The sequence below is a fragment of the Arachis hypogaea genome, chromosome 14 (genome assembly GCF_003086295.3).
Source record: "Arachis hypogaea cultivar Tifrunner chromosome 14, arahy.Tifrunner.gnm2.J5K5, whole genome shotgun sequence".
Lineage (NCBI taxonomy): Eukaryota > Viridiplantae > Streptophyta > Magnoliopsida > Fabales > Fabaceae > Arachis > Arachis hypogaea.
This window is the reverse complement of record NC_092049.1, coordinates 18,371,153-18,434,672: the sequence shown is the minus strand read 5'-3', so window position 1 is coordinate 18,434,672 and position 63,520 is coordinate 18,371,153. Positions and strand designations below refer to the sequence as shown.

Here is a 63,520-nt window from a genome sequence, read left to right as displayed (position 1 = left end):
ATATAAATAATTATTCTCTGAAGTGAATGATAAATAATTTTTTTAAGGGAACATATATTAAAAATAGTATTCCTTTAAGTGAAGATATAGAATCCGTAATGCTAGTATCATAATTTTATTTACATTCTCATCAATGAATGTATAATTTTAATAATTTATTTTTATTATCTTAAAAAAATAATATATTTTATCAATTTTCTGGAACAAATTGATTTATTTATCTTCTTTTACTTATCCTTTTTTTCTTTTATATGAATTATTAATATTATTATTCTTAGCTATTTACTTATTTTTATTTATTTTTGTTAATAGATCTATCATGTTAAATATGCATAGATTTGAATTTGCCGTTCTTGATTTAACGGAAAATTATTTAAAATGGGCACAAACTCATTTGATATCCAAAAAACGTGGGAATATCATAAAGAAAAAACTAGAATCCTCAAACGAAGATAAGGCTAGACACTTATTTTTCTACGTCATCATTTTTATGAAGAGTTGAAAGTAGAATACTTGACTATTAAAGATCCACAAGAATTATAGACAAATTTAAAAGAAATGTATGAACTCCAAAAGACTGTATTATTTTCTAAAGCTCATTATGAGTAGATACATTTAAGACTGCAAGATTTTAAAACAGTCTGTGAATACAATTATGCACTTTTTAAAATAATTTTTCAACTAAAATTGTGTGGTCTAGAAGTCACCGATGAGAACTTAATGAAAAAACTTTTTTCGCATTCCATGCTTTCAACATGCTGTTACAACAACAATATCATGAAAAGAGTATCAAAAGGTATTCTGACCTAATAGGTTGTCTCCTATTGGCAAAACAAAATAATGAATTGTTAATAAAAAATCATGAAATTCGTCCAACAGGCTCAACCGTTTTTCTGAAGTGGATGCGGCATCTCGTAAACATAAAAGAAACTATGGTAAGAATAACGGTCGAAAGTCGAAACCATGGTCGTGGCCGTGAACGTGGACGTGGCAAATGGAACAATAGGGTTCCTACTCATAGTTAAAAGTGGAATAAATATGAGAAGCGTGTTCCGAGCCATAATGTAAAAATTTTGTGCTATCGATATGGATTAAAAGGTCATTAGTCACGTATATGCCGTACCCCTGAACACTTTGTCAAGCTATATCAAGAACCTATTAAAGGGAAAGGACAAAACCAAGAGGCCAATTTGACTATATAAAGAAATGAAGTTGAAGCTAATGGTGTTGAAACGGAATTGAAATTCACCGATGATATCTTTGCAGACCTTGATAACATCCTTGACATTAACAATCCATGCAAGTCTAAATTAACTTATTTTGGTGACTCAAGTGATGTTACTCATTTAGATGAATCAAATTTCTTTTAGAAGAACATTAATTATAAATCTATCATTTTTTAAATGTTTTTCTTTCTTTATAGTTTTTTTTCTTTTGGTCGTAGTTTTTATTTATTTTTGAAATTTTTGTATTTTCTATTCATTGATGGTAATTTATTTTTATTTTTTGTAATGAAGATATTGATATTTTTTACGCTTCAATCAAATTTAACAATAAAGTATGTCTCACTGACAGTATTTCAACACATATAATATTTAGAGATAAAAGATATTTTATCTCTCTTGTTACAAAAAAAAATAAATATAAATATGATTGGTCGTAATGCAAAAATGATTGAAGGCTCTGGAAGACCTACTATAGTATTACCTAAAGGAATCAAGTTCTTTATAAATAATGCATTACTATCAAGTAAGTCTCAAGAAACTTATTATATTTTAAAGATATCCGCCAAAATAGATACCAGGAGAAAAATGTGTATTAGAAAAACTACCTACTCTTTCTTCTAGTTTATACTACACCATTATTAACAATGTGGAATCACATGCCATACTAAACCAGAAGTTTACAAATATAAATATATTTACAATTTGGCATGATCCGTTAGGACATCCAGATATAATCATGATGAGAAGAATCATCGAGAATTCATTTGGTTATTCTCTAAAGGAACATAAAATTCTTCAATTTAATGAATTCTCATGTGCTGTTTGTTCTAAAAAAAATTAATTACAAGACCATCACAAGAAAAAATTAGAATTGAATCACTATCTTTTCTGGAATGTATTCAGGGTGATATATGTGGGTCCATTCACTTCCATGTGAACCGTTTAAATATTTCATAGTTTTAATAAATGCATCTTCACGATGATCCCATATTTGTTTACTATCAACTCACAATATGACATTTGCGAGATTGCTAGTTCAAATAATTAAATTAAAAATTCATTTTTCAAACTATGTTATAAAGACATATAAAGACAATACGTCTTGATAATGCTGGTGAATTTAGGTACCAAGCATTTAATGACTATTGTGTGTCAACTGGAATCACGATAGAAAAATCTGTTGTTCATGTGCATATTTAAAATGGTCTAGTAGAATCATTAATTAAATGCCTCCAGTTAATAGCTAGATCATTACTTATAAGAACTAAATTGCCTATTTCAGCGTGAGGTATGCTATTTTACATGTTGCAGCCCTTATACATATCAGACTAACAAGTTATCTTAAATTTTTTCATTACAACTGACTTGCGGTCAGGAGCTAAATATTTTTCATCTTAGGATATTTGAATGTGCAGTTTATGTCTCAATTGTTCTACCACAACACACAAAGATGGGACTCCAAAAAAGATTGAAAAGATATGTTGTTTATTAATTCCCGTCAATTATAAAATACCTTAAACCCACGACGGGTGATTTATTCAAGACAAAATTTTCTAATTGTCACTTTGATGAAATAATTTTTTCAAAATTAGGGGGGAGAAAATAAGGAGTTGAAAAAAGAGATTAATTAGAATACATGGCTGTTGAATTAGTAAAGCAAGATGAGGATTACGAACCAAAATCTATTAAAGAATGCAGACAGAGAGATAATTGGCCACAATAAAAAGATGCAATTCAAGTTGAATTAACTTCTCTTAAAAAATGTGAAATTTTTAGTCCTATAATCAAAACACCTAAAGGTATAGTGGGATACAAGTGAATTTTCGTGCGCAAACGCAATGAGAAAGATGAAATAGAAAAATATAAAGCACGACTAGTAGCACAAGGATTCTCACAAAAACCTGATATTGACTATACGAAAACATATTCTCCTGTGGTGGATTCAATTACGTTAAGATATCTTATTAGTCTGGCAGTGCATAAAAAATTTGACATGCGCCTAATGGATGTTGTTACCACTTATTTATACGGCTCAATTGATAAATAAATTTATATAAAATTTTCTGAAGGATTCAAAGTGCCTGAAACATATAATAATTCTCCGAAAATTTGTTTAGTAACACTTCAAAAATTCTTGTATAGATTAAAACAATCTGGGTTTATGTGGTATAAACATCTCAGTGGATACTTATTGAAAGATGGGTACAAAAATTACTGTGTATGTCCATGTATGTTCATAAAAAAGTTTGAATGTAAATTTGTTATTATTGCAGTATACGTTGATAATTTAAATATCTAAAGAAATTCTAAAAACTGTAGATTATTTCAAAAGATAATTTGAAATGAAAGATCTTGGTAAGACAAAATTTTGCCTTGGTTTACAAATTGAATATTTGAAGGATGGTATGTTCATCCATTAGTCAACTTATACTGAAAAATTTTTGAAAAAATTTTACATGGACAAGACACACCCATTGAGTACTCCAATGGTAGTGAGATCACTATATGTGGATAAAAATCTATTACGACCTTGTGAAAGTAATAAAGAACTTCTTGGACCTGAAGTACCTTACCTTAGTTCTATTGGTATAATAATGTATTTCGCTAATAATACAAGATCAGATATAGCATTTTCAGTAAATTTGCTATCGAAATTTAGTTCTTATCCAACTGAAAGACACTGAAATTGTGTTAAACATATATCAAGATATTCTCAAGGATCTATTGATAAGGGTTTATTTTACTCTAATGAAACAACATTTCAATTAGTTGGATATGTAGATACAGGCTTTCGTTCTGATCCACATAAAGGTGGTCACAAACAGGTTATCTATTCACAAGTGAAGGAACAGCTATATCTTGGCGTTCAACAAAGCAAACCATAGCTGCAGCCTCCTCAAATCATGTAGAAATATTAGCAATTTATAAAACAACTCAAGAATATGTTTGACTTAGGTCAATCACCCAACATGTTCAAGATATGTGTGGTTTACCTTTGAAAAAAATACCAACAGTCATATACTAATACAACTCTACTTGTATACATCAACTAAAAGAGGGATACATCAAAAGAGATAGAATAAAGCATATTTCACCAAAATTCTTCCACTCTCATAATCTTCAACAAAGTGGTGATATAGACGTTTAACAAATTCGTTCCAATGATAATTTAGCATATTTGTTCACTAAAACACTACCTACTTCAACATTTGAGAAGTTAGTATATAAGATTGGGATGCGCTAGCTAAAGAGATATCAAATGATATAATTATCAAGAGGAGTAATACGAGTTGTACTCTTTTCCTTAACTATAATTTTTATCCCACTTCAGATTTTTCTTGGTAGGATTTTTAACGAGGCAGCTAACTAACGTATTATACGAAGGATATCTAAGGGAAAGTGTTATAAATATATTTATTATGGATGTCCTAAATTGTAACCATAATTTATATTTTAAGTAGATAAAATCACTTATAGATGTAACCTAGCTGAGTTATTTAGAAGTTGAATCTTTAGCTATAAATAGTCCCCTCGTAATATTTTGTATACAACATCAATCATTAATAAAGTTATCTCTTATTTTTTCTATTCTCTTTCATCTTCTTTTCCTTCTCTAACTCTAATTTTTTACTTTTATAACACTACTGTCATTATTAGTTTCTCCAAAAAGAAAAGAGAAAAAATTCTAAACGGCCCCTGACAATTACTTCGAAAGACAACGAGATCTTTAAAAATAAATATCCTTTCTGGTCACTGATTTTTACTTTTATGAGACTAATTAGTCTCTTTATCAATATTTTCTGTCAGTATTAACGGAATAAGCCTATATGACAGGTTAAACTGTAAATTTATCCATTAAAAACCAACTAAGATTAATAAATTTTTTTTGTTGAAAATTTCGTTATTTTTTAAGATAATTATCAATACCGTTTAGTTTTTATTTTTATTTTTTATTATTTTTTAAAATATATTAACTAAATTTATTGTGTAAAACAAAAAATATTAATAATTTTTAAATTTTTTAATTATAAAAATTAAATAAAAAATATATTAATAATTAACGTGTCACGTAAATATATTTTAAAAAATCATTAATATAAACACTAATCAATTTTATGAAATTAAATATCAAAAATAAAAAAAAATAATTTTTTTTTATTTAATGAAGATATGTTTTGGATATTCATGTCACTCAAAAAGATATGTTTTGGATATTCACAAAAGAAAAATTCAGAGTACGAAACACACACATGACATGAGACTCGAGAGTCGAGACACTCTCCGTACTCGTAGCACACTCGCGAGTCAACCTACGAACTATGGTCTAGGGTTTTTCTTTACCCCCCAACCCTCCAATTAGGGAAAAAAAAAAAAAAAAAAAGAAAACCCTGATTCCCAAAATTGCACGACAGGACATGCTGCTTGTTCAACTTATTCATCCTATTCTTCTTCTTCTTCTTCTTCTTCAGTCGTTCCTTGTCATCGATCAATGGGTATCATGACCACCACTCACCGCAAGCGCACCCAAGAATGCATGAACTTCCCCCATTTTCAATCCCACCAGATTCCCCAATCTCCCATTCCCTCTATTTCTCATACTAAGCGACCTAAATTATCACCTTCAATTATACCCACACCTACTCCCGCCACCCGACCCATTTCCACCGCCACCACCGCCACTGGTAACCGGATCTCCCGGTACCCTGAGCCCAAGGGGCCCTTCCGCAGGGAGGTTCACGCTCCTTGCAGGCCCAATAAATTCGTTTTTTCGGGCTCCAGGGCTGCTAGGGTTACCGCATATTCGCATCGGAACGACGAGCACATCGGTGACGACGACACCGACGACGGCATGGGAAACTTTTTGGCGCGAAGCTACGGGATTGTGAAGCAAGCGCTGTATGATTTCACTGGGAAGGGGAAGAAGGAGGTGGTGGAATTGGACGCTGATGAGCGCGGGCAGGACGAGGCTTCGGAGGATTTGAGCGTTCGGGAGGTTGAGAATGTCGAAATTGGGGGTGAAGGGAGGTCGCTGGTGGCGGACAAGAGGTGGATTGGGAATGATGCAGTTGTGGTTGAGGTGCCGGAGGTGGAATTCGTAGATGCTAGGGCTGGGGACGGGAGGAAGTCAACGTCGACGGTGGTGGATTCGGAGTTGACTAATAGTGGTTTGAAGATGGTGGAAAATGATGCTGCAGGGATGGGTTTGGCTGCTCTGATCCGTGAGCATGAGCAGAACCCTGAAAATGTTCATCTTTATAAGAAGTTGCTTCTGGCAGCTGGCAGAAGAGACGACAAACTCGGGTGGCTGAGCTTTGAAATTGAGCGGAACGAGAAAAAGATAGCTGGATTCGAATTGTTGCGGCCGAAGAAGGCAGAACCAGTTGAGGTGATGAACATATTGATAAAACTGACCCATTTTGTCGTTGATGCCTTGTTTCTTACAGACTGAGAGTCTCTGAAATGGGAGTGAAATTTGGGGAGAATTTTTCATGAACTGTTTCATGTGTGAATTTACACATGAATTTAGTCCATGAAGAATTCTTCCTCATTCTTTATCCCATACCAAACTCACCATGAGTAGTAGTGTTTTGTTGTTTTTGTACTTATGTTGTCAATTTTTAGTAGAACTGTGTTTCAGTCTATGGCCTAGGTAACCTTTATAATTTCGTAGTTTGACATCCTTGGGCTAGCAAGCTTTTGTGATGGAGCTGGCCCTTAATTCTAGTGAAATGCTTGTGGGCGCTTAGCGTTTGTGTTGGTTAAGGGATGAGAGATTCTATAAATGTTAATGTAATTTACACTATTGTTTGCATGACTTTCAGGAAGTACCACGTGAACCATTTCTCGCACTTACAGAGGAAGAGGAAGATGAGGTTGCAAGTGCCTTTTTAGCCAACCGGTATGCTTCGATGATTATGCTATGTCTTGTCATGAAAAAGCTTAATCTGTACTCTTAGCTTGTTGTGGGCTTGTATCTGCAGAAGGAAGATCTTGGTTACACACGATGAATCCAACATTGAGATAAGTGGAGAAAAGTTTCAGTGCCTTAGGCCAGGTGCATGGTTGAACGATGAGGTGATCTTGTTTGCTTATTACATGTTTTTCCTTTTTGAGAGGAAAGAGACTAATTTTATACCTAACTGTATCATGATTTGATATTTTTGTGATATGAAATTTTATAGGAGTACCTTAATGTTGCAGGTGATAAATTTGTACCTTGAGTTGCTGAAAGAGAGGGAGAAAAGAGACCCACAGAGGTTTCTTAAATGCCATTTTTTCAATACATTTTTCTACAAAAAGGTATAATAGATTCTATTACAAAATAAATTTCAATCTTTAATTGACTACTGTCGACTACATTCTCTATAAGATGAGGCCATTTTATCCTCTTCGTGCATTGGTTTCTGTTGACCAAGGATTATTGTTGTCTAACTCCTGTTTCAACCCGAATTCATCTTATTCCTATATAGTTTATTGATTTATGCCAAAACCTTGATAGTTTTACACGAATATAGGTCTCTGTCATCTTTGTGTGTTTTTAGTGTTTGTGCATGCCGTGATACTAGGGATGATAACCTCGAAACTTTCGGGCTGAGATTAATATTTTCCTTATTCACAATTGGACAGAGGTAGTCTATTTATATTGTTGGACCCAATAGTGAATTAGCGATGAATATTTTAGTCAGTTCCTGGAAATAGCATCACTGCTAATTATCGAGCACCTGAACAAAGACTTCAAATTTGACTTCTCATTAAAATTATTCAAATATTCATCACCATTTCCAGCATTTCCCCAAGGAAGAACAAATGGTTATTTGTTAATAGTTTCCTGACATTGAGACCATGGAACCCTTTGGGTGTAGCTCTTCCTTGAATCCTGTGTAAAACATGATGCTTTGAACTGGACTGCCTTTTTTTATTGAGGCCTGGTATTGTGATCCTTTGGGCCACTATATGCAGTGTCGTTACTGGAAAATCTGGCACTGAACTGGTTTGCATATGATATCCAGTTTATCTATGTTTATAATTTGTCATTTATTCATATGGTCAGATATTGATGCTTTTGATTTTCAATGTTAATTGCAGCTAATAAGTGGCAGGAGTGGTTATGATTTCAAATCTGTCAGAAGATGGACCAGCCAAAGGAAATTAGGATATGGTCTAATTGAATGTGATAAAGTAATTATATTGAAACTAAATTTTCAGTTTCTCTATCTTACTGCAGGTTGATTTGATTTTCATGCTGGTCTCTAATCTAATTTGTTGTTACCAGATTTTTGTGCCTATACATAAAGAGATCCACTGGTGCTTGGCTATTATCAATAAGAAAGATCAGAAATTCCAGTATCTTGACTCATTGAAAGGAATGGACAACCAAGTGCTGAAAGTACTGGTAAAGTTTCAGTTTGCTCTGTGTAATTTAACTGCAAATTTCATATTCCAAGCTGCATACTGCTAAAAGTGCTAATAAAAGGTATCAAATGTGAATGTAATCCAGACATGTTCATTGATTTTATTTTTTGCGATGATTTCAACTGGTAATTTTGAACTTCTGGTTCTGCTTAAGTTTGGGTTCTGCCTAGAGTTCTCTGTTTGTTGGAAATCTTGAGCCATCTTTATTATTCAGTACATGCATATTAGAATCTGAGTGAAAGTGACATATGTTATCTTGCTCATCAAAACAAGCCTAATGTGAAGCTGGTTGTTGATGCAAACATAAATATGTTGCCTAAGATGCAGTTGGATGTGTGTAACAACGTGTTTATCTACTAGGTGTGCTTGTGAGGTCAGAGATCAAATTCGTATGCAGTGCTTTAGTCAAGTAACTAACAATAAAATCAGGTGGATTTGGAGGAAATGTAAACAATGATAAAAATGATAAATAGAATGTAGGAAAGAGATTGAGAGATAACCAAGAAAAGTAAAGAAATGGATAGCTTATAAGTTAGAAGGTCATTACAATAGAGGTCTTGCATCATTCAAGACGGGAGAGGCAATGTTTTTTTTTTTTTTTTTTTTGTCTATCAGCCAAATAAGAAACTTACAAAAGATGTACATGTCCCAGGCTAGATATTATGTGGACGAGGTGAAGGACAAGACCGGTAAAGACCTAGATGTGAGTTCTTGGGAAAAAGAATTCGTTGAAGACCTTCCTGAGCAAGAGAATGGGTTTGTATTCTAATCTTCTGTGAACAGAGCATATTGACATCACTGTTTTATTTTGGTGTATTATTCTCTAAGCAGCAGTTTCTATTTTGAATAGGTATGATTGTGGGGTGTTTATGATCAAATATGCCGACTTCTATAGTAGAGGCCTGGGGCTGTGTTTTAACCAGGTAGGATGTGGCGTTCCATTTGTAGGGGTAAAACTATTTGTCTCGGTTTTGACCGGTTTCTATTTCTTTTTTCTCTTAAGTCAATAAATAACTAAAACCATTTGTCTATGTTCAATAAGGACAGAAATTTAATTGCTTAAGATCTTCCAAAATTAATTGTTCAGTAGTTCTTTCTTTGTCGTCTAGTTGGTGTGCTCTGTAAATTGTCCATGGTTTGACAAAGTTAATCAAATACCAGTGTTTTCTGCACTGGAACCTACTTAAAACTTTTAATGAATGCTCATTTTGAACCTCAAGAGATTGGCAGAGGATGCTTTTTCTATGTTTTAGAATTTCTTTCATATTATTTCAGAATTGAATTTCTCTTTCCGTTTGTAGGAACATATGCCCTACTTCCGCCAGAGAACAGCTAAGGAGATCTTGAGATTGAGAGCTGAATAAGCAAAGGAGACAGTGACTTCTCATAAGTAATCAGATGCGCTATTGCCCCCACCAAAGCTGGATTTTGAGATTCAGAAGGCCAGTAATATCTATTTTTGCAGCACATGTTGATGAAGGATTCTTCATTCCTGTGTTAATGATAGCCATTCTAGAGTTGGAGCATTTCATAGCTTGCTGACCATAAATATGGTACAAGTATCCGGGTAGAGCCTGTCTACTAGTGTAGAATGCAGTAGGATGTATATGCTATTTTTACAAGTGTGAATCATTTAGTTGAAGATGAGGCATTATTTTTAAGGCTTAGGTGTTAGTCGTGTAATGGTAAATATGCTTCCCAATTTTGGATGTGGTTTTGATACTGAAGATCATCGACTTATTTGCTTCTATCCTGTCTTGCACCTTTTTTTGAAAAAAAAAAATGATATGGCTTTTTTATTCCTTTTCATATGTGAAGCGAATTCATAGGAAGAAAAGTAATCATTGTTGCGTTGGTTTTGATTATGAAAGGCTATGTGTTGCACCATTTTTAATGAGATTAGAAAACTAAGGATTGGTGTTTTAGATTTGAAGAGGTTTTGTAGACTATTCCTTGATTTTGATTATGTTGAGCCTCAGCTTATAGTATGTTAACAATCATATCTATATTTTATGAAAATTGATACCAAGGAAATTCTATAATCAAATTCAAGTAATAACATATAGATTGCTTATAATTTTGTTATATAAGAATATTATAGTAGAGCAATACAACAATATGATAAACCTCACTGAGAGCAGAAAAAAAATTCTCAACGCATAAAGCTAAATGTTGACGGCTCAGTCATCCAACCCACTGGTTCTGGAACTTGCGGCGGCCTCTTTTGTCTTTTGTAGTGGAGATGGTAACCTCGTGGCGGGCTTCATGAAGAAAATTGGAAGAATCACAATAACATTTGCAGAAATTTGGGCCATCTACACCGGAATAAAGCTAATAGTGGAGTTGGGAATCAACAGATTACAGATAGAGACTGATTCTTCCTGTGCGTTGAAATTAATTGACGGGTCATCTAGTAGCCACCATCATATGCTTTTTCTTATTAGGGCCACTGAGGATCTCCGCAGCAAAATGACTTGTGTCGTTTAAGCACGTATTTCGCGAAGCTAATTTCTGTGCTGATGCACTGGCAAAGCAAGCTCAGTCAATCTCGACTGATCTTCTTTGTTTTACAACTCCATCCCCTTTCCTGATGCCTCTCCTTGCTGATGACAAAGGTAGAAGGAAGAGTGTGAGAGTGGTGCCAACGTAGTTGACTTTTGTTTTGGGCCTTTGGCCCTCCTTTTTAATAAAAAAAATATTATAGTAGATATCATTCTGCTTTGAAAACAAGCATATATATCTTCCTTTCAACTTGAATATTATTTCTTGTAATAGTTTTCACAATAATTAGTAAGGTGGTCTATGCTACTATAATTATTCAACTCATTTTATAATAGTTCTCACAATAATTAACAAGGTGATCTCTATAACTAAAATCCCTTAATAGTCTTTATTATCTTCTACATTATTCAATTCATATTTTTTAAAACATATAATTCACATGCATATACACACATTAGAGGCAATATTTGAAGTTATAATGATACTGACAAATGTTAAAGAATATTAGAGTCTCTTAAAAAAGTGATGGTAAAGAGGGGATACTCTACTATACAGATTGAGGTTGTATAGAGAGAGAATTAAATTTCTTTTATAGTTATTTTTTATTATTTTATTAATATTCAAAATGTGAGTCATAATATTTTTAATCTCTCTTTCATCACATAAAAAGAAAGATCTATAAACTTATATTTTTACCATATAATTCACCTAAAGAGGATGATAAAGAGGATGAGTTATAAAATGAAAAAATGTTATATAAAATTACTATAAAAATAATTGCTAGCTTAAAAAACTGACTTTTGAACGGATTCAAGTAGTCAATCAATGTTATTTTATTGTATTTTAATATTTATATTTTCATTTTATCCAATGAAAATGCAATTTATTTACTTATCAAAATAATTGATAATATAGATATATGAAGTTTTAATTTTTGAAATAAAAATTAATAAAGATACTATATTTTGTGTGTTCACTTGCATAAAATATATATTAAAATATAAAATACACATTAAAATTGAAATAACAAGAATATTTATACACAAATATACAATAATTAATTTTTTATGTATATAACATTTGTAGTAAAGATAATCTTTGATATTATATAAATAATTACGAATCTTAAAATGTTCATGGAATTATAATGTATATTTTCATGTGATTAAACTTTTATTATTTTAAAAAATATTTTTTCATTCATATCCATAGTTATGTATTTAAAATTATTTTATAATATTTATTAATTACTGCTATCATTTATTTGAATTCGTGCACAAAGCGCAAGTCTTATTCTAGTTAGAATAATGTTAGGCGTGGTTTTGTGGTTAAGAAATATGATTTGCATTTTTATACGAACAAAAAACACAGCTTCGATATTACAACTTACATAAAAAAATTTTAATATTATCAGAAAGTTTACATAAAAAATTATGAAGTTAGAATTTTTAATGTATCTTTTATGTATTTTTAAAATAAAGAATAAAGTGACAAATAAATTCTTAAAGATTTATATTTTAGATAGATTAATTCCTAAAAAAAAAAGTACTAATAAAATAAGGGAAAAGCTCAGTATACAAGCGATTAGGGCTTGTAACTATTACAAGTTCATTAACGCCTAATCCACTAAAACGCGTTGCAACTCCTACGTCACTTACACGCGCTATACAAAGATCCCGCGTTTGTATAACTACCAAATTTAAAAGATTTGTTTCCTTCTTTGTTTTCCTTCTTTCCAAATTTCATCGTTCTTCTTCTCGCGCGTCTTCCCCTGGTTTTTCGATCGTTCTTTTCTTCTCCTTTCTCATTGGTTTGTTCTTCGTCATTGACGTTAGTTCTTCTCTCTGTAACTCCAGTTTCGTTTTCTTTTCGATTTTCTGGTTTCTGAAATCAAAGTTTGAACTCGTTTTGAAGATAATAGATGATTCAACCTCAGATTGTCAGCTGAATCAGGGCGAAGTGGAGCACAAATAGGAAGGAAAACGAGATTAAGAATCAATTGATTACATGTAGCAAAGAGGAAAAATGAAACCCTCATAGCAAAGACTCATTTGATAGGAATTGGAATGATTTTCTGCTAAATTTTGATCTTGTGGACAACAAGTGGCTTTCAGGTAGTGTTAGGTTAAAATCTGCAGCAGAAGTGTAAATTTAATTTTTTATCGGGTGTATTTATAGTCTGTGTTTGGGTGTATTATGCAGATCTCTATGCAGACCGTCATATATGGGTTCCAATCTATTTGGAATTCTGGATCACCACTTCATATTATAGTACCTGTAAATCAGACATTTTGAATACACCAGAGAGAGTTTAATTAATTTTGGTCTTGTGGACAACAAGTGGCTTTCAGGTAGTGTTGGGTTAAAATCTGCAGCAGAGGTGTAAATTTAATTTTTTATCGGGTGTATTTATAGTCTGTGTTTGGGTGTATTATGCAGATCTCTATGCAGACCGTCATATATGGGTTCCAATCTATCTGGATCACCACTTCATATTATAGTACCTATAAATCAGACATTTTGAATACACCAGAGAGAGTTTAATTAATTTTGGTCTTGTGGACAACAAGTGGCTTTCTGGTAGTTCTGGGTTAAAATCTGCAGCAGAGGTGTAAATTTAATTTTTTATCGGGTGTATTTATAGTCTGTGTTTGGGTGTATTATGCAGATCTCTATGCAGACCGTCATATATGGGTTCCAATCTATCTGGATCACCACTTCATATTATAGTACCTGTAAATCAGACATTTTGAATACACCAGAGAGAGTTTAATTAATTTTGGTCTTGTGGACAACAAGTGGCTTTCAGGTAGTGTTGGGTTAAAATCTGCAGTAGAGGTGTAAATTTAATTTTTTATCGGGTGTATTTATAGTCTGTGTTTGGGTGTATTATGCAGATCTCTATGCAGACCGTCATATATGGGTTCCAATCTATCTGGATCACCACTTCATATTATAGTACCTGTAAATCAGACATTTTGAATACACCAGAGAGAGTTTAATTATGGAAAAAAAAATTTACTTATAATTGGATCAAATATATTTACACCATGTGTTCAATTTCTTACAAGAGTATATAACAGTTACATTAATCAGTGACAATATCATTAGAATCTATCTGACAAAATGGACTCAATAACAATGAGGATGGCCTGAACAGTCTTATTGCATCACTTCTCCTCGCTCATATTTCTGAATTTCTCACTCAACAGATGGGTTGCACACTTTAGGTCCTTGATTTGCTGTAAACAAAGCAAAATTAGAGTTAGATATATTTCTATTATGAAAAACTGATTTGATCGAAGACATATATTTGTTCTTACATTTTTTTCAGCTTGGTTTCTGCCTGTCATTTTTTCTGAAATGAAAAATACACCCATAGATATCAGTCAGATATCACTCAAATACACCCAAATGATTACAGAAATACACCCAAAAGATTACAGAAAATACACCCAAACGGTTACAAGAATTCACCCAAACCAAAATTCGTTGAAGTACATCTTATGCATAATTCAGAACTCTTTCTCTTTCTCCTCCTCATCTTCTGCTGCTTCTTCTTCTTCAAAAACGATTTTACCATGAAAAATCGAAAAAAAAAAGAGAAAACAGAGAGAAAAGACGTAAATGAAGAAGAAGAAAAAGAGGAAAACGAGGAAGAAGAACGTGCAGAAACGAAAGAAAAGGAGAAGAAGAAGAGTAAGAGGAAGAAGAACGTGCAGCAAGAAAAAGAAAAAGAATTTTAGAAACCATGAAAATAGAGGAAGAGGAAGAGGAAGAGGAAGAGGACGAAGAGGAACCGATTGAGTGGGGCGCGTGTAGTTACGCTCCATTCAAAACGAGAAGAGGAAGAGGAAGAGGAAGAGGAAGAGGAAGAAGACGAAGAAGAAGAAAAAGAGAAGAAGAAGAAGAAGAAGAAGACGAAGAGGAACCGATTGAGTGGGGCGCGTGTAGTTACGCTCCATTCAAAACGAGTTAATGCGCGTGTTAATGAAGTTTGGGCTGATAACTTGTAAAACTTGTACGGCCTTTTTACTTGTATGTGTAGCAGGCCCCATAAAATAATAAGTATGGACAAGTTAGTTCAAATTAAGATCTTCTACTTTTAAAGCTAATTTAAAAGTATTCTTGAAAATTTTATTGATATTTTTCTAGGGACTAATTTATTCGAAAAGTAAATTCTTAGGAATGTATTTGTCACCTTACTCAAAATAAAAGATCTAAAACTTTCTATTAACAATAAATTTAACAAGTGCGTTATTTGTAAAATCCAAAATGGTAAAAAAAAAGGCAGTTGTTAATTCGATTTTGTTGTATTAAAAGTTTTCTTTTCCACCAAAAAATTGTGTTAAAGAAACATTAGACATAGTAATCTTTGCAGAAATAAATCGACTCTACAGAAATTTGACTTGTCTATACCGCAATTGAATGTCAATTTATTCCTTTATAATTTCCTTTTTGACCTAATCACCACTGATGCCAACCCTAATTATGTTACCCCAAATCCCTTGTGAACGCCAATTGAGAAGCTAAGGTAATGTGGACTCATCAAGAAAAAATGAACGAGTCAAAGAATCTGTTGTTAGTAGAAGACGAAGGCGTTGTTCTTTAATATTCTAATAGCATGATAGGAATTTAGAATTTTAGGTAAACTACAGATTTTGTCTTTGTTTCGGAAAAGTTTCAAAAAACAAGGATAAAAGTATACTTTACCCTCTAACGAGGCATGAGTTTGAATAATACGTTAAAATAAAGGCAATAGGAGCCTTTGAATAGTTCGTAAAAGACTAAAAGCAAAACCATTTTATATGAAGCAATTCAGTAATAAGGTAAATGAACGGGCTTGCCTGTCCTCCCCGCCAAAAGCTCACCCTGTGGTCCCAAATTTCTACCCCGCTTCGCCTAATGGCGGAATGGAAGGTTAACGGGCCAAGCCCACCAATGGTTTTTTTTTAACTATAAAATATTAAAAAATATATAATTTCACAAATATTTATAAACTTATAATAAAGTCTTTATAATTCTAAATATCTAATAAACATAATCATTAACCAAGTTTTTTGAAGCTTGGCGGGTAAGCTCGCACCACCCCGCCAAAACCCATCAAAACCCGCGGGTTAGGCGGTGCGAGTTAAGCGAGCTTTTTTATGATAGCGGTCTTAAATTTCTAGCCCAGCCCGCTTTTTTTTTGCGAGTTACGCAAGCCGGACCGACGGGTTTCGGCCCATTTGCCATCCCCTAGGTGAAACTGGTCTAACTAAGCATCGCCTTTTGCATTTGATGTATTCTGTCAAGAAAGAAAAATTAAAGAAAATAGTAAAGGGGGTCCAACCATCCTGCTACATTTGGTTTGAATTCAACATACTCTTCCTCAGATCAGAAAAAAATTCATAACCAAGCTTTGTGAAGCATCAATATCAAAGATCGCTAGGTTCTTTTGTACAAGTAACTTGATAAAGGGAACTTAAGGCTCCTTGCAACCTGCTTGAACATTGAACAACAATGAAAAATATTGTTCTTTATTTCAAATCTCACATAACAAAGAATTCTGTTGGAGCATTAAGCGGGAAAGTGAGGTTTACCTTCAAAGCCAAGTCTTCTGATATACTTGACCGATACCGAGTTGAGCCTTCAATTGGACAGCTTCTTCCTTTAAATATAAATTTAGCATTGCAGAGGCTGGATAGCTGCAAGAGAACATCAGACATCAGATCGCCACAGGCACCTTCAACTCCTAGTCCGAAACCATTTTGTTCTTCCTCATTGGATGGATCATCTGCAACCGATACAATACACTGAAAGATGGCTAGCAACCTCTCCAATGGGAAACTTCCAGGTCCTTTCATTAGTAGCTCCTCTTCTAGACTTTCCTTCTTTTCTGGCACCTTCTCAGAGGGCCTGGACGCAAAAAAGAACAGAGACTACGAAGTTAAACATGCATTGCTCGAAAAAGAGACAGAACAAAAGCAGAGTCGTACTACAGATTGAGACCTAATTTTTGTAAATTAGGCATCAACTAACAATTCCAATCAAATACACAATAGTCTTTTTTAAATCCTTCACAGAAAGACAATAATAGAACAGAAAATAAGTAAACAGAAAAATACAAAGAATGGGCTTCATTCAAGGTGATAAAAATATATATACTGAAGGTTGTAACCAGAGTACTAGTCTCAGAAAATTGTGTTCATACTATTTGTTACCAGCAGGCATAATTTTGGGATTAAATCACCATACTTACTTCCTCTTTCGCTTTCGGTTATCAGAACCTCCTTTGGAATCGAAAAGTGAAGCATCAAGAGTAGCTGGGTTTCTAGAAGCAAGAAATGCTGAAATAAGGAGATATTTTGCACTAGTAGACATGTGAAAATCTAGCTTGGCAACTTCTTCACAGTGCTCCAATTTCCTTGGAGTCCCCTTCTGTTTTGTCTCTTTAGAGCTCTCGACTTTTGACAAAGGAAGAGATGAAACCTTAAATATCTCATTTAGAGAGGAGGAGACATGACGCATTATATGACTGAATAGCCTTCTCTTCATGTCTTCATTAGGAACGATGCTTTTATTGCTTAAAGGTTCACAATATTTTTCATATAGTGGCTTGAAGGCAGTGGACAATTCATCGATCTGCCTAGTAATTCTAAAGAAAGGCCTTAGAGCTACACTACAAAAGAAACAAAAGTTCACTATGAGATCATGTAAAGCTGAAAATGAAAAGTGATGTAGTTTTAAAATGTCTTACTCCAGAAATGAGGAATATAGCTTCGGGTTCGCTTGGTTTCTCAACAATATTTTACGAATATCAGCTTCTACATAATCAGGAAAGTATACCGGGATAGGCTCCACATAACCCATGTTAGAGTAAAAGGTATCTGGAGAAGAATTGCTGATAAAAATCAGACCTACCTCAGGCATCTTTAGCATATCATAAAGATTAAACAGCAAGGGCAATATAGTAGAGCTCTTATCCCACTCCCTAACAAGCTGAAAATTGTCGAATACCAGGTAGATCATGTTTCCGATTCCACCTTGCATCGTCTTGCTTGACATCAACTTCTCAGACTTCTCCTTTAGATCGTTTATGGCATTTGTCAATGCCTCCCGAAGAAAATTAACAAAATCCGATGGTCTCTCACAGCGCTTTGCATTTGAATAGCCATTGGCAGCACTTCTTCTATGGAGATGTAGTTGATTTAGAATAGATTCAAATAAGATACGCGGATTATAACATGTCCTGCAGCTAGAATAAACAAGTGGCCTGTTGAGATGCCTGAATAGTTTAAGAATGATACTAGTTTTTCCAGTGGAAGCACCTCCATACACAAACAAAGGGAGCGTAGGAGTGTTCAATGGTCCCAAAAGGTGCACAATCTCACGAATCTGGCTATTTCTACCGGGAAAATTAGAAAGCAAGTCATCCAGGCTAACAGGTTCCCCTCCAACTAAAAGATCATTGATTGTTTGCGGTTCAAGGCTATTCACTTTAACAGAAGATACATCATTTGAAGTCGATGCCCAAGATGAAGTTGAAGACCTTCTTGTTCTTCTGGGAATTTGTGGTGCTTCTTCCTCTTTATCCATGTACTTTAGGTGCTAAATACCCTTAACCTGTGGTCAATGATGGAAATTATGGAATCATCAATTAGAAATTAAATTAAAAACTAAAAAACAAAAGTATATTGTATCCAAGTCAATGCAAACATATCTCGTCAACAAAACCCTAATCACTACACTAATCAGATACATAAAGTATTATCAGGTGACAAGCAAAAGAGGACAAAAGATTTACTTTGAGTGATTTTATTTCATTTTAGGGTGTTGGGTTCAGTTTTTAACAAACTCATTGGTCTTTCTCTCTATGCGGTTCAAAGCTCAGCATTTGTTTAATATGAAGAAAACAAGGTGTGGTGACAACAATGAGCAAAAATACATGTACAAATTGAAGAGAACAAAGATGCAAAGCAACAGTTATAAAATCAAACAAATGAAGCATCTTCTAAACATCACTTACCAGTAACAAGAAGCAACCCTCTTTCACTTGAACTGAAACAAGAAACGCTGCCGCCAAAGAAGGAACTAAAACGGACCACAATGGTAAGAGGTGGTGACCGGTGATCGGTGATGGAAGGTGCAGGCAGCACAACCAAAATGTTGTTGCTCCCTGTGTGCCCTGTGTCCTGTGTGGGCTGTGGCATTAGTAGAGTGTTTTATTCAATGTAAAGCACTAAAGACTAAGAGCTTGTTTGAAAGCATTTAGTGCTAATTTCAGTAATTTGGATTGATTTTTTTTTAATTTTAAACTTTTTTTTTTTTTGAGAAAATGATAAATACATCTTGACTTTATGATTATATTTTGAGTAAAGTATTATTTTTGTCCCTAAAGTTAGTTTTAAAATTGTCCTAACGTTTCAATCGTCCTATTTAAGTCTCTAACGTTTTAAAATTGACTCAATGTTATCCGGGATCTGTTAACAGAATTGACGGCGGGACAAAATTGAGACGATTTTGAAACGTTAGAGATTTAAATAGGACGAAAATCTTGGGGACAAAAATGATACATAGAAATAAATTTTAATTTTATCCTTCAATAATATCAATTTTTTACTATACATAGTATTTAATTATTTTTTAATCACATCTAAATAAATTATACTTAATCATATTATTTTTATTTTAAATAAATTAATTTTTTTAATAATTTTACTCCTAAACATTTTTAGTTATGATGAAATATTTGTCGAATAACAATGAGTAGTATATAAACTTGCAGATATATATATATATATATATATATATATATATATATATATATATATATATATATATATATATATATATATATATAAAATATAAAATATACTTTTTGTTTCTAATGTATTAGAATTCTTTAAAATTATAAAAAAATAAATTTATTTAAAATGAAAGTAATGTGATTAAGTGTAATTTATTTAGATATAATTAAAAAATAATTGAATACTATATACAGTAAAAAATTAATATTATTGAAAGATAAAATTAAATTAAAATTTATTTTTATGTATCGTTTTTGTCCCTAACGTTTTCGTCCTATTTAAGTCCCTAACGTTTTAAAATCGTCTCAATTTTGTTCCGCCGTCAATTCTGTTAACGGATTCCTAACGGCAAGACAACATTGAGTCAATTTTGAAACGTTAGGGACTTAAATAGAACAATTGAAACATTAGGAGCAACTTTGGAATTTACCCCAAACGTTGGGGACAAAAATGATACTTTACTCTTATATTTTTAAGGATTTGAAAATATATTTAAGTTACTGACTTTTTCAAAATTTGGACATATCGACTACTATGTTAAATTTGTCCCATTTTAAAAACTCTTCCACGTATGCATTTGTATATCGGTCAGGCCAATATAACAGAAGTCATGTTTAATTTCCGCAGGACAAAAATATAACAGAAGTCATATTTAATATCCGCAAGACAAAAATATCTTTTTTCTCAAATTTTAATTTCCTTCAAATATTTTAGAGAAAATGACAAATAGGTCCTTGACCTTTTGTCCCGCGAACATTTTTGTCACTGACCATTGAAAAATACTTTTAAGTCCATGACCTTCACAAAATTTGGACAGATCAGTCCCTCCGTCCAAATGCCTCCGTCAGGGACTGATCTGCTCAAATGCCTCCGTCAAGGACTAATCCGTCCAAGTTTTGTGAATGTCAGAGACTTAAAAGTATTTTTCAATGGTCAAAAAAAAAATATCCGCAGGACAAAAAATCGGAGACCTATTTATCATTTTCTCAAATATTTTAATAGAACTTACTCTCTCCTAAACAAAAAAACGACTAAAACCCCATTTTGGTCCTTGAGATTCACGCGATTACTCATTTTAGTTCTCGAGATTTAAAATTACCTATACTGATCCTCCAGATTTAGATCCGGGCACCAATGTAGTCCCTCAACCCTTTTCGGTGATGACTCAGCAAACGGAGTGCCATGGTGGCACCCTCGCTGCCACGTTGGACCCTCTCTAAACGACGTCATTTCCCTCTTTAGCGCCCAAATAAATAAAAAAACGCTGTGACTTGTATATGAAGGAGCAGAAACGAGTTTTACCCCATACAAAATATTCATCTTCTTCTCTACCTCCATCATTCTTCTTCATCTCTAATCAATGGTGCCAGTGAAAAGTTTCTGAAATCATTCATCACCCAAGTTGAACTAACCCACGGCTAGGTTAGAGTGGAATCGTGTTTCAAAGGAAGGAGGTTGCTCTCCTCTCGTTCTTAGCCAAGGTAAGCGTTAATGTTGAAGTTTAGTGGCTTTAATTTTTTTTAATTTATTTTTGGAATGCATGTATGATTGTACTCTATGGTGCTGGTGTTCTTGTAAATGGAGAACCTTTATGCTTTGTTGCAACTATTTTTTCTAGAGTTTCTTTGATTGCTTATACGTTGGGTTGGGTTGTTGGGGTGCTCTGTTTTTTTATGAATGGAACAGGGGATGATGTTGATAGGGTTAGGGCTATGCAATTTTAAACTGGTTTTTGAATTTGGGTTTTCATCTCTGAACAATTTTGAATCTTACACTGAAAATTCAAGTTGATGGGGGATTTATCAACATGCATTTTGAAGAAAATCATTATTCAGATGAAGGGTTTGTGTCTGTCAAAGGTAGGAGGAGTTCTCTTAAGTTTAAACATGCCTCTGCCTCTGCATTTGTTAAGGAGAAGATTGTTATTGAAGATGATGGACTAGTGGAAGATGTCTCGGATGGCGAAGTTGACATTGATTTTGTTGGTGCAGAATTTGGACTTGATCCTAGTGCCGATTCTGATGGGGCTAATTCATGGCATTCTGAGGAGATGAAGACCCCTCCCAACTCTGAAGAGGAAATAACAGATGTTGACTCAGATGATGGTTGTCCATTGTTTAGAGATGGAGGAAGGTTTGGAGAGTTAGTGCTGGAGGTTGGTATGAAATTCACTACCAAATGGGAGTTCAAATAGGCTGTTAGGGAGTACACAATTCAGGAAGGAAAGAGGCTTAGGTTGAAAAAAAAATTATAGCAAAAGAGTGAGAGTTGTATGTAAAGTAAAGGAATGTCCATGGCTGATGTATGCCTCAAGAGACCATGAAGATACTTGTTGGCAAATAAAAACATTCAACAATGATCACACTTGTGCTAGAGATGACAGAAACAGGGCAAATAAAAACATTCAACGATAACACTCATTTGAAAAGGCAGCTTGAAAATTTTACTTGCAGTTATTGTGGTGATAAAGGTCACACCAAGAGAGGTTGCAAAAAGAAGAGATTGGCCGATACAGCAGCAGCTGCTGCTGCTGTGGCTGAGGCTGAGGCTGCTACAAAAAGCAAAGAGGGCGAAGGGGGAGGAGATCCAACAGCCGACCAAACATGCGTTGCTACCTCTGATGAAACGAACCAACAAGGTGAAGGAGGAAATGTACAACCTATTAATTTAGCACCTATTGTTTCAGCAGCCAGTGATGTCCAACCAGTAGAACTTGAGTTGTCTCAACCTACCTGTTTTGTAGAAATTAGTTAGATGTGTTTAGGGAGGTTATGAAAATTAGTATGTGGCATTAGGCCTTTAATGTTTTGTTAAAATTTAGACAATGACTACTAAGATCAGTCCTGGTTATTTTGATATCACAATGGATCTTTTGATGTTAATACTCATGATGCTTGGTTATGCATCTTTTTTGTTCAACTCTGATAACTAATTTAATATACATCCAGTTTGCTGTTTAACTTGCTTATTGTAATCCTATTTAAATATAACTCAGTTTTGTTGAATCATGTGTAAGTCACAGGAATACCACAAATTACTCTTTATTCATTCCATTCAAATATTTTTACACAATATATATTCCATTACATTACATTACACATGAATCCTTCTATAATTTTTTCTTCAAAATTTGTCACACATCACTAACAGAAACACAGCTACCATCAACAAATTGGTCATGAATTTCTGACTTCTTACATCATTTTTCAACCTCCCAACCCTCCATGCTAGGTTCATCTTCATTCTACCATTGACTCTATCAGAATCTGCTATTCCAGCACTTTCCTCTTAAACAATGTCAGCCCAAACAAACATATCACACCAAGTCTTTTTTCTTGTCTGAAATGAACCAATAAAAGATGATGAAATGAAGTAGGCAAGAACAAATTAACAAAATATCATATATTTAACTTACATTATAATTGGGATATCCAAAAACCGTAGACTGAGTGCACCTCAATTTGCTGGCTTTGGCATCAACTGGAACCGAAAGTGATCGAGTTATATGCTGCTTGACAACCATTGTCTATACAAGAATGAAAATATTCATCAATGCAGCATAGTTTAAAATCATATACCAGTTTAACATACAAAATGTAAAAAATTTTAGCAAGCGTTGTATGAAAACAGTTGCCTTGATTGAAGAAAATAGACATACATTTAAATCAGAAGCACATCCCAGATGTCTGCCATGTACACTTTCTTAACCCAAAGATGCGATTGGAGTAACCGGTAATGAGTGGACAACCTTTGACAATGGAGAGAATGAACCTTTACCATTAAGAGAGAGGGTCCTTGAAGTAGGTGGATGTGGAAGGACCATCCGTCTTTACGAAAGAAGATAATGCGGCATCTAATGACCATAAGGGTATTTGCAGAGAGGGGAGTGCAGGCCGTCTAGAGTGAGGAATCAAGGAAGCCTTGTCACCTTTTTTATTTGCATTTGCAGCACATGTTTACAGTAAGTAACACAATGCAATGCTACATCAAACAATTGCAAACTGACAAAAGCAGCGGCAGCTTATAGTTTTTAGTATTGAGTGATTACAGTTTTAGAGGAAACTGAAATTTAGCCAAGTTACATTCATATTATGGTAGCAGCAGCTAGCAATCATGAAACAGAGAAATGGCAGATCGAAATGGAAGGCATATGATCTGTATGTGTTATTACCTAGAGCTGGAGGCGATGAAGAGGATGATCTGAGAAGGAATCAGCAGCAGCTGTTTGAAGCTCAGGCGATGAAGAGGACGATCTTAGCTTTTAGGATTTTAATGGGACCAGGGACCAGATTGGGTACAAAATTCAGATTTGCCACGTCAGCTTGCCGTTGCTGGCTCCAGCGTGGCATTGGAGGTGCCAGATCATCCCTCCGTTTGCTGACTTGGCGTCGGAAAGAGTTGCAGGGCCACTATGGGTCCCGGAGTTGAATGTCAGGGATGCTGTTAGGGAATTTTGAAAGTCAATGACAAGTATGGGTAACTCGCCCAATCTTAGGGACCACTTTGGAGTTTTAGTCCAAAAAAACACTAAAGGAAACGCGAGCAATAATTGATTCATCACCTTCCTCACTACTATTAGCCTATTATTTAGAAACAGAACTCAATTCCTACCATTTTAGAATGAAAATCCTAACCCCAACCCTAGCTCAATTTCCCCAATTTCACGACATTGACTCGCGTTCTGCGTTCTTCTCTCTCGCCATCGTGGTGTTCTTCACTGCTCTGCTCGCATCGCGTTCTGCTCTGCTCGTGTCATGTGCTTCTTCTCGCATCGTGTTCTGCTCTGCTCCGCCATGTTCGATCTTCAGCTCGCGCCATTCTGAAACATTCGCTTTGCTCCGCCGTGGTGTCGTTCACATCTTCCTCTCAAGTCTCTCAGGTATGACAAAAATTTCTCTCAAATTTTACTTACTAGTGGTTTAATTTGGTTGAATTGTTGAAACTTGAAATAACAAAACTACTCCAACCGTGTTCAATTAGAAACCTTAACCCCAACCACTTTGAATTTTGATTGATGTGCGATTTACTCTTTTCTCTTCGCGTTCCTTGTCACTGCTCGCGATTTACTCTTCTCTATTCGATTTCCTCGTCATTGCCTGTGTTCCTCATTGCTGGCGTCGCTGTTGGCGTCTCCGTGGTGTTCGTCGCAGCTCGCCTCGCCTCTCCGTTTAAATATGGTAATTAACAAATTATCCACTATTAATTATGTAATTGCATAAGTTGTATCCACTCTTGAGAGGCCAAACAATGGTAGAATTTAATTGAAGATTCAACTGTTGAAGGATAGGATCAGGTAGGGTAGGTATTGGTACAAAAAAGAATGTTCCGTGCCTGCATTTGTTTTTGGCTCTTCCTGAGATTGCACATACATAGTCGCATAGATAGATACTCCTTTAATTTAAGCCATTAGTAATTGTCATTATTTAATTTAAAACATTAATTTGCGGGCATATGATTCATCTACTACTAAATAATATGTATGGACAGATTGGGACGAGAAGTAAGCCATGTATGTTAATGGAAATTAACCTGAAAGTGGTTCATAAAGCTAAGCTACACATTGCAAGTGTGCCTCCACAACTTAGATGAACTATACACAATACAGCATGCACTGCATAACTTTGTATTTATGTTCATTATATATTATATGTGTGTTTATGCCTTATTCATTTAGTTTAAGGGGGGAAGTCCATTTGAATTAAGTGTAATTGAAAAACCTGGGTACCTCATCACTGCATTGTAATCTCCCCATTTAGTTAGAGGTCAGTATTTGTTTAGATATAAAAGCACATGCATTTCTAAGTTTAAATTTTCATATAGAAATCAGTGTTTTTGAGTCTTTGCTAGTTGCTACTTAGTAACAAATTTCATTGTTTTTCATGGTATCTCCAAGCACTAGTCATTTCTGTTAATTGGATGTCCTTTCGACATTAGAATTTTACTGCATGCAGATCTATGATTTGGACAGCACAGGCTTTGTGAATGCCAAAAGGTAGCTATTCTTTTTATTTGATGCTTTAGGATGTAAGTAAGCTATTTTTTTATGGAGGAGGAAGAGGTTGATAGATTCAGCAAAGTTCAAGAGAGTTTCTTGCCAAGTTCTTCAACTCTCAGTATACTTGAATTCATGTTAGTGGTCAAAACATAAATGTGGAGCCAATTGAAGTGCTGCAATTGTGAAAAATGTGATGCTGTAGTGATTTTTTTATTTGAATTTTGGCAGATTGTTGATATTGGCAAAACTCTGCCGTTGTTCATGGAGCTTCAAACCTTAGGTGACAGGACGTGAAGAAGCTGGCATTTGATCACATAATTCACAGTATTAAGTGAACCAGAAGCATAAGAAAAAAGCGAAGAACCATGCTCTGAAAGTGTCTTGTTTTCAATGCTATAGGTCTCATCTAATTTGAGTTGAACCTTTTGATTATGTTGGCTGTGTGATTTCCTCAGATGGCTCTGCTTATTGAACAATTTGAATGAATGTTTGTGTATGTGTTTGTTCTTTGTCTGTTTTCAAAAGGAAGAGGATGAAGCATGAGTTAAGAAAGCGCTTGTGACACTATGTGAACTTCACAGAAGAAAAGATTGGTTTGACAAGAGAACAACTAAAACAATGTTCACTGTTTGTTTCCATCCAGCACCAAGGTTTTTATTTTCTCCTTTATATTTTGTGATTGTGCGACTGTTTTGAAATTCTGATCTTAGGCATAAAGATAGTTTTTGGTGTTATCAGGATCAAGAAAGCATCTTTATCGTCTCAATATGAACAAGACTAAGCAGCAAAGGTAGAATTTGATTCACGGGGAGGTGATGTGTGTGATTCTCAAGTGTCAGATCATTAGTGATTTGATTTTCTAATGTAACAGTATAGCTTTAAGATAATTCTATTATGGTGAAGAGATTTTATGCATTTCAATAATAAAAACTAAGCTTCATTGATATATGTGCTGGTTACTAGTGGTAGTAGCTGAGGTAATCAGTGGATCCGTTGTCTTTTGCCTTCCCTTCTTATATGTTTGCATTGTTCAACCATATGCTTTGGAACCAAGGCTTTCTACTTATGATCCTTGATATAGTAATATACTAACTAAATTCTTTTTAATCTTGAATTTGCAGATGTTGTGCTAGATATTTGCAGAGTTACCAGCATGGCCAGGGAGACAGAAGGGAGAAAAAGAAAGAAGAAACAAGAAACAAGAACTCGCAATGCTCAGCTGCATGCTACCATCTCAGTGGCTGCAGTGGCTTCTGCCGTGGCAGCCATCGCGGCTGCAATGGCTACTTCATCTGCACCAAGCAAGGATGAGAGGATGGCCAAGACCGACATGGCTGTGACCTCTGCAGCCACATTGGTGACCACGCAGTGTGTCGAGGCTGCTGAGGCAATGGGGGCTTAAGAGAGATCACCTACCTTCTGTAGTTAGCTCAGCTGTCAATATCCGCTATCATGATGATATCACTACTCTTACCGCTGCAACTGCAACAAGTAGCACTCCTTGATGACGCTGTCAAGAATCAACAAGAGTATAGTTGCATTGTCAATTAGCCCCTTATAGGACAAAATGTGTCTTGTGTTCATGTAGGCTTGGGTAGTGTGAACTAAGAGATAGTAATGATGACCCTGATCTTAATTATTAAAGTGTGCAGATTTATTTAATAATTAAATGATTATACATGTTTCTTAACTTTTGTATTTTCGATGCAAAAACAATCCTTATTTTTAGCCAAAAAGACAATCCTTCAGTGGTTGTATATTTAGTTTAAAGGTAACACTTATATAGGTTACATATTTAAAAGAATAGACAACGCTTTCAAGAGTTGCATATCAAATTGATAGGCAACACTTTTAACAGGTTGCAAATTCAAATAAATAGGCAATATTTTTAACGTCTTGCATATTCTAAATAATAGGCAACACTTTCAACGTGTTGCATACTCAGAAGAAGAGGCAACACTTTTTACTAGTGGGTGAATAGGTGTTGCCTAAAACACAGTTGCTTTTGAACAAAAAAAGCATTACTTTGACCTAAGGCAACTACAGCATCTGCAAATCCCCCAAAAAAACATTACCTCAAGTCCCAATTAACCAGTTTGATCATTGACTTAACGGTTGAACCACTGGTCTAGAGACCCAATATCTTGAACGGGTCAATTATCGATTCGATTTATGATAATTATGTATTTTAGTGTATAAGTAATATTTTTGTATTTCAATATATAACCTAAAGAAGTGACTAATTACAATTATTAATATTTTAAATGCTGCAAATCTTTCTAAATAAAAAATTAATTTAATTAAAATGAAAAAGAAAATTAATTAAGAAAATAATTATGTTATTTTTTATGTATTTCTATTACACAAAATAATCTTCTTTAAAAAAATGATAAATTTTCGAGTAATTATACTTTCTTTTTTAATAAACCAAATTAGGATTAGCAAGCATACCAGGAGGGAAAAAAATAGAAAAAAGTATGTTTTAATTTACGTTTAAGAAAAGGTTTTCAAAACTAAAACAACGGCAACATGTTTAGCGATGGCGCAACAACGCCTCATTGTTTACACGAACCAGTTAAGCTCAATAGAATTTCTTTTGAAGCTTAGAATTTGTTTGATATGAAGACTACTTCAAATTCGAGTTACAGTAGAAGTAAAGAACAATAATTTTATAAATCAAATAAGATAATTTTATAAACCAAATAAGATATTCGCAAAGGAATTGATGTTCAAACAATCTTGCTCGTCACAATCATCAGCAGTAAAATAAAAATCCCTAAGTTTGAAAAAAGTCTGAAGAGTCAACAAACTATCCGAACCGGCTTGATGACTATTCCCAGCAACACGATCAACCTTCAAACTCTTCGCCAATTTCTCTAACCCACCGACATTGATTCCTCTGCAAAACTTAATCATGTGCTTCATATCATAAACACTAGACCCGAATAATTCAGAGACAACAACCTTAAAAACATCAAGATCATTGGGCAATTTCCTTCCAGTGAGAACCTTAACCATGTACCCAAAATCATAGGAACTATGAAAAGTGACCCAAGTCAGATTCAGCCTACTAAACATGAATCTTGATCTCAGAAACAATCTTCTAAAGGCACCAATTGGGATCCCCTCTTCCTTAATCTTGGCGAAATCGATTCCTTGTTCTGCGAGTAACTGGATTGCGTCCGGATTATGATGGTCCTGGTGGACGTCGAAGCCTTTGAAATTGAATTCCCAGACGTAGCAAGAATCGGTGCCAAGGTCGGGTAAGTGGCCGGCATAATTGGAGAGGGCGAGACCCAACTGAATGAGTTTCAGAGAATCGACATTGGCCTTTACGAGTTTGTAAGTGTAGGAAGGTGGAAGCTTTGAGTAGTGGCAGTTCTTCTCAGACACATGGATGAATCCTGGGAACTCTGTGTCAAAGGCAACATGGCAGTAACAGGGAAGAATCTGTTCAAGGAGAGCGAACTCAGATTCAAGATTTGACGCCCAAACTTGACGAACAACCACGGGTTTGGTGCTACGATCCATTGATCAAGAAAAGGAGCTTTCTTTGTGGTGGTGATTTTCTTTGTTGGTCAGGTGTTGTTATTGGTGAGTTATAAATTGCACCTGGCTAGATGAGGTGAATGAAACACCCCTTAACTCTGACACCTGTTTGAGTATTGCGGTCAAATCTTTTGATGCTTTTCAGTTTTATTCTGTGAAGTGTCCTATATTATTTAGTGGCCTCTATAATATATTAATATTTAATATTTGCGTTATAGTCCAGTTTTGGACAGATGGGCCTCCACTCTAGTGTTGATTTTAATGGGTCTGCAAACTTTAAAAAATTGCCAAACAAAAATTAGAAAGATTGAAAATTTTAAAACCAATCCACAACCATCACGGACTGATCCAAATCTGCAAAATAGTATAGTGCATCTAAATTATAGAATAATATGCTTTGTAAATATAAGGTGTCTAATTTAGTTATTTGTTATATTCTTATATTTTAACGTATTACATCTAAATATTATTTTATAATTGAATCATTGTCACTTTCTACAAAAGTAAATTTATAAAATGAAATATTTTTTGAGCAAATAAATAATGCTTATTTTAAATTTGTAAATTAATTTTGCTATAACTGCACACTATCACAGTAAATAATATTAAGAAAAAAAAACTATCTTAAATTTGTGAAATCTTAAATTTGTGAAATCTTCAATATAGTTTGCACAACTACATAATCTCTTTTGTAATGTTGCAATAAATAATATTAACCTGACCTACCCTAAACATAAATTTTCTTCTGTTTTAAACTTTTAATCATTTTTTTAATTAACTCTTATTAATAACTAAATAAAATTAAAACAGATTTCATAGTGGTTTTTTTTTTTTTGGTCAAGAGTAAATTGTTATTTATTTCAGACTTACTCAGTTCGGGTCAATTCCAATAGAAATTTTTATTTTAAAGTCCAAATCCAGTTATAAACAAAAAAAAAAAATCTGTCACCCCAAGTCCCCAACTACTAAAATGCCCAAGTCAAAACTACTCAAAGGCCAATTCACAAGAAAACAAATATTTATAAATTTCTACCTGTACATATAACTATTATATTTTCACCCAAAATGTTCAGGCAGAATTGTAATTACAATAAAACTGGTTCTACTTATCTGCAGGTCAGGAATAACACCTCATTCATACACCCTGGTAACAAACAAACCATGGGACCAACTTTCCATCACGCTACTCACTTAACTCAATTAAAATAAACAGCAGCACTTCAGTTCTTCTGCTACAATTCAATTGTATTTGAATTTTTAGTTATAAAAATATTTATTTTAAAGTTATAGTATTTAAATAAATTATTAAAAAATAATAATATTTTTATACAAAATAATAAATATTAAAATAATAATGATAATAAATATCTTTTAATAAAATTTTAATTTACAATAATTTTAATGATAATACCAAAAAATATATTGTGTAGTTAGTATTTGGTATTTTATTATGTATGATATAATAGGTGAAAATAGAAAATAAATATAAAATGTGTGTTATGTATATTGTTGTTGGTTTTTATTTTTGCTACTTTTACTAGAATTCTCTCCTCCTTTATTCAGATCGAAAACTTATTGTAACAACTATAAAAAAAATAGCAAATTATATAAAAGTAAAACCACAAGTGAAAAAATATAATTGAAACTAAGATTTTATACTATACAATATTAAATATAAATTTAATAATAAAAATAGAGTGGTAGAATGATAAGAAAAATATATGGAAGGGACATATATATCAGGTGGTTCAAATAAAACATTATGTGAAAATAGTGATAAAAAGTCAGTATTTTTAATAAATAAAATATTTTTTACAAATTGTGTCAAAGGCAACATGACAGTAACAGAAAAAAAATCTATTCAATAAAAACAAACTCAGATTCAAGATTTGATGTGCAGATTTAACGAAATTTTGTGTCAAAGACAACATGACAGTAACAAAAAAATCTATTCAATAAAAACGAACTCAGATTCAAGGTTTGATGTCCAGACTTGAGGAACCACTCCGAATTTGATGCTAGAATCTATTGATCAAGAAAACAATGAACAAATCTCTTTTTGCTATTGGGGCTGTGATTTTCTTTGTTGGTCGGGTGTTGTTACTATGTTGCTAAAATTTAAATTTTCTTTTTTTTTTTTTTTCTGTCCTGAATCTAAAGGGGCTCTCTTAATAGTATATTAACATTATCAATATTTCTGTTTGTTCTTGTCTGACTATTCCGAAGTATAGCTCGTCCTCTGATAAGGTCGGTGGACTCCTAGAGTGAACCAAGGTATACGTCGGCAGTGGATGAACGGCGAGGGTGGGTACCTGCAAAGGCACTCCGACGCTCAAGTTAGTATAAAGTGGATAATAAATCTTACTTGGGAAAAGTGACATACCTCCCTTAGCTTTCTCGTCCGCTTTATATCTAGCGAAAAAGGTCGACCGTTTTTGTTAGGTTGTAACGCCTAGGAAGAGGATTAATTGTGAATCCGACGTTATTGTTTTAAGGCTGTTTATGGTCATTTACGAAATCGTCGGTTACGATTGGGTCTTTGGCGTTACCGAGCTATAACTTGTAACCGATATTTATTGGTCATATCACAGCCCCCAAGCTTGACCTAACTTTGAAGAGATATGTTGAGCTTTATAATAGGCGAGTTATAGCTCGGTACGCTATGCCCCCAGGTCAGTATATCTCTTTTAAAGTTACTAATAGGTAACTGAAGAGACTGGTTACTGTAATTATTACCCAAGTCTCGAGAGATGTAAAACTTTTAATTATTATTTTCTCTAGATAGGTGCAAGTTCCAAGACTTAGTTCTAACCGTTGGTAGTGTGCTTCATTCAATGGTGTTGATTTTCATCATAGATTGAAAAGATTTAAGTAACTGAACGGTTTAGCATTTTGCTTCTTGCAGTGCACTGGAGATTGTAATTTCAGAAGCTTTAAAACACTATGAGCACCAGAGGTTAGTAACATTCCCCTTTCTTTCATCTTATCTTTACTTCCCTCCTTCTGAGTTCATCAAAAACAATGAGTGAGAAGAAAGTAAAATCGTTGCCCAAGTTTGAGGACGACGAGTCGTACGACTGGGTTGATGATGATGTCAAAATAAGGGCTTCTTTGTTTGCTGATAAGGATAGTGTTAATGAAGTTAATGTAGCTAGGATAGTAAAACCTGGTTTTCGCTTGGAATTACTGCCATGCAACCGCTCTGATCGTATTTTTCATAGGAAAAAGGACTTCGAAAACTTGTTTATGTATAGTTGTGTGCTAGAAGAATTGAGGGTTCGACTCCCATTTAGTCAGTTTGAATGTGACATTCTGAAACAATTGAACTGTGCTCCATCACAGGTTCATCCTAATGGCTGGGCGTTCATAAAGTGTTTCCAGATTTTGATGAAATTTCTGGAAATTAAACCGGATTTGGAGCTGTCTTTTCATTATTTCAAGCCAAAGGGGTATGGAAGGGATTGTGGGTAAACTTAAACAGCACACCTGGTTTCTCTGTTTTCAAATTATATAAATCTTCCTTCAAAGATTTTAAGGAAATGTTTTTAAAAGTGAAGTCAGTGGATGAGAATTTTCCATTTTACCTAGATGAACACCTTGGGGAAAAATTCCCCTTGTATTGGTGTTGTCAACCACAACACATCTTAGGTCCTGAACTGATATCTAGCCGGAACGAGTGTATTATATCTTTTCTGATTGAAATGGTAGCTAAGGGGGGATTGATGTCTGTGTCGGAGTTGCTTCCTTGGGAAGATAATAAGTCGGCTGTGATAGATTACTTTGGTGAGGTCATCGAGGTATATTTTGTTTTGGGTTGCTTTTGATTGAATAACTATTCTTCTGATAATACTATGTTTGTTTTTGTGACAGCTGGAAAGTTTCCGGGAGTATCGGCTTCTACACTTAGAGCTCGGTTCAAATCTAAGAATTTTGAGGGTTCATCCTCGAATGCTGAAAAAATGGATGTTGGGGGTGAAGTTGACCAGCCCCCACCGAGAAAGAAAGAGATTGTGTTTAAAAAAAGAAAAACATAGATGACTGTTACTACAGGGGAACAGGGTAAAGAAGGTGTTATTCAACTTGACGACCTATCCAGTTTTAGTGCAAAACAGGATAAGCTTCACATTTTCGATAATGATGGAGATGGATCATCTGTTTGGGATCGTGGGTTTCCGTTCAACGTCGTTGCAGACGAGGTTGTCCAAAGTTTTTCAGACATAGCTCGGGTGGAAGAAGTCGGGGATGTTGGAGTTGATCAGTTTCTTCAGGTGAGCTTATCCTAATCACTCATCTGGATCAAATATCTATATTGTAAATTTTTATAAAGTTGAATTTGTAATTTCAGGTGTTGGGTTTTTGATTGGCCTGTATTGGCCGTAGCCAAGAGAAAAGGCACAAGAAAATGGTTACTGAGGCTGCACAGGGTGCTGTTTTAAAGGAGCAACTGTCTTCCAAGGAATTAGCCTTAACTGAATTAAAGAAAAATGTTTCTGACTTGGAAAAGGAACTGAAAGTTGAGAAAGAGAGTCGTGAGAAGGTGGCCGAGCTATTAACAAAGAAAGATACTAATCTTGAAGACATAAACAAGCGAGTTATCGAGCTAACCGTACAAATGAAGGAATTTGAAGCAAGTAGAGAGGGTGACATTCTTGATGCCTTTGCTGAAGGCTTTGAACGTGCTGTGACCCAGGTAAAGTTTCTTATGCCTGATGGTGACTTTACACCTATGGACCCGAGTAAGGTGGTTCGGGATGGTCAGCTTGTAGATGATGAAGAAGTAATCGAAGAAGGTGGTGATAATTTAGTTAATTAGTTGTTTTACGTAATTTAGTTAACTAGTTGTTTTACGTAAGGGATCTGCGTAATTAGGTTTTGGATGATCCTAATTACTTTGTCTGATACCCGTCAAAGGGGTTTATGAACTGTATTTTGAGGATTTATCTGTTTAGTCTGTTAACAGGAGTAATTTGTGATGTGATGACAAATTTCCCCATGATATTTATTGGCAAATTGAAGCTGAGGTTAGTTAAAAGGAACATGCTAAAAATGTTATAAATGTAGTTAAGTTTTATTCAAAGCAGTACCTTAAAAACTTAATTCAGGCAGGCTAGCCTCGTTAAAACCTCCTTGAGCAAAACCCTTTTGGAAAAAATCTCAAGTGAGGAAAAAGAGTACTAGCATTCTGCTTTGTCTTAACTGAAATATTTCTTTAAAGAACTGACATTCCATGAACTTGGGAGTCTAGTACCATCCAATTGCTCTAGTCTGTAAGCTCCTCTTCCGAGGACTTCGAGTATGCGATAGGGGCCGTCCCATGCTGCCGCAAGCTTTCCATGGGAAGATGGTCGGCGAGCTCTCTGCTTGTGTTCGCAAGGATTGTTGTGAAATTTCCAAGGAAATCATTGCCTCAGACCCATATACCAAGCGGAATGGGGTTTCTTTAGTGGATGTGTGTACTGTAGTGTTGTATGACCACAATACTTCTGGAACCAGCTCAGCCCAGAGTCCCTTGGCTTCGTCGAGCTTTTTCCTCAAAGCGTGCAAGAGGACCTTGTTAGCGGCTTCAGCCAAACCATTAGATTGTGGGTGTTCCACAGATGAGAAGTGCTGGTTTATCTTTAGATTCTGCAAAAAATCTTTAAAATTATGGTCGGTAAACTGCCGACCATTGTCAGTGATAATATGGCTGGGAATTCCAAATCGGCATATGATATATTTCCAAACAAAGGATATCATCTGGGAGGATGTTATTCTTGCCAAGGGTTGTGCTTCAATCCACTTGCTGAAATAATCAATAGCAACTACCAAATACTTCATCTGTCTAGGTGCAGTGGGGAATGGGCTGAGGATATCGATCCCCCACTGGTTAAATGGCCAACTTATTACTGACTGATGAAGTTGCTCGGCTGGAATGTTGATGATCGGCGCGTGCTTTTGACATCGGTCGCAAGTTCTGACCTTCTTGCTGCTATCCTCCCACAGAGTCCGCCAATAAAAACCAGCTCGAAGTATTGTCTGTGCCAGGCTTCTTGCCCCCGAGTGTATCCCACAGATTTCTTTATGAGCCTCGGCTAACACAAGGTCGGCCTCATGCCTGTCCAAGCATTTCAAAAGTGGTCGGGAGTATCCCCGCCTATATAAAACATTATTCATTAATGTGAAGAAAGAGGCTTGTCGTCGGAATCTTTTCTTATCTGAGATGTCATCTGGGACAGAGCCATCTTTTAGGTACTGTATATAAGGTAGCTTCCAACTTTATTCACTTAAAGTGCTTAAAATGCTAATAGTATGTATGCTCGGCTTATCTAAAGTCGATTGCAGCAGTGTCGCTGTGTGTGCTTGTGTAATGGCTAACTTTGATAGGATGTCAGCCCTATTATTCTGATCTCTGGGGATGTGGTGAATTTCTACTTTTGAAAAGCTGCTTATCAACTTTTGAACAATGTCTAAATATTTTAATAAAATTTGATCTTTAGTTTGAAAAACCTGATTTACTTGTTGGACCACTAATAAGGAATCACAATAGACTTTTAAGCTGGTAATGTGTAAATCAATGGCTAACCTGAGCCCAGCGATGACGGCTTCGTATTCGGCCTGGTTATTACTTGCTGTAAAGGAGAACCAAAGAGAATGCTCGAGGATTATGCCCTCAGAACTTTCTAATAATATTCCTGCCCCTGACCCCTGGGGGTTTGAAGCTCCATCCACAAACAAGTTCCAATCCGAGTTTTCTTCTTCCAGACATGGCTGGGTAAGTTCCGCCACAAAATCGGCTAAGTGCTGGGACTTGACGGATCCTCTCGGTTGGTATTGAATATCAAATTCTGAAAGCTCAATGGCCCATTTGATTAGTCTGCCTGCTAATTCTGGTTTTGAGATGATCTGCCGAAGAGGTTGTTCGGTTCTGACGATGATAGTGTGCCCCTGGAAATATGGTCGGAGTTGTCTCGAGGAGAAAACCAAGGCCAATGCGAGCTTTTCCAACCTCGGGTAACGAAGCTCGGCGCCTTGCAGTGACTTACTTACAAAATAGATCGGTTGTTGACCTTTCTCTGTTTCTGTTACAAGGACAGAACTAATTGCAACATCAGTAATAGACAAGTATATATATAATGGCTCATTGGTCTTTGGCTTTTGTAAAACAGGAGGTTTCGAAAGGAATTGTTTTAAATTTTGAAATGCAGTTTCATAGCTTTCAGTCCATTCAAAATGTTTTGTGCTCTTTTTTAAACATTGGAAAAAACTAAAAGACTTTAATGCCAAACATGGTAGAAATCTTGATAAAGCCGCGAGCCGCCCTGTTAGCCGTTGAACCTCCTTTAGTGTCGTTGGACTTTTCATATCAAGTATCGCCTGACATTTTTCGGGGTTTGCTTCAATTCCTCGGCTGGTGAGGATGAATCTGAGGAATTTTCCTCCGCGGACACCGAAAGCACACTTTTCAGGATTCAATCTCATATTATATCGCCGGATTTGCCCAAAAATCTTGGTTAGGTCGTGGATATGAGATTTGCCAACCATGGTTTTGGCGACCATGTCGTCCACATAAACTTTGATATTCCGACCTATCTGGTTCTCGAAGACCTTATTCATTAGTCGCTGATATGTTGCTCCTGCATTCTTTAAACCAAAAGGCATAACATTATAGCAGTGATTACCATATTCAGTTATGAAGGCGGTTTTCTCTTGATCAGATGGATGCATGAGAATTTGGTTATAACCAGAATATGCATCCATAAAACTTAATAAACCATAACCACAAGAGTTGTCAACTAAATTATCAATGCAAGGTAAAGGATAAGCATCTTTAGGACATGCCTTATTTAAGTCAGTGAAATCGACGCACATGCACCACTTACCGTTACTCTTTTTTACCATAACAACATTGGCGAGCCATGTTGTGAACCTGATTTCGCGGATGAAGTTAACAGTAATGAGCTTTTTAACCTCGGCAAGGCATGCAAGGCGTTTCTCTGTCCCGAGATTTCTCTTCTTTTGTGAGATTGGGCGAGCTTCTGAATTAATTGCCAATTTGTGCGTAATAACAAATGGATCTATTCCGGGCATATCTGCAGGGGTCCAAGCAAATAAGTCGGCATTCTCACGCAGAAATCTTACGAGTGATTCTCTTTCCTCCGTACTGGTCAATGTTCCTACAAAGGTGAATTTCATGGGATCTTCGGTTAGGGGGGCCTTTGTTAAGTCCTCATTTGGCATAGGTCGATCTTCAAAATCGGCTCTTGGATCTATTTCTGTCAATCTCGGCTGGTCGGGTTGTATGGAGTTGACCTGTGCCATGTTGCTCCTTTTGATGGGCTTCAAGCTTGTGTTATAGCATTGCCGAGCTTCATGGAGGTCGCTGTGGATGGTTGCCACTAAATTATCCTGCACAGGGAACTTAACACAAAGGTGAACTGTAGACACAATTGCTGCGAATTTATTTAAAAATGGTCTACCTAATATAAGATTATAAGAACTAAAACAGTCGACAACAAGATATTGAATGTCTTGTGTCTTAAATAATGGTTGCTCACCGAGTGTGGTTTGTAACCACACGGAACCCAGAATGGGGACTCGCTCCCCTGAAAATCCGACCAAGTCTCCATGGTATGGTTGCAAAATGTTGTTACTTAGCTTCATTTTTTCAAACGTGGTAAAGAATAACACATCGGCACTACTTCCCGGATCGAGAAGTACTTTGCGGACTATTAAATCTCCCAACTGAACAGAAATTACCACTGGATCGTCATAATTAGCATCGGTATGATTAAAGTCGGTTGAACGGAAAGTCATTTCTGGGAAATCTTGAATCGACTGAGGAACCTTAGGGGCATCTGTAACTGCCAACATGGCCCTATAAGTTCTTTTTCGGGCCGAGCTTGTATGTCCGCCTCCCGCATATCCTCCTAAAATACAATTGATAATTCCTCTGGGTTGGGCTGGTGCCATATCTTTTTCCTTTGATGAGGGGCTTGCTGCTGAGGGGTCGGAAGCCGAGGTTACATTCTTCTGCATGCGTCCTGTGATAAACTTGTCGAGGTGACCTTGTCTTGCGAGGCGTTCGAGGAGATCTTTAGCGATCACACATTCATCGGTTGTGTGCCCGTGTTTCTGATGAAAAGTGCAATATTTGGATTTATCGACAGTTTTGGACTTCGGGTAAGCGTCGGCCTTACGAGGAGGTTTGATTAATTTGGAGTTGAGTATTTCTTTGATAATGTCATCCCTCTTTGCGTTGAACTGTGTGTATGACTCATAGCGGGGAACGGGCTTAAAGGCTTTCTTACTATCCCGAGGTTTATCATCATCCTTGACAGTAGCTGATTTTTCTGCTTTGCGGGCTTGCCGAAGTTCTTCAACATCTATCTGTCCCTTGACTTTTTCGCGAAATTATGCCAAGATTTTCGGTTTGCTCACAGCGATTGTCTCTTGGAATTTGCCCGGACGAAGGCCGCTTTTAATGGCATGGAGATGGACCTCAGGGTGAAGGTCGGGGATTCTCATGGCAACTTTTGTAAAACGGGTAATATAATCCTTTAGGCTTTCTTGTGGGCCTTGTTTGATGGTTGTCAGGTAGTCAGAATCATGCAGGTATATTGCGGATGTTGCAAAGTGATCCTCAAACTGCTTCGCCAATTCCTGAAAACGCGATATTGAATCTGCAGGCAAAGAGCAAAACCAGTCAAGTGCAGGACCATCTAAAAAGGATGGAAAACAACGATATAAAATAGGGTCGGATGCACCGTTAACGATCATAATAGATCGAAATTTTTTAATATGCTGCTTCGGATCTCCTAACCCATCATATGGGGTTAAAGTCGTTGGCAGAGTGAATTGTCTGAAGAGTTGAAAATTCATTATGTCGGCCGTAAATGGGCCAGCGGAATTGTCGCGCTCTTCTTCCTCAGCGTCTGGTTGGGCTTCTTCGGTTCGATGGGCCTCCTCCTCTTCCCGCTGAGGTGTTTCGGAAACATGGGTCGGTATTGATTGACGCTCATGATTTTCCTCTCGGTTATGATGATCATTATTGTGCTCTAGCCGAGCATTAACCAGTTGTGCAATTTGATCCTGCATTCTTTGATTCTCCTCCGCCATTCGTTGATTTGCTTGTTGAAGTTCGGTCACCATCCGTAGGAGCTCGGATGAGGTGGGGGGAGGAGCATCAGCCATGAATGTATTTTAAGGGTATTTTGGGACCTTTGCGAATGATATTTGAAGATTATTCGGCCCCACGGTGGGCGCCAAATGTTCTTGCCTGACTATTCCGAAGTATAGCTCGTCCTCTAATAAGGTCGGTGGACTCCTAGAGTGAACCAAAGTATACGTCGGCAGTGGATGAACGGCGAGGGTGCGTACCTACAAAGGCACTCTGACGCTCAAGTTAGTATAAAGTGGATAATAAATCTTACTTGGGAAAAGTGACATACCTCCCTTAACTTTCTCGTCTGCTTTATATCTAGCGGAAAAGGTCGGCTGTTTTTGTTAAGTTGTAACGCCTAGGAAGAGGATTAATTGTAAATCCGACGTTATTGTTTTAAGGCTGTTTATGGTCATTTACGAAATCGTCAGTTACGATTGGATCTTTGGCGTTACCGAACTATAACTTGTAACCGATGTTTATTGGTCATATCACTGTTATTTTCATTCCTGAAATTATATAACACGCGTCTCACCTACATTGCTCCATGCAGGTTCTTCATGTGAGAAAAAAAAAGTTTTCTAAGCATAGCATTAGCCAAAATCAAATCCTTAAAAATAAATGAAATTTGAAAAATATGCGGACAAAGGAAAAAAAAATCTTATGATGATCTTATTTATTTTTCCCTATTTTATTACACTTTTTTATTTTTTAATTTTCTTCAAAATAATAACTCATACCTTACTGCCTATAGTTAATATGTATTTGAATTTCTATTTTGAGGTTCAGATAATTATCGAATAAAACTTTTTTTTATTCTTCATCATGATTTTTTTTTTTTTATTTAAAATGTCCTAGAGAATTACTATAAACAATACTAAACTATCTTAGTAATATTAACATATTAAAATTGAGAACAGATGAACTCAGAGTTGTTACTGTAATCAATGATATTAGGATTAGTGTTTATGATGTACACCTTAAAATTTAAATGAAATGGTTTAATTAATTTGAAAAATCAGGGCTCGTAATAAATTAAATTTAAGAATTATTAAATTTATGATTTTATAATAGGTTGTGTAAGATAAAATATCTTTTAATTTACTGATTAAATAGTATGCTTTTGCAATAGAGAAGTGCATTAAGTTATATCTCTTACATTTTATATTTACGTGTAGCTTTTTTTCTAAATTTAAGTGAAGTAAATAGTTTGCCTTAAGGTGATATTCTGATAAAGATTTTAGAAATATCTTTTTTGTAAAGATATTATATGTGTTATATTGTTATTGGACGAATTATTAAACTGATTAATAAAATATTTTAAATAAATTAAAATAAAATTAGTTTATTATAATTCATTAAGTTTTTTTTTATTTGAGTCCTGTACCAATTTTTTTTAGTTGAGTTTCTATAAAATTAAGCTAATTACTGTCAAAAAAAATTTAATTAAAAAAAAAAATTGATACAGAACATAAGTACCTAATTAAGAATTTTATAAAATTATAGAGAGCAACATAATAATTAAAACCATTGTTAATTAACGGATGACATAAATATCATCACTATTTTACATCTTATAGTTAATATATTTAGGACTTTGATGGTAATTTTAATTTACAAATAAAGATGAATTTTTGGTGTTTTTCTAGTTTTACATGCTGTCAAAAATGTCAAAAAGTGGCAAGTGGGTCATAGTAGTGACTTTTGTTATTTAGCGGGGGGTTAGCATCGTTAAGTAGCAGCTTATTATTAATTTATTGCACTATAGATTTATAATCTACGGATATGGACTTTTGTGGATTAACAAAGTGCAAAAAGAGAACTTATTAATAAAAATTATTAATTAGTTTTTTAAAATAATGATAATAATAATAATATCAATAAAATAATTATTTTTATTAGTATAAAAATAATAATACTTTATTATATCAATAATAATTTCTAACAAAATATTAAAATATTTTTGTATACTATTTTTACAAAATAGCATTTCTGCAAAACTAATTCATTGAAGAGCTAACGAAAAAAATTCAACTAAATGCAAATGAATGCAAAAGTTAGATGGAATAATCATACTATCGAAATTTTTCTTACTGTATGTGAGGAGGAAATTGTTGATGGAAATGAGCTTCATATACACTTTAATAGAGAAGGTTGGAAGAATACCTAACTTAGTTCAAGAATATCACCTGTCGTTTCTATATTTTATGTTTTAATCTTATCCTTTTATATAATTTAAATAAAAAATATTTTTTTTTATTTTTTCCAAATAAAATTAAAGTACTTTTTATATTTAAATTTTTTTTTAAAAGTTCTATCCAAATATAAATTTTTTTATTAATTTTTTTTAAAAAGATAAAAAAATTTAAGTATTTTTTTAAAAGTCAATCCAAATTGTCCCTAAATTATTATCTAATAGTTTTCAATTATCAATTTTAGATGAAGACAACTACATATAAGTTTTTACCATATTTGATTGTTTGTGTAATTTTTTTATAAAAAATTAATTTTTAAAAAATTATTAAAATGTGTCCAAATTTTTCATACAACAAAAGTAATTTAAGGTTTAATTATTCTGTTGGTCCTTATAGCTTCGTAAAATTTTTAATTAGGTCTCTATATTTTTTTTCCTTTTAATTAAGTCCTTGTACCATTTTTTTAATTGGGTCCCTACACTTTTTTTCCTTTTATTTGGATCCTTACACCAATTTTTTTTAGTTGGGTCCTTATACAATTAAGCCAATTACTGCTAAGAAGGACCTAATTAAAAAAAATAAATAAATTGATGTAGGGACCTAATTAAAAGAAAAAAATAAATATAAAGACCTAATTGAAATTTTTGTAAAACTATAGGACCAACAGAATAATTAAACCATAATTTAAAAATATGAATAATAAATAAATTTGATTTAAAAATATGATAATATTACAAATTAATTTTTTATAAGTAGTAAATAATTATTATATTTAATAAATGAGTTGTGTTTTTTAAGTTTTTTAAAATATTTTATTTATAGCTATAGATTATTTGGACACAATTTATATTTTTGTGTCATATTACTTATCTCATTTGCAATATAAATTTTATTATGAATATATCTTATTTATATTATAAACAGAAATAAACTCAGATGGTATCTATATAAAAAACTCGTTTACAGTGCGGATCATTTATCACTTTTCATCACTTTTTCATCTCTCTTCCTCTTCTTAGAATTTTTTTTTGAGATATTTGAGTGAGTTGGATGCTATAGTATATGTAGATACATGTTCGAATAATATCAACACGCTAAATACAATGTGAGATATTGCTGAAACAATCAATTTCGAGATTAATGTTATTATTTTGTCCCTTTAATAAAGAAGCATATAGTTATGATAGTTTGATTGGTTTAGTTGTGATATGTATGACTAAAGTAATTGTTTTGTTAGAAACATAATTTAGATTAGATGCTTGTTTATAGCTTTTAGTAGCTGTTGGTACCTGTTTTTAGGAAGTTGTTTCATTGAAATAGGATTTTCTTTAAAGAATAGTATTATAAATGTTTTATTTAGAAAATAAATCTATGACAATATGTAAAAAAGTTGATATATATATATATATATATATATATATATATATATATATATATATATATATATATATATATATGTGTGTGTGTTATGGTGAACATCATTTATATTATTTCGTAGTTTAGTTTTGTAATTTTTTTACTTATTTGTAAGAATTAAATTATTAGTGATGAATTAATGAGTTAATTTTGTTATTAAATATCATTTTAATATAGATGTTATTGTAAATATTGTTATAAAGTAAATTTATTATACAAAATAGATTTTTATTTTTAAATATCATTAATTAATTAATTTTTTATTTTAATAAAGGTCTTGCCTTCTATTTTTTAGGCAAATTAACCACATCCTTACACTATCGGATGTCATTCTCTCTTGAGAGAAGTTGGCTTTAATGACACAACAAAATTAAAAAATTGTGTATTTAATAACACTCTAATTTTTACATTCGTGGAGAATTGGTATCGAGAGACCCAAATTTTTCACTTGCTTTAGAATGAGTATACTATCATTCTGTAGGACGTGGCGTATCATATTGGATTACGTACCAATAAAGAGCTCGTGAAGAATTGCTTGAAAGACTTTTAGACACGGTATCAGCACCCAACGTGAAAGTGGATAGAAAAATTTTTTGGTATTAGGCCTCTTCATACTCAGCATTGAGGTCAGAGAAATGAGTCATTTTCGATCAAGTTAGCATGGCTTAAGGAAAGAGTGCAGCATATTCTAATTGGGCAAATCCGGCCACTTTCTGCCAGCATATTCGATCAATGTCGCTGTTTGTCTCAGGAATCCACCATCCTTGTATAGACGTTTTCACTCTTTGTGCTATGCAACATCAATCCACCACATACATTGTTGGGTGCATACCACTACTAATGTCATGGATATACCATCATTTTTTAACATGGTGCCCACTTGACAGGCAGACAAAGACCTTTCTGTTGGCCTTGAGCCATGAGGTATACGTTTAAGAAATTTTAATATAGTCTTTTTCGATAGTTAATATTATTTGTGCATAGAGTGATATATAACTTGTTATTTGTTGCACCTGGTGGTAGGTTGATGGGTATGATCCAGCAAAATAGAGACCATTTTAAGGAAAAATTCCTTCGCTGGCATCTTTGTTTAGATCAGTTGATGCTCGACCAAGTATGAAACTTTTTTTTTCTATTTCATAGTATATGAATAAAGTTATTAATATAATGTTGTTTTGTGATTAAAATTTCTCTAAATATTTTACAGTTTTGATGGACAATGACTTAGATTTGCAGGCTATGGTGTCAAATTGGCTGAGAGATGACAGAAAAATTCAAATATGGATGTCAGTGGTACCTATAGTTTGCCACAAAAATCTTCCTTATCCTCTGCAGAAGTGCTTTTATTGTTGTCCTTCTTATTCGACTCATCAAAATTTACATCTATATATTCCACTAGACTAGCACAATGCAGAAGGGTGGTGCAAGAAGTGGGTCATCTTAGACAAATTTTAAATGTCCAAAATCACTATTACCTACATCACCAAACTCTACAGAAAGTTCTGTCATTTGTTAGACCATGATTCTCTCGTAGACATCAAATATTAGCCACACATGCTACTCACCATCGAGCCAAAAAATACGAAAAAAATATTTTATTTCTCATCGGTGCTAACAACCTAATACTCAACTCTTCTAATCTCTTTTGTCCCATTAGCACTCATGCTTGTCAAGATTAGGCTCTTTAAATCAGATAGAGAACCTAAATGATGAGTGCACAAAAGGATAAAATTATCACACTTAAATACAATTCCATCATCATTATTGTTTCTTATGTGATAATTATGATATACACTCATAAAGATATATTCACCACTATACATTTTACTAAACTTTTATTGAAAGAATGAAAAAGAAGAGTGGAGAAAAATGATTGATATGTTTGCAGAAAAAGCTAACACTTGCAGCTCCTTATATAGCTGATTTGAATTTGTCGTATTCTGTCAAATTTACATCGTAAATGATTTATTGTGGTTGTATCACATTTACACTGACCTCGATTTTTCTTTACACGTATTTCTTTAGCATATAACTTTTCATGTATCACGGATGCATCCATTTTCTGTGTTTAAATTCTGTTTTATCTCGTTTGTAGTATAAACGAGATATATTCATAATTAAATTATTTGATGGTTATCAGTGGCTAAGAGAAGGAGGGTTGAATCTTAGCCCCCTTTTTGCTTGATAGTACTTCCTGACCTTTGAAACCAATTTTGAAAACATCCTGTCTTTTTATCTCGTCACTAGCCACGAGACTTTTTCTTTTGTCTCGTCCCTAGCCACGAGACTTTTCTTTTTGTCTCGTCACTTGGCACGAGATATTTTTGGTTTTTGCTCCTGTGCAGTAGAAACAGAAATGGAGTAGAGAAGAGAGAAAACTACACCCAGATATATCCTGGTTCAGCTGCTAAGTGCAGTGCAGCCTACATCCAGTCTCCATTACAAACATGATGGAATTTCACTATAATCTTTCTGATTACAATCTGTAAAGTGCTAACCCAACTTACAAGGGGATTCCCACAGAATCATGAAACACAACATAGATGAACAAAGGAACTCTAAGGACATCTATGGCTTTTTCTTTTAATTTTGCACTCTCTGTCTTTTTCCGCTCTATGGCTTTTTCATACAAACCTTACTATTTGCCTTTTTCCATGAGATTCAAGACATGATAAAATTAAACAGAAAAATTACAAAACAGAATACATTGAAGGAGAAGAAAATCTGTTAGCTCAGGTAGCTCTGAGAACCCTGTGCCTTGCGCTCTCACACTTTCTCCTTGCTCCAAACAGTGGCTGTTCTCTCTTTTTATAGAAGAGGAAAGCCTCCACTTTTGAAGCCAAAAACCAAACCAACTTCTTCTTCTCCAAGAAATAGATCTGGTTCGGCCACACAGAGAGAGAAGAGATAACCATGCAAAACCCAACATGCAATTACCTCTAGTCCTTCCTTGGTCATCACCCTTCATCAATCCGAGCGCTCCATCATTGGCTTGCTCTCCAAGATGGATTTTTGGCCCTTGATGCTTCATGATGATGATGGCTTCTTCTCCTCCAATCTCTGCCTCTTCCATCACTTCGCCACTCTAGCTACTTCCTGTGGTGGTTGAGCAGAATCAGAGACAAGCCATGCCTCCAAGAATCTCTTCCTTGCTGGCCGAATCTTCTTCTTTCTTTTTGAGTATGAAGAGCTCGAGATTACTTCACCAAATCTTATCATTTTTGGTGAAAATCTCAGCCACAGCATACTTTTATTTTGTTATGTTTTCTTGCCATCATTGTGATGGTCTTGTAGCTTGTTCTTCCTTCACTTCGGTAGCTCATTTTTGCTTTCATGGTTTCCTGGGTAATGACCGAAACAGAGAAGGAAAGAGATGAGAGAGAATAAACAACTTGGAAGGAAAGCAATTAAATGAGTTAATCAATTTAATTCAAAAGATGCTTTTACTTCTCTTAGAGTGGCGTGTAGCTTAAACACATCAATCATGTCACTCATTTTCTCTCTCTCATTTATGTTTCCAATGCTACCAAATTAAAATTTGAAATCCATCCTTAATGAGAATTGGAATCCGTTGGAAAGCATATGGCAAATGATAACATTTGCTTTCCTGATGGATTTTGGATCAAGTATTGGATCACTTAGCATAAATCATAATTGGGCTTGGAGCAACAAAATTCATTCTGGCCCAATTAATATGACAACAATTCAGCCATATAATTATTTTATTTTTATATCCATGCTGAATAAATTCACACTTGGGCTAGCATCAAATCATTTAATTTTCGGCCCAATTGTACCTGCATAGCAAAAATTAACATATGTAAATTAATATTTTTGCTATTTATCAAAGTAATAATGTTTAGTCATCACAAATATTTGCTTAGAGTTTTCCAAACTCATCATTATTTATACCTATAAATAAAATATTTAAAATATTTATTTATAAATATTTTTATTTTTGAATTTTTATAAAAATATTTAGATAATATATATAAAAATCAAAATAAAATTCAATTTCTAGATTTTTTTTCTTTTAAAAATTTTATCACAAATAATATTTAAAAAATTACACATAAAATTATGAAATTTTAAGAATTAAAATATTTTTTAATAATATTTAAAAAAATATTAAAATATAATTTTAAAATTTTTTAAAATATATATTTAATATCTGACCATTTTTGTTATATTTTTATCTCTTTCAAGATTTATTTAGTGTGGGTATCTCTTAGAATTATTTTAATCAACAAAATGAATTTTCAAATATTATCTATGCAAGTTTTTTTTTTTTTTTTAAATCTTCCGTTTATATGAAAACACAGTGACTTATGAGAGTTATGACAATTTACTTGGCTGTTGTGGCTCATGCCCTCATCCCCCTCAAGGCTCAAACCGCTAGTTACAAAATATTTTAAATAAAATAAAGATTTAATTATTCTGTCCGTATTTATAATTTTATTAAATTTTTAATTAGGTTTATATACTTTTTTTTAAAGATCTGCTATATATATAAGTCTTTTTGGTATACAAGTTTATACAAATTAATTTTAACCCAATAAAACTTACTTTTATAATCCGCACGTGAAATCACGACGTTCCTCCTTCAACGTTTGTATCCCGCGTTTCTTCTCCTTCTCCTCCTCCTTCTTTTCCTTTTTCTTTGCATTCTTCCTCCTTTTTCTTCGCGTTCTTTCTTCTTCTTCGCGTGTTTTATCCTCGTCGTCGTTCTTTTTATCGCTGCTGTTGTTTCTGCACTTTTTTTTCTTCATCTTTCTATTGATTTTGCAATACTATGTATTTTTTAGAATGTAAAATAATAATGAAAAGATGAATAAGAAAGAGCAAAAGTGAGGAAGAGGAAGAGAAAGTGAAAGTGTTTTGAATTAGAATTTATCAGTATAAATTCACCGAAAATTCTTAAACAATTCACCTAAATGTCTTAGTTTTATCTCGAATTTATTGAAACTATACAAAAAAAAAATTTTAATGCTGCGTTTTTTTATTTTTTTTTTATTTCTTTCTTTTTTAGTTGAATGAATGTAGGTTCATCATCTTTCGAGTAATTTTGTAGCATTATATGTTTCTTCTTCTTCTTCGTTTGATTTTTTTTATTTTTATTCTTGTTAAGAGAGGAAAACAAGAAGAAATTTGAGAATGTAAAACAAAAAAGGAAAGATGAATAAAAAAAAGAAGAAAAAGATGGTAATGATGATAAAAAAAAAATAAGCAGCAGAAGATGAGGAGGAGAAAGAGAAAGAGATTTGAATTATGCAGAATTTATCAGTATAAATCCACCAAAAATTCTTAAACAATATACCTAAATGTCTTAGTTTTATCCCAAAATTTGCTGCAAGTATACAAAAATATTTTTTCTAATGCTGCATTTTTTCTTCTTATTTTTTTTATTTCTTTCTTTCTTTTAGTTGAATGAATGTAGGTTCATCCTCTTCCAAGTAATTTTGCAGCATTATGTATTTCTTCTTTTTCTTTGTTTGATTTTTTATTCATGTTAAAAAAGAGTAAAATGAGAAGAAACTTGAGAAGGTAAAATAAGAAATAAAAGATGAATAACAAAAAAGAAGAAGATGGTGATGATGACAAAAAAGAAGAAGAAGAAGCAGCAGAAGATAAGGACGAGGGAGAGGAAAAGTTTTGAATTATGTAAAATTTATCAATACAAATCCACTGAAAATTCTTAAACAATACACCTAAATGTCTTAGTTTTATCCCGAAATTTGCTGCAACTACACAAAAATATTTTTTCTAATGCTGTATTTTTTTTCTTCTTCTTTTCCTTATTTTTTTCTTTTTTTTAATTGAATGAATGTAGGTTCATCTTCTTCCAAGTAATTTTACAGCATTATGTATTTTTTCTTCTTCTTTATTTGATTTTTTTTTATTCTTGTTAAGAGAGTAAAACAAAAAGAAATTTAAGAAGATAAAATAAAAAAGAAAAGCTGAATAAAAAAAAAAGAAAAAGATAGTAATGATGAAAAAAAAAAGAAAGAAGAAGCAGAAAATGAGGAGGAGAAAGATGAAGAGTTTTGAATTTTGCAGAATTTATCAGTATAAATCTACCAAAAATTCTTAAACAATATATTTAAATGTCTTAGTTTTATTCCGTAATTTACTGCAATTACACAAAAATATTTTTCTAATGCTGCATTTTTTTCTTCTTCTTTTTTTTTATTTCTTTCTTTCTTTTAGTTGAATAAATATAGATTCATCCTCTTCTAAGTAATTTTGCAGCATTATGTATTTCTTCTTTTTCTTTGTTTGATTTTTGTTTTTATTCTTGTTAAAAAAGAGTAAAATAAGAAGAAACTTGAGAAGGTAAAATAAGAAATGAAAGATGAATAAGAAAAAAGAAGAAGATGGTGATGATGATAAAAAAGAAGAAGAAGCAGCAGAAGATGAAGAGGAAGAAGAGGAAGAACTTTGAATTATGCAGAATTTATTAGTACAAATTCATCGAAAATTCTTAAACAATACACCTAAATGTTTTAGTTTTACTCCGAAATTTGCTGTAACTACACAAAAATATTTTTTCTATTGTTGCATTTTTTTCTTCTTTTTTTCTTATTTCTTTCTTTCTTTTAGTTGAATGAATGTAAGTTTATCCTCTTTCAAGTAATTTTACAGCATTATGTATTTTTTTTCTTCTTTGTTTGATTTTTTTGTTTTTATTCTTGTTAAAAAAGAGTAAAATAAGAAGAAACTTGAGAAGGTAAAACAAGAAAGAAAAGATGAATAGGAAAAAAAAAAGGTGGTGATGATGATAAAAAGAAGAATCAACAGCAGAAGATGAGGAGGAAGAAGAAGAAGAGTTTTGAATTATGCAGAATTTATCAGTATGAATCCATCCAAAAATTTTAAACAATATACCTAAATATCTTAATTTTACCCCGAAATTTGCTGCAACTACACAAATTGAGAAAAGTCTATGGCAAAAATTCTATGGCAAAAATTTTGGATCAAGCAACGTCATCAATATGACAAAATTTCTACGATAATGATAACAATAACGACAATAACGATAACGATGATACGTATAAGAAGAAGACGACAATGCTATAACGATGATGATCATGATGATGAAGAAGATGGAGAAGGAGAAAAATGAGAAAGGAGAAAAAAGTTCAACGAGAAAAGAATGAAGTGGTGGTATTAGTAACAACGATAACAAAAGAGAAAATTAACGAAAAAGTAAGAGGAGAAAAAGAGGAGAAGAAGAAGAACGTGCAGGACGCGTGAATGTAAATAATTTGTATGAACTTGTATGTATAAATGACTTGTATGTGAAAAATAGTTATTTTTTTAATTGTATCTTTATATCATATCAGATTTTGTAATTAAATTCTTGTTATAATAAAAATATTAATATTAAAATTAACAGAATATTTATTTATATGTATTAGTTGCTTATAATGGTTGTTTTTTTAATTTTATTTTACTTTTATGTAAATATATGAATTGTGGCACCAAAGACCAATAATATTATAAAATTTTCACACACACAGAGAGAGATTACCTGATAATACAATTTGAACCTGTGGATTTCAATTTTCTATCAGCTTGCAATTTTTTTTCCCCTTCGGCCTCTCAAACTTAAAATTTTGGGGCCATACACAGACTTTTACCAAATTTGCAACGGCAAAAGGAGGCCAAACATATCACATATGGCCATATACATGTAAGTTTAATTAGAATATATATCCAGAAAAGAAAAAAAATAATCTGTTTATATCAAAGAAAACCTTTCAACTCTATAGCTAACCAACACAAGAATGTAGATCATCATCGACATTCAATAAGAGAAACCAAGTCTTCTATTGACGAGGAAGTCTTTTTCTACTTAGTATCTCCTGTTCTTTCAGTCGATGTTGGAATCTTGCAAGGCGAGCTTGAAGCCCCACAAGGCTAGCTGCTTTTCGAGAAAGCACATAGCTCAGTTGGGTTACATAGTTGTCAATAAGGCTTCCTGGCTTATCCACTTCTGCCAATAGTTTCATTTCCTGAAAACCAAAAGCAAATATAAGACGAGCACTAGAAAAAATAGATTGCCTATATGTTTTGTGGAATTTGAGAACCACAAACTTCTTTTTTTTTTCTATGCTAAACAATAAGAATCTTTGCTAGAATGGAAGTGGCGTTATCTATTTATCTTTAGCATTTGAATCTGAAAACGAATCTATAGTCATATGTTTCCAACTTTGTAGCACTTCCCTAATGTTAAGCATGCTAATTAATGCCACGAGAATTTGCATTTCACAAACATAACCTAAAAAATGTCATAACTTACTTCACGAACAATTTCCATAGTGTCCTCAATTTCTTTCCTATGAGCAGCAATTAGTGCTTCTTCCTCCTTGAAAAGCACAAAAAAGAGTTGATCAGATAACAGATACAACGCTAGTATTTAACTGAAAACTTGTAAAAAAATGGTAGTTCATGTGATTTGACAAACCTCAAGTATCTCACTGATATTATTATTAGGAGAGGATTCTGCTTCATAGAGCCTGGATCCAGTGGCAATTGTGTTATAGTTCCCTATGCTCTGTTGGTAGGAGTTAGTGGTGAACATGTCAGAACCATTGGAATCCCTTTTCATGCAGTTTGCAGGCCTTTCAGTATCATTAGGCCTTCTTCTATATGGCGAGGAAACCTTTTTCATTCTCTCATCAGTATCATTTTGTGAATAAGAGTTCATACTTTGACTGGTAGAACCATTGCATGAGTTCTTCACTTCAAACCTCTCCTTGTCCATCGAAGCAGAACCTAAGCCTTTTTCCTCTCGTTCATTGACAAGGAGCTGTTTGTCAACAACATCAGCAGCAGAGCTGTACAAAGAACTTTCCTTTTCAATAAATTTCCTGCCAATATCCATTGGTTTCACTTGACATTGATCATAAAAATTTTCCGAACCAGCACCAGCTGGAAGGGATGATGTAGATGTAGATGAAACCTCCTTATTAGCCTGTGGTGCTGGATTTGGGGGCTGGTCTTTTCTGGGATTTCCACTTTTTGATAGACTTTTAACCCTGTTCAAATAATGGTGAAAGTTAAAATATGTCCTTGAAATGAAGCACCCTGTCATGAAGCACTATGTTAAAGCTCATAGTAGGGAAACATACCTATCTGCATATCTTAAGGTGTTAAGCGTGTGTTCGCAAGATCCCGCACCTGGGGATATACAAGAGATCATAACAGTCTTTGAGTTGCCCACAAAGGAATCCCGAAGCACCTCAGTAAGTTTACTTCCTCGAAATGGAATGTGGATCTGATCATTGTCAAGAGCACGAATGCATTCTTTCAAAGCCAAAAGGCTTTTATTGATTTCTGCTCCTTCAATCCTATAATACAGATGCATAGAAGTTGCAACGTGAGGTGATCTGTTACTATAAGAAACAGTACTTTATCTGAACCAAGAAAATTGACACAAGGCAGGGATGGAGGAGGCCACCAAATTTTGCTTTGCAGGCAATTGCACAAACACTTCTTTTAAAATTTTAATGACAATAAACAGCTAACATGTTTTGCACATTTGAGTTCTATTTACAAAGCAATACTCTGCAGTATTAAACTATTAGGGCAACTATTTAGACTCAGTTTGTTATGCTAAACCTAGTTTGATCTTTGAAAAACCATCAAGAAAAATAACGTCATAATTTTCTTCTTAAAATTTTCATTTATATCATGTTCGCGATAATATCAGCTATAAAGTTAGTATCTACTAAGTAAAGCCTTTAAAGTGTTTGCTTACAGCAAGAAACATAGAGTAGAAAAAAGAAAAGAACAAATATATAATTTCATACCCTAATAGCCAAGACAAGGTTGGTTAAAAAAAACTAAACAAAAAGAAAATGGTTCTTTTGTCTAACTCTAAAGATTTTCAACATTTGATGTGGCTTGATACTATGCACCCAAAGATTTGGATTATGCAGAGTTCTGAACTCATTGCCAAATGAGGTGTTCGACAAAAATAACATGCACAGAACATTTGAAAATTCCACCGTAAGCATTAAACTTTTTTGGGATTCAAACATCAAGCAAAAAATTCAAATGTGGAACACTACCGTGTCTGACGATCATTGTCAGTAGTGTCAGCACCTCTTTCACTTCCAGCAAGATCGATGAAAGAAATCTTCCCCACAAGCTTCCCATTTCTTTCTTCATTCTTATCGTTGTTCCGCTTGCTCTCTTTCACCTCCTTGTGCTTCTTTATAGCCAGTTGTAAGATAGCATGTGACCTAGAGGACTCCTCATTAGCACCAGTGGATCCTGTACTTCTTGCAGCATTCCCTTTCTCAATGAATTCTCTGACAATTTGTACATCAGAAACTTCAAATTCTTGCAATCCTACAATGCAAACTTGCTGCCTTCCATCCTCCCTCATTAAAAGTTTCCTATACATAGAATGACAAAAACAACCATAAGCAACATGTTAACCCAGTGTGCACCAAAAAGCCAATAAAACATGCAGCTTAATAAAATGAGAAAGATGACTGACATCTGTATATCCATACAAATTCAGACAGATAAACATTTCAATTCTTATAAAGCAGAAAATAATCAGAAAATGAATGGTCGGTGTAGTATTAAGTTAAGGATGAATGCCCATCGGATAGGACAAATACTTATTGAAGCATTTGAATAGTTGATATTAAAAATACCATATTCTAATTAAGGCTCAAATCTACATTGAAAGCATTTATACCAAAGCAAACATCATGGTTAAGGACACACTAAGGTGCGTCACTCTCAGCAAACGTATTTACAATACACTGTTAGGGACTTGGGTATTATGGGGTACCCAAAGTCCCAAATCCGATAGTATGAGATGCTTGATGTTGTATTTAAAGAGAGTGGCTCTTCCACCTTAATATCTAGCTTTTAAAGTGTGGTTTCCCACTTTCCTTAGATGCTTAACATGCACCCATTGAATTCATATGAATTAAAATAGATTAACATAAATATTATCAAAATGGAGAGAAATACCCACTTTCGGTCACCAAGTAGATCAAAAAGTTTTCCACCATATATCTCAAAGTAACTAAGCCACAGTTTGAATTTCTGATTTTGGTAAAATGGCTGATGCAGCTGCCGAACAAGGTCTTCGGCAGCTCTGAGTGGTAATGGCTGCATTGTGTACGTTTTGCCACTTCCTGAAAGTAAAGCATTATTTAGGGTCACAGTAATGAATACGGGAGATAGACCATCGGCTCAAGGATCACAAACCTGGGGATAATGAATGAATAAACATAGATATTGAGAAAATTTACAATTTCTGCTTCATGGAAAAGGTTTTGCATTATAAAGTTAAAATATTCAAGTACTTATGTATTGTGTTTGCATTGATCCACAAGTAATAGGTATCATCCTACATCTAGGCCAAAGCCATCAATAGTCTCCAACTCTCTCACACATTAGTCATTTCTCTGTTAATTTGGAGATGAAAATATAGCAAATAAGCAACTCAGCCAGAAGAGTCCTAATGTTTTCACTCAATATGTTCAAAACTGACACTGTGCAGAAAAATAATATGGCATATAAAAGGGTAGCCAAGTTAAATATAACAAAACATAAATTTTAAACCCTAAACTAAACCAGAGCAAATATTGGAAAACTTCAGGCTTTGGTTTGGACAAATAGTGATAATTTAGTACAGTTATGATATCATTAGCAGAAATAAATTTTTCACCTGTTTGACCATAAGCAAAACAGGTAGCTTTGGTTCGCTCAAAAATTGTAGGAATAATTGGTTGTACTGTATCTCGATATACCTGTTATCGTAAAGTAATAATGCCTTAGGCCAAATAAATGAAGCTTAAGAAACAGACAAACATCAACAAAAACAGGGGCAAATCATGGTACCAAAACCATTCGTTTAAAAAAAAAAAGAAAGACAAACTCGATCTTCAATATGAGATGTCTTACTTCATCATTGGTAACATTCTCATCAAAAACAGCATCAAAACAAAAATCGTGTTTCTCCACGTAAGCTGTCAAATCAACCTTTTCATGATAGAACAATTAATTAGATATTTTAGCTGTAAATGAAAATAAGAACTCAATATTTAAACAGCATTGCTGTTTAGTGTTTACAAAGGGTAAATACTGCTCCAGTCCTATATCTAAACAAACCTTTAGTTTGGGTTCATGAACAGTCAAATATGCATAATCAGATACAGATACAACATCATCCTCCTTCTTGGCAAGCTCCTTCTTGTTTAAAGGTCTTTTGCGCACCTAAGAAACATATCAAAAAGGATAGTTTTAAAAAAGGAAAAAGTTGAAATAAAAGATAACAATTAATCCCCCTCAAATGTTAAATGGGGAAAAAAAATAGCTCACAGTTCAACAGTGAAATGGTTCTAAGTGTTGTGAGTATTCATTTAGAAAATCTTTTAAGAGGATGCATTTAATCATCACTTTCTATTTCAATAAAGTAATTATAAATCCCTCTCAAATGTTAACAAAACAGACTACGCGCGATTTCAACAGTAAAAAGGTTCAAATTGCAGTGGATTTTCATTTAGGAAACCTGAAATCCTTTAAAAAGATACATTTTTCTCATTGCTTTCTATCCTGAATGCTGATGAATGACATTGGCTAAATGCTTCTGCCAGTCAGGGATATTAATGTCTATAAAGGAATGACATACCACAACTTTAATCTTCGCAACATTATTTTCCCTCGTACTATTATCTAATTCATTCATAGGCAAAGAAATTGATGCGTCAAAATCTGCTTCTCCTTGTTCCTGTTTGCTGTTAACTGGATTGAAATCATCTTGAAATGCTCTAGTATCTGCAGGCAATAATGGTGATGGCTCAAAAGATTCTGCTATAACTTCCTGAAAGGAGGAAAAGAAAAAAAATTAGAACCAACAATCACACAAAGTAGAAACACTTGTATTACTGACAACATTACATGTAGAAGAATTTTCTCTATAAGGATATGTTTGTTAAAATTGGGGTGGAATTGTTCATTGATGAGTTTGATGTGCAAATTTATACATGGAGATCATCCATGAAAATTTCCTCCTCGTTTTTACGTCCAACCAAACATTGTAATTTGTAGAAAAATCCAAGTAGTAGTCTGTTCACATTGGCTTACTTGGATTAATAGGCCACACAGGTGACATGAGATAAAGCATACCTCAGACAAAAGCTCTGTATCATCCATAGCATGAAGATCCAAAAGGCCAGCTCCAAAATCCCCCCTGAAGTCAGGAGAGTAAGGCCCATCTGACAAAGGTACTCCACCTAAAATTTGGGCAGTGGGTGTATATGGCTCTGAACCAGATTCCCCGTTAAAATTGAGGTTTCTCATTAACTTAAAGAGCCTCTGCTTCTCTTCAGCAGACTGCGCTCCGTAACCCTATAACAATATCGTATTCAACCAAGTCACCCACACAGACCACCATCATATGTCAAAATAAACAAAATTTAGCAAATTTTATCGCAGTCAAAATAAGCTTCTGAAAATCACAAAAAGCCCCACATAATTATCCCCAAAATGCAGGATCACTCAAACTTCAAAGACTCATTCAACATAATCTTTATTCTTGTCTTCTTAACTTTGCTTTAGCAAGGAGGATTTGTCTCGGGATTACCCATTTTTAAGGGTTTCCCTGAATTGAAAGTCCCCACTTGGTATACCTCCATGCCAAGGCTCTACCAAATTCAGTCTATACGCCATAACCATTACCATTATTACAAGCAGATACTCCAAAATTTTCAACTTACAAAAAATTTATCCAAAACATAAAAGAAAGAAATTAATCAAATTATCATATAATCAACCAAACTCCCTTTACCAAAGACTTGCATGGAACTACATATTCACAATCCTATAAAAACAAGCATCAATTAAAGTTGTGTTCTTCACAAAAAGGTGAGCTAACATACCTGCATGAGAAGGTTCGGAACGAGGCGATGATCGATGCCAGTGGAAGCCACGGGAGAGGCCAGATGCTGCAACCCGGCAGATTGCAGCCACCGCGCCATGACCGCATCGCCGGCATCAGTGGCTGCATTCCCCGCGCCGTGCAGAGAGCCACCGCCGCCGTCATAAAGAGCGGCGGCTGCAGCATTGCTCTGCTGCATCTGGCCACCCGCGTGGCGCTGCGAACGGCGTTGGGGCGCCAATTTTCAAGATCTCTTTAACACACTTCGCACAAAAAAAAAAATTCAAAGAAAGAACCAAAAAAATTGAGAAAGTTCGGAGAATTCAGAAATTTCGGAGGAAGAATAAAAAAAAAAGAGAGAATGGAAGAGAAACTCACGAGAATGAGGTGAATTTCGAGATTCGGAGAAGAACATGGAAAGTGAGGAAGAATCAGAATCGGCGTAACCTTGCAATGGCTAATAATGAATCGAAGTGAAAGTCGGTGGATTGAGATTCAGATCTGAAAATAACGATTCGGTAGCTCGATTCCTTTGATTCAGTGGCCACAAGAATGGCTCCTTCGATATTCCACAATGCAAAACAACGAAGAAGAAGGAGAAGAAGAAGAAGAAGGAGGAGGAGAGAGAAACCCTGTGAAAGCCTTTAATTCGATTGAGAAACAAGAAAAATGCAAATTATTTTTCAATCCTGTAAGATTAAGCTTCTAAGTTTGTATAATTAATGTTTCTTTGTGTAATTAATTTTGTAATCATTGTATTTTTCAAAATATTTAAACGGCTATGTGGAAAGAAGTCGTGGTTGCTTTTCCTGATGAAAAGACCGATATGCCCTCATACTTGTTCTTAATTCTGGTATGCTCCAACAACATGCAACCAGTGTGCATATAATTAGCCACGTTATGAATCTAACAAATGGCAACCATGTATTGCCTTACCAATTCTTCAACTATATTGTAATTTATAGATTATAGATTATAAATGATAGATATGGATAACATAGATAGATATTTGTAGATGCTCCTACGATCCATTTCTTTTAAAAGAAAAAAAAAAGGGAAAGAAAATATTTAACTTTCATAATTTTGCTACTATCTCTTACAATTCTAATAATATGTGATTAATATATGAATGAATAATAACATTTTATTTTAAAATTAATCCATTTGTAATATAGTAAAGGTTTGAAAGTGTTGAAATGAAAACGAACAATAGTATTTGTTTTTTTCGATAGGGTGCCTAAAAATTACTTGTTACAATATATAATGTATTTCGATGTTTTTTTTTTTTTAACTTTATTATTTGATTTTGACATTTCGTAATGTTTCTTTCATCTATTAGAGGAGACATGAATCATGAATGTATATAAATTTAAATGCTAGAATATTTTTTTATCAAAATCTTGAGGTAAATATTAAAATAATTTTTAACATTTTTTATTTATATTTTAAAAGTGATTTAATATTATTCTCATTTTTAATATATATATAGAGAGAGGATATATCAAGTGAGAAATAGATTGTTTATATAAAAATGTGAAAATGCAATTATTATCATTGGATTAAATTGAACTACCAAGATTAAATTAATTTTAAAAGTTAAAATTAAAATTAAAATTATTATTCCCTCTTTTTTCCATACTAAAAGTAGGGTTTTCTCTCACATCGTTTTTTCCTCTTCTCCTTTTGCTACATTTGCATACCAAAAATAAATTTTTAATTTTTGAACATCTTTTTGTGCTGTGTTATTCTTTCTACTGTCGCCGTTGCTATAGCTCCTCTCTACGAGGTCTCTAGCTTTCGTAGATTCTTTAATTTGGGCCTACTTACTATTGGCTAATGCAACCCTTTCTTAACTTGCTTCTTGCGTGTGTTGTAGAAATTGCTGAAATCAAAAGAGGCGTCAAAGACAACATGGCTCGACCACCCTTACGGAACAAATCCCGGTGCAAGATCTATGCCTTGTGCCTCCAAGACAAGCTGGGCAAGAGAAGCAGCAATGAAAACATGGAGAATTGTTCCAATGACAGTAGTGATGAGACTAGTAGTGAAGGAAATAACACAACACAAGGATGTTCAAAAATTAAAGCTGATTTAATTTTGGTCATTTAATTTAATCTAACGGTAATAATTACATTCTCACATTCTTGTATAAACCATCTATTTTCACTTATATATATATATATATATATATATATATATATATATATATATATATATATATATATATATATATATATATATATCTCGCTATACATTCAAATTTTTTTTATAGCCAAGTCTAATTAAGTTAGTTCAAATACAATAAAACTCACTAACGTGTGCGTGAAATTATGTTATTCTTGTTCTTCGTGTTTCTTTGCATGTCTCTTTCTCCTTTTTCTATTGATGTTGTTGCTTATGCGTTTTATTTTTGTTTCTTTTTCTCCTCATTTTTCTTATTTGTTATTGCAGTTATTTTTTCTTTTTGTTTGATTTTTCTTCTCTCTTCTTTTATTCCTCTTTCACCTTTTAAAGATGAGAAAGAGTTTTGAATTATGCAGTATTTATTAAAAAAATAGCACCGCAATTTCTTAACAATAACACAAATTTTTTAATTTAGACACCGAAATATTATTACAAAATTACATAAATATCTTCTTCAATGATGTATTTTTTTATTTATTATTATTTTTTTCTTTCTTTCTTTATTTTGTTACTCTTATTTCTTCTTGAGGAACATTGCTTCTCATCTAGACTTAAATGAACATGTCTGTATTACAATCTTATTTAATTGAATGAATGTAGGTTCACATTTATTGGATTAAATTCTTACAATAAATAAAAATAACACCAAAATTTATTTAAAATGATGTTAGAATTTAAATACAATGATTATGAATGTAGAAAATAAATTGCATACTAAAAAATCACGGTGATTCCATAAAATGAAATAAGATAGCACCGAAATTACTTAAAATTGACCCAGAAGTTTAGTAACGACACAAAAATATTGAATCTTTCTAAAAGAATTACACATTTAATAAAATTAAATGCTTATCTTATATATAAAACAACACATAAATTTCTTAAAAAATAACAGCGAAATGTCTTCACTCTAACATTCATAGTTATCAGAACCGAACCGATAATTGACCTGATCATATGACTGGGTTACTAGATTACTAACTAGTTCAATCGGTGAGTCACTGATTTATCCGGTTGATTCGGTCATAATTAAATAAAAATATAAAATTATAAAAATAAAATTAAAATTAAAAGTTAAATGCATGTTTTCAAAAATATACTAATTAAATGAACAAAAAAATAAAAGATAACACAATCAATATTAATATATCAATATATTTATATACTGTGTGTTGTTACTTATTTGGTATCTGTGTGTTTAAAAGGATAAATAAAATTAAAAATTCATTCATGGTTTGTTATATATATATTTTTTGTCATATATATTAGTAAGAAACAAGTTAGTATAGTGGCAAGGGGAGGCTTATTTCATGAAGATTTGAGTTGCAGATTCACAAATTTTAATAAAAAGAGAATAAATAAAAAAATATGTATATAATTGCTGTGAAATTAAGCAAAATAATTACAAAAAATCAAAGAGAATGAACAGTGGTATTTAATTTGACATTGAAATTTTGCTATAAAAACACATAAATCTTGTCTTTAATGTTATATATATATTTTTTTATTATTCTTCTTTCTTTCGTTCTTTTCTGTTGTTCTTACTTCTTTTAAGAGCATTACTTCTCATATTAGACTTGAATGAATATATTTGTATTGCATTATAATCTTATTTTGTTGAATAAATGCAGGTTCACACTTATTGGATTGAATTCTTACCAGAAACAAATATAGCACCAAAATGTGTTCACTCTAATATCGAAATGTCTACACTCTAACACCAAAAATTCTAACTAAATGATGTGACAGAACTAAGAATTTATTTCATGAAGACTTAAATTGCATATTTATAAATTTTGATAGAAAAAAAATAAGAGAAAAAAATATGGAGATAACATAACAAATTTAACCAGAACAAGTACAAAAGTTCAACATAACAATAGCGATAAGGACGATACCACTACAAGAAAATAGAGTTATTTTAACATTTTATTTTTTAACACTATAATTAAATGTCAAAATTAATATATATTTTTGACAAATATTATAAATGTCAAAATTTCTATGTTTTCTTGATGAATAATTTGACCGTAGAAAATTACTCATCAATTTTGACACTCATTTGTTTTCAATTTACTCCACTATTTTTTTTCTTCTCTGGCTCTGTTAATTTTGACATCACGCTGCTCTCAGTTTAGGATTATACTACTCATTCTTTATCTTCAAAATCTCAAGTTATTCTTTAGTTTCAAGATCTCATCTCATTCTCTGTTAAAATTTTTTGTTGAGAATATTTTATAGTCAATAAGTGTCAAAATAAATAGTATTTTTGACAATTAATAAGTATCACAGAAAATATGTTCTCAAAATTTTCCTAACAAATTATTTTTGACAGTCAATATTTATCAAAATATGATTTAAATTTTTTTACAATCACTTATATGTTAAAAATACTATTTTTGACAAAACTTTTATTAACATATTTTCATAGTTAAAATAGTGTCAAAATTTATTTTTTTGACAAATTTTAATTTTCTTTTACACATTATAACCCTAAAAAATAATCTATATTGTTGTAGTGTACGTATAAGAAGAAAACGATGATGATGATGATGATGATGATGATGATGATGATGATGATGATGATGATGATGATGATGATGATGATGATGAGAAAAAAAGAGAAAAAAATTCAAATAAAAAAAAAGAGAAGAAGGAAGATAAGAAGGTGATGGTGGTGGTGATGGTGACGACGACAATGATAATAAAAAAAAATAAAAAAAAAATGAAAGAAACAAGAAGCAGTATACAACAACAATAACAAAAATGCAAGAAAGAAAAAAAAAACATTTAAAATAATTTATGACTATATTTGATATATATATATTCTTAATCTCTATTTTGTTTAACATTTACGTGATCTTATATAGATATAAAAATTTTATGATGATCTGCAGTGAAAAAGAAGACTAACATCATAAATCTTTAAAATACTAGTAAGTTAACTTTGTTGAGAATAATTAGTATAATTATAATTAAATTTATTATGTGTTAAATAATTTGTTATTTTTATTATATGTATTATTTAATTAAAAAATTAATATAATAAATTTTTTATTAAATATTATTATGATAATGATCATAATAATGAGAGATAAATATTTTATAATTAATCTAAATTGTTCTTAGTCATACGATTATTAAAATGAGTATTAATAATCCACATAGACAATATATATATATATATATATATATATATATATATATATATATATATATATATATTTGTCAATAGAATATTCTCAAGATAAACATAGTAATAGAATTTTTTTTTACCTATGATTGTCATGATAATTAAAAATATATTTATTATACTTTGATTTTTGACACCTAATGTCCTAAGGTACTAGTTGAATTAATATTAAATAGATTTAAATACTTATAAAATTAATGATTAGCCAATAAGAAATTCGTCAACTATCAATAAAGAGTTTAAACTTTATGATTATAATGACTGAGATAAATAAAATCTTGGGCAAGGGGATGGAATGAATGAAGAAATGAATTTGTTAGGTCATTCACATTTCATTATAATAATAGTAACAAGTTAGAGTTTGACAATTAAACCATACTTAAGGGTTAACCAAGAGTTGAAAAGACGGAAGGAATTATACTTTGTTCTTCTCGAATTCTTAATAAAAATATATTACTTCATACTATCGGGTCTTTGAGGATTATTATTAGACGCCAACCTTAATTAGTAAATTTAGTATGACTAATTTACTACATGTGTAATATTGAATATATGGGGCCACATACTAACGAGTGTTCTAATCTTTACTAAAAAATTATTTAATTATCTTAATTTGATCAAAATAAATAATTATATTAATTTAAATATTGGTATAGTGGAAATGTCAGGACATAAAGGGGTATCTGGTTCCTTTTTGCAATGCGCAAGATGCTCACTGCAAATGTGTTGATGCTTTCGATCAGCGTCTTACAGTTGAGATTCAGGTAAATAATGTGATTTGGAGGTGCCGTGGTATTTATGGTAGTTCTCAGTTTAATACAAGAGTTCTGCTAAGGGTATTATCTTGTTACTCAGTCCTCGTCTTTCTGCGGGCCATGGATTATTCTTGGTGATTTTAATGAAGTATTATTCTGTAACACCCTCACTATCAGAAGTCACGCTTCCGGCTGCGCTACTCTGATAGCAAGAAGTATTACGACTACTTTACATACTAAATAATAAAATAGG

At 33.3% G+C, this 63,520-nt stretch overlaps 5 protein-coding genes and 1 long non-coding RNA gene across 11 annotated transcripts; 2 read left to right on the top strand and 4 right to left on the bottom strand.

Moving 5' to 3' along the window:
* Window positions 1–5,439: 5,439 nt before the first annotated feature.
* On the top strand, window positions 5,440–10,387 carry LOC112741744 (ubiquitin-like-specific protease ESD4). The gene is made up of 9 exons (XM_025790837.3): window positions 5,440–6,612; window positions 7,049–7,125; window positions 7,208–7,301; window positions 7,428–7,526; window positions 8,313–8,405; window positions 8,500–8,619; window positions 9,292–9,395; window positions 9,490–9,562; window positions 9,941–10,387. Exons 1-9 carry the CDS (start codon window positions 5,716–5,718, stop codon window positions 10,001–10,003), a joined length of 1,620 nt encoding a protein of 539 aa, XP_025646622.1. The 5' UTR covers window positions 5,440–5,715; the 3' UTR covers window positions 10,004–10,387.
* A 6,008-nt stretch (window positions 10,388–16,395) lies between these two features.
* On the bottom strand, window positions 16,396–19,354 carry LOC112741743 (origin of replication complex subunit 5). Its single transcript, XM_025790836.3, has 5 exons — window positions 19,150–19,354; window positions 17,881–18,746; window positions 17,383–17,802; window positions 16,724–17,039; window positions 16,396–16,622 (listed from the first exon to the last, which is right to left on the bottom strand). Exons 2-5 carry the CDS (start codon window positions 18,717–18,719, stop codon window positions 16,569–16,571), a joined length of 1,629 nt encoding a protein of 542 aa, XP_025646621.1. The 5' UTR covers window positions 18,720–18,746; window positions 19,150–19,354; the 3' UTR covers window positions 16,396–16,568.
* A 5,124-nt stretch (window positions 19,355–24,478) lies between these two features.
* Window positions 24,479–27,615, top strand: LOC112741742 (uncharacterized). Of its 6 annotated transcripts, XR_003171586.3 has the most exons (5): window positions 24,486–24,809; window positions 25,081–25,107; window positions 25,882–25,922; window positions 26,154–26,324; window positions 26,451–27,615. It is a non-coding gene; the product is annotated as an uncharacterized lncRNA (long non-coding RNA). The 6 variants fall into 6 exon arrangements; XR_011870786.1 differs by having other exon boundaries at window positions 24,479–24,809; window positions 25,081–26,059; XR_011870787.1 differs by having other exon boundaries at window positions 24,479–24,809; window positions 25,081–26,324; window positions 26,451–26,575; window positions 26,648–27,615.
* A 977-nt stretch (window positions 27,616–28,592) lies between these two features.
* On the bottom strand, window positions 28,593–29,601 carry LOC112741741 (probable CCR4-associated factor 1 homolog 11). Its single transcript, XM_025790835.3, has one exon. The coding sequence runs from the start codon at window positions 29,454–29,456 to the stop codon at window positions 28,617–28,619; it is 840 nt and encodes a 279-aa protein (XP_025646620.1). The 5' UTR covers window positions 29,457–29,601; the 3' UTR covers window positions 28,593–28,616.
* A 5,114-nt stretch (window positions 29,602–34,715) lies between these two features.
* LOC140178515 (uncharacterized) lies at window positions 34,716–39,644 on the bottom strand. Its single transcript, XM_072215685.1, has 3 exons — window positions 38,892–39,644; window positions 36,037–38,846; window positions 34,716–35,607 (listed from the first exon to the last, which is right to left on the bottom strand). The coding sequence occupies exons 1-3, from the start codon at window positions 39,642–39,644 to the stop codon at window positions 34,716–34,718; spliced, it is 4,455 nt and encodes a 1,484-aa protein (XP_072071786.1).
* Window positions 39,645–50,750: 11,106 nt separating this feature from the next.
* On the bottom strand, window positions 50,751–57,992 carry LOC112741740 (kinesin-like protein KIN-13A). Its single transcript, XM_025790834.3, has 13 exons — window positions 57,514–57,992; window positions 57,137–57,398; window positions 56,385–56,606; window positions 55,888–56,079; window positions 55,368–55,472; window positions 55,161–55,238; window positions 54,925–55,006; window positions 54,226–54,388; window positions 53,300–53,629; window positions 52,358–52,576; window positions 51,691–52,264; window positions 51,526–51,591; window positions 50,751–51,238 (listed from the first exon to the last, which is right to left on the bottom strand). The coding sequence occupies exons 2-13, from the start codon at window positions 57,332–57,334 to the stop codon at window positions 51,053–51,055; spliced, it is 2,415 nt and encodes an 804-aa protein (XP_025646619.1). The 5' UTR covers window positions 57,335–57,398; window positions 57,514–57,992; the 3' UTR covers window positions 50,751–51,052.
* Between the last annotated feature and the right edge of the window lie 5,528 nt (window positions 57,993–63,520).

What these genes read in the sequence shown, in the direction of transcription:
- LOC112741740 (XM_025790834.3), bottom strand. Translation starts at nt 57,334, where the DNA reads ATGCAGCAGAGCAATGCTGCAGCCGCCGCTCTTTATGACGGCGGCGGT. An exon ending in TTTTGCTTATGGTCAAACAG is followed by an intron (nt 54,389 to 54,924) that starts GTGAAAAATTTA and finishes CTTTACTTTCAG; the next exon opens with GAAGTGGCAAAACGTACACA. An exon ending in GACAATGATCGTCAGACACG is followed by an intron (nt 52,577 to 53,299) that starts GTAGTGTTCCAC and finishes TCTGTATTATAG; the next exon opens with GATTGAAGGAGCAGAAATCA.
- LOC112741743 (XM_025790836.3), bottom strand. Translation starts at nt 18,719, where the DNA reads ATGGATAAAGAGGAAGAAGCACCACAAATTCCCAGAAGAACAAGAAGG. An exon ending in CTATATTCCTCATTTCTGGA is followed by an intron (nt 17,803 to 17,880) that starts GTAAGACATTTT and finishes TTTCTTTTGTAG; the next exon opens with TGTAGCTCTAAGGCCTTTCT. An exon ending in AACCGAAAGCGAAAGAGGAA is followed by an intron (nt 17,040 to 17,382) that starts GTAAGTATGGTG and finishes TTTTGCGTCCAG; the next exon opens with GCCCTCTGAGAAGGTGCCAG.
- LOC112741741 (XM_025790835.3), bottom strand. Translation starts at nt 29,456, where the DNA reads ATGGATCGTAGCACCAAACCCGTGGTTGTTCGTCAAGTTTGGGCGTCA.
- LOC112741744 (XM_025790837.3), top strand. Translation starts at nt 5,716, where the DNA reads ATGGGTATCATGACCACCACTCACCGCAAGCGCACCCAAGAATGCATG. An exon ending in ACCAAGTGCTGAAAGTACTG is followed by an intron (nt 8,620 to 9,291) that starts GTAAAGTTTCAG and finishes TACATGTCCCAG; the next exon opens with GCTAGATATTATGTGGACGA. An exon ending in TGGGGCTGTGTTTTAACCAG is followed by an intron (nt 9,563 to 9,940) that starts GTAGGATGTGGC and finishes TTCCGTTTGTAG; the next exon opens with GAACATATGCCCTACTTCCG.
- LOC140178515 (XM_072215685.1), bottom strand. Translation starts at nt 39,644, where the DNA reads ATGGCTGATGCTCCTCCCCCCACCTCATCCGAGCTCCTACGGATGGTG. An exon ending in AATTCCAAGAGACAATCGCT is followed by an intron (nt 38,847 to 38,891) that starts GTGAGCAAACCG and finishes GAAAAAGTCAAG; the next exon opens with GGACAGATAGATGTTGAAGA. An exon ending in GCCGTCATCGCTGGGCTCAG is followed by an intron (nt 35,608 to 36,036) that starts GTTAGCCATTGA and finishes TGTTTTATATAG; the next exon opens with GCGGGGATACTCCCGACCAC.